The following is a 71,606-nucleotide window of genomic DNA, read 5'->3' as shown; positions in this document are numbered from 1 at the left end:
GTATGTTGGGAAGAATGAGATTAGTTGCCTTTATGGTGAGACAAGTGAAAAAATAAGTAAAATGCATTGTTTTGTTAAGGACTCCGTCCTATCTCACTTCTCATGGGGGTCTGTTCCTAGAACTGGCATCTTCCTTTTGGGAACCTTCCTCTTTTCTCCTGAGATCCCCTGGCGTCCTGGCGTGCCTCTATCCAGCAGGCCCTCAACCCCCGTGGGCTCCAGGACTGACAGTGAAGATGTTTCTCGAGAGGCCAGAAGTGCTTCCCAGACCACTGGTCCCGGCATGCACTGGGGTGCCCTGCCTGCCTCCTTCTGTCCTCTGGTGATGGTAGCACTCTGGCAGTCACTGGGGTCATGGGTTGGCCAGAGCACAGCACAAAGGGCAGGAAAGCCACACAGATGAACACAGGACCCCCTCTGCGGATTGAGCACCAGTGTGAATGCTGTTGGGGGGCAGGAGGGGATAATCATTTTCTTCCTGCTATTTATAGAGAAGCCAGACCCAGGAAAGCAGAGAAGGAAATGTATACATCAAAAACCTTCTAGAGATGCAAGACATTTTCATCCTTAATGTCCCACGCTGAGTTGTAGAAATAGTTTCCTCATTTATGTGCAAGGGGAAACTGAGGCTCAAAGAGATTAAGGCATAGGAGTGGCTGATGCTCATGGAAAGCTTACCACAGGCCAGACACTGATCTGTGTTACCCATTTATTACTTACCAATCCCCCCACGTAGGCACAAAGATCTCCATTTTACCCATGGGAAACCAAGAACTAGATTCACCAGGTAACTTACCCATAGTCCCAAGGTAATAAACACTGGAGCCAGGACCAGAGTCTAGAAATTCTGGCTCCAAAGCCTGTATATTTCACCACCACGCTGTTCTGCCCTTCAGGTCACAGAGTCTTTAAACACAGGACCCTGACTTCCCACATCTGCCTTCTGCTGAAGCCGCCCTGAATGCCCAGTGTCTGAGGCCAAACGGCACCTCCCTCAGTACAGGAGGATGCTCCAAAGTGGCTCAGTTGCAAAAGAAATGCAGGGATGCATCTGCCAGCCACGTGTGCAGCTGGGCCCTCAGCCTGGCAGCTGAGGACAGGTATCCCTGCTGTTCTTGGGCATCCGCCACTGACACAGGACACAACACGCGGGGGGTGGTGATTTTTACCCTTTCCCTACGTGCCCAGGTTGGCTCTGACTCCGGCACACAGCACAGGCTGCACTGGGGGCTGCTTGATGAGCTGGAGAAGTCCCCCTTGGCCAAGGGAGACTTGTTTCTCCTGGGGCAGCGGGGGGGGGGGGGGGGGGGGGTGGCGCTGGGGGTCACCACCAGATGGAGGCAGGCGAAGTCTTAATGTGCAGAAGGAGGTGCCTGCCAGCTTCCCCCTGATGACAGAGCAGGAGGCCCCGGGCTGAGTCCAAAGCAGATAGCATGCAAACGAGACAAGAGAGTGTGGAATGTCAGGACAGATTCCTGAGAGAGGCGAGGCATGCACACAGATCTAGTCTGGCTCAGATCCAAGTGTGCACTTCTGAGCAGAGAAAAATTGGGTCCAGCTTAGGCCTGAAAGTGCGAGCACTGGAGAAAAAGACTTCTCTGTTCTGAGCTGCTAAGATGCATTACCCATGTGGCAGAATTGCTAGTCAATGCTCCAGTATGCATTTATCACATAGTACTATATTGCGTAGTACTTTATTATTACATAGTATATAGTACTAGAGTTGCTAGGTTCTTAGCTTCGCCTTTAGCTGGCTGTGACCACGTGACAAAGTTCTGGCAAATGCAGTGTGCATGGGAGTGAGGTGTGTGCAAGTTCTGGGTCATGCATGTCCTTGAAAGGAAGTGGTGTGCCCTTGCCTTTTGCCAGGCCAACCTTCCTCATGGCTGGAATGCAAACATGATGGCAGGAACCGGAGCTGCGATTTTGGGCCACAAGATGGAAGCACATGTTGAGGCTGGCAGAGCAGATAGTTAAAGGATCCTGGATCCTGAGGGTTGTGCAGCTACTATCCTAGCTCTGCCTGCCCATTTGAACTTTCACAGGACAGAGGTACAGATTTCTATCCTAAGCCAATATTATCTGGGTCTCTTTGTTACAGCAAGCAAGCTGATGTCCTACTCATGCAGCTCGAAGCTCAGATAGGCTCCCTAGGTGCCCTTTGGGTGTGATGGTTTTGTCGTTTCTCCTGTTTATGAAACACCATGCTGTAAGGGCTCTGCACACACAGGACCTCATCTGCCTGGTCTCAAAGGGAGCGAATTTTGCAGTGAGTTTATAGGAAGACAGGAGAGAAGACCGGCCCAGGCAGCCTCCTACCCTGCAAGCCTGTGACAGCTTTCAGGCAGGCTGTCAGTTCTTGTAGAAAAATGGGACCAGGGGACACCTGGGTGGCTCAGTCGGTTAAGCGTCTGCCTTTGGCTCAGGTCATGATCCCAGGGTCCTGGGATCGAGTCCCGCATTGGGCTCCTTGCTCAGCGGGGAGCCTGCTTCACCCTCTCCCTCTGCCTGCCACTCCCCGCTTGTACTCGCGCTCTCTCTCTCTGACAAATAAATAAATAAAATCTTTAAAAAAAAAAAAAAAAAAACGAAAAATGGGACCAGATGTGGTTCTGTTTCATTCAAACTGAGGTTATTTTTATTATTGTTATTATCGTTTTAGAGAAAGAGAGCACGAGGTAGGGGCGAGGGGCAGAGGGACAGAGAGAATCTCAAGCAGGCTCCACGGTGCAGAGCCTGAGGCGGGGCTCGATCTCACAATCCCGAGACCATGACCTGAGCCAAAATTAAGAGTCGGACATTTAACTGACTCAGCCACCCAGGCGCCCCTCAAACTGAGGTTATTTTGATAAAAACAGCTGGTAGGGGAAGAAAAACCCTAAGGGCAGGGGGAAGGATTATGTTCTGGTCCTGACCAGGTGGCAGAGTGGCCCTGGACCAGTTTCTTTATGTGTAAAAACAGAAATGACAGTGACCACTCTTCACCCTGATGTGTCCCTCAGGAGCCTGGGAGCACTCTTTCTATTCAAGTCTCTGGCAGGTTGCATTTTTTTAAAAGATGACTGCCAGCTTTGCTTTGATGTCTCAAGGAGTCTGACTTAAGGGGGAAAAGCCCTTCTGCATGTTGGTGTAAGGATTTGCAGCCCGGTGCCACCCCTGCGTCCTCGGAGTCATCCCACCACGGGACCTCAGCAACCTCTGTGTTCCATTTTAAATCATGAGCGTGGCATTCCAGCATCTGTGGTCTCCTGGGGCTTGCTTGGCACAGACGGGACCGTCTCACGGTCAAGGGCCAGAGCGGCGCAGGCAGCCTCCCTGGGAGAACCATGTGTCTCCTGCCACTTTCCACCAAACTCACGGCCTCCCCTTCTATCTGTTCCGTCCCCTAAAGTACACATCCTTGTCTCCCCTAATATCAATGTCTTTTCACGAGCAATATCTACCTCTCTCCTGGAGAAGACTTCTCCTGAATTCCTTCTCCACCTGACCCCCCATGCCCCCAAGGGGACCCCGGTGCTTGAATGGGCCACAGAGGCAGCTTCTCTTCTTGAGAGAAACCTAAAGATTGATGGGAGGTCCCTGGCCATCCAGGTTTAGCCCTGATTGTCAGGTCCACACTTAATTCTATTATGTTTTCCTCTTCTGATTGTTGTCCAGCAGGAATGCCCCTTACTTCCCCGTGTTGGGGTTGGATCCAGGACCTTTCCTGACCTGGAAAGGACCCCACGGCATAATGCAGGGTCGCGGTGGAAGGGGTGACCCCCGAAAAGGTGCAGGGGCAGCCTGTGGGGTTTTATGTCTGAGTGCTGCCATCCCCTCCTTCAGCTCCATTTATGAAACGAGTCCATTGCACTTTGAAACAGGCCCATTGCGCTTCCCGCTCGGTCTCAACTATCTCTTCTGTGAAATGGGGATAATAAAACCTGGGCCCTAAGACAGGGGACCCGACCAACTGATCTCTCGAGCCCCCTGCCATCCCTGGGAACCGTTTTTATGGAATTTTACAGAAAACTGACTGATGCATTTAGAAACGACCTCAAACTTTTACAGAGAAGTTGCAAGCACGGTATAAATATTTGTCCAGATCCATGTGGGAATAAATGGCTGACATGGTGCCGCATTCACCCCTGGACATTACGGCATTGTCACCTTACACACAAGGACATTCTGCTACATAACCACAACACACCCGTCAATCGGGAGTGTGTCCGCTCCATTCCTACCACCTGGTCATCCTGGCCCCTTCAGATCCCCCCACTGTCCCCAGTCAGGCCTTTGACCAGATGTGCCCAGCAGAGAATCATGCATCACGTTTGGCTGTGAGCTCTCTTCAGTTTCCTACTGTCTGTAAGAGTCTTGTGCGCTTGCGCGGTGTCTAGACTTTTGAGCACCACAGACTCCGTATGGGGTGGCCCTCGGTGGTTCGGGTCATCAAGTCCCGTCCACTGGCATGTGGTCTCCACTTGCTCCATCACAGATGGATCATTGATCCCCTGATTAGGGTCCATTGGCCAGGTCCTCGCAGGAAGCCAGTTTGCATTTGTGATTATTCAGTATTTTTGTGGGGCGGCGCTTTGAAACCATGGAAATATCCATTTACTCCTCAAGTAGAGTTAATTAATTCAAAATACGATTATGATGATAACTAATTGATATAATTAATTAATTGGCATACGTGTGGACTCGTGTTTCCTAGTCCCTCCCGTGGGGTATGATTCATTATTATTACCATGTATCTTGATGCTTAGGTTGTCCCCAGTGTGGTCAGTGGGAGCCCATTCCAGATGGCTTCTGTGTCCTTCTGACGTGTCCCCATCATTCTCTGAGCACTTCTGGATTCTCTGGCACAAAAATACGTTTTAGGCTGATCTTCCAGTTTCCTGTCCCAAGCTCTGGAGCTGGCCATTCCTCTCAAAAGCCCCAAGTCTTTCTGGCAGACAGTGGATGGTGACAGGGACTCTCCTTGATCTAACTTTACTTGGGCTCCCCTGAGCTCTCTGCTCTGCTGGGCCCCGCATGGGCTTCCTCTCTGTCCTTGTGGAATCCACTTTGAGCAAGAACTGTGCTAAGTCAGTGTATCACCACCCCTCTGGCCCACACCAACCACCCTGGCTATCTGATCAAATTCCTCGTCCCCAACCTGGACACCTTAGCACCCTGGTCTACGTTCAGCAGGAGTTCTGTGGAGTTGTCGAGCAAGAATGCCCCTTACCCCTGACTTCCCCGTTTTGGGGTTGGATCCAGTGTGATCCCTCTCCCCTACCACAGATCCCCCCTGAGTCATCCACCATCCCATCCTTAACGCGTGTCACGAACCATTTTTCTTTTATGAGGATGCCATCCCCCCACCCTCCCTGGCTCTGGGCCACCTATCCTTAACAGCCCTCTCCCCACCTCCCCTGCAGCGTGGTCCCTCCCCCATGGAGCCTTACCTTCTTGTCCCCCCTACCCCAACCCCTTCATGGCTTTTGCCTGTCCTTGTTGTAGGGAAGGCAGAGGGAAGAAGAGCCTATGAGAGCCTTTGACGGTGGAATCTTCCAGTCAGCGGTGATAGTCTCTGCTTAGGAACCAAAGACAACCCGTGGCGATGCTCACGCGGACTGTTCCCTAGAGGCTGAGGCTTTCTGGCTTGGATCCTCTCTGACCCTGTCTGTACCTCTTAAAAAGAAGAGCTACTGGTGGCATTCAAGAGAGAATAGATCCTTTTTTCCTTCTGTGCTTCCACATGAGCTTCAGGGCACAGGAGTGACCTTGGATGAGTTACATTTTAATGATCCCTCCAGCTTCGGGGCTGGTCAGAAAATTTTCCACGTCTTCCTCCTGGCTGTTCATGCTTTTGGGAAGCAGGCCTGGTGCCAGTAGTCTGGTCTGAATCTCTCTGAGCACCGCCAGGGCTCCCAGCCTCCAGCGCTCCTCTCAAAGGCTGGCTGAGAGGGGTGCAGGCTCTTTTGGGGTTTCCCTCAGACCCCCTTGCAGATTCCCCTTCTGGGGTGGGAAGAGACAGACAAGGTGCCAGTGGACAGAAGAGACTTCAGGAAGCCTGAGCATAGATAACTGGGGACTAACAGCCCCAGAGGCTACAGGGCAGGAGCCCACCCACCACGAGGCCAACGAGGCTGAAAATGCAGGGACCCTCACTTGCTCGGCCTCTTCCACAGCCTGTGTGATCTGCAGTCACGGTTCTGTAGTCTTGGTCTTAAAGAAGGATCTCCCAAATTCTCTAAGCTGTGGGCCCCACAACTTGGGCCTACCCCAGGTCTGATGCCATGTGGGATATGACTCCAGCTCCCATGTGTCCCAGAGGGGTGGGAAAGGCCCCATGACAGGACCCCCTCCCCCACCCCCACCCCGGGCGTGGGCAGGTGGCTTAGTGTCACAGTCAAGAGCAACCCTGCCCGGGTTCAAATCTCAGCTCTGACATTTACCAGCTGTGGGATTCTGGAAGTCCCCTCCGAGGACTGATGTGAGGATCGATACATTCATCTGTGTATGTGAACTTTATCGTCTGCCTACCTGCCCACCTACCTGTCATCTGAAACACACAGACACAGGAGTCCCCAGAAGAGCACTTAGATGTATCATCCCTCCATTCAGCTCCCTGTGAAACACGGCCGTGAAAGGTACATGGCGACGTGGCATGCAGCTTGGAGAACCCTCAATCTTCCCCCCATTCTTCAAGGCCAAAGAATGTTCCCTGAGTTCTTTGCCTTATTTATGGAAGGTTTGGAAGGCTCATAAAGGTTTCAGAACATTTGGAGTTTGGGAGTATGGTCCTGGGCTGCTTTGCCAGAGAGCAGCGTGGCCTCGCCCTGACACGTGGGATCGTGTGTGCAGCCCAGGAGGCAGAGCGCTAACCGCTTGGTCCCCAAGGGAAGGGCCTGCTGTCCCCTGTCTCGATGAGGGAGAAAATGACAGGACTGGGTGCTCAGGAGGGATTAGGCTTTGGGGCCTTCAGGAGGGTTGCTGGCTGAGAAAGTGAGGAGGATATGGACCACTTTTGTGGGAAAACCCCCCAACACTAGCCTCAGAGGGTGCTCTTACCTGGGAGGTGCTCCTGCTTTGTCCTGGGAATTTTTTCTTTTTTTTTAAAGATTTTATTTATTTATTTGAGAGAGAGAATGAGAGACAGAGAGCATGAGAGGGAGGAGGGTCAGAGGAAGAAGCAGACTCCCTACCGAGCAGGGAGCCCGATGCGGGACTCGATCCTGGGACTCCAGGATCATGACCTGAGCCGAAGGCAGTCGCTTAACCAACTGAGCCACCCAGGCACCCTCTTTTTTTTTTTTTTTTTTTAAGATTTATTTGTCAGAGAGCGAGCACAAGCAGGGGGAGCAGCAGAGGGAGAGGGAGAAGCAGGCTCCCCACTGAGCAGGGAGCCCGATGTGGGACTCGATCCCAGGACCCTGGGATCATGACCTGAGCCGAAGGCAGGCGCTTAACCGACTGAGCCACCCAGGCGCCCCTGTCCTGGGAATTTCAAGCCTCCCACAGGAGATCGACCACGTGGGGAATTGTGACTCCACTTAGCACCGCCCTGCCTACCTCTTCCCTCATTGTCAGGAAGCTGGGCGCTAGACACTTGAATTTCACGTGCATTTCTTGCTTCTGCCCTGGCCAGCTATGTGAGGCTACAGTGAATAACAGCATGGCCACTGGTTCTAGATGAGGCCGGCATGCCTGGGCCCTGGCTGGGCCTCAGAGCTCAGCTCCTCCCATGAAGAAACCCTCTCTAGGCGCGAGCCGCCGTCCCAGAGCCTTCCCTTCCTATCCTGACTTCCCAGAACGCGACCTCCCTGGCCCCCACCACCATTTCCTTCCCCGCTTCTCCTCCCTACCCTGCTACCTGTCTTCCCTGCCCACCAACCAGCCTTTCCTACCCACCCCCCTCCCCTATCCCATGCACACTGAAATTCCAGGGTCCTAGAAGGGTTGCAGCTCTTCGCTTAGTAGAGGGAGGCTGTATCATTTTTGTCCCTAACCAAGCCCTTCTGAAAATAAAAGGGGGCTGTGGGACAATGAGCACAGGCAGAGACTGTCCCGGGCAAGCTCGGCTAGGTGGTCACCCTGTTCCAGCTCTAGTCATTCCATCCTTCCCTGGCTTAGCTCCCACCAGCCTGCACGGCCCTTCTTCCTTCTTCTTCTGGAATAAGCACAACAACGCTTGTGTCCACTCAGCTCGGGCAGAGCTCCTGCCTCCTCGGACCTGCCCCTGGGTGCCGGCAAGAGCCGGCTTGCCCTGGCTGGCCGGACTGTGAAGTTTTCAGGAATTTTACAGGCCAACTGTTAAACACAGCCACCATCCTAAAATTAAATGATATGAACTCACCATTAAATAAGGCGATAAATACCCTAAATTCATCACTTGCTAATTACACTGTTATTTTCTAGGCTCTTGATGTTATTTATGTCCACTCTGTCTGTCCGGAGGAAATACCCTGGCCAGGCTCACTGCCGCACTTTGCTTTCCGGCTCTGTCTTCAGCGATGTCAGCTCCGTAGCTGGGAACTGGCCACAGCGGGAGTAGTAATACCACTGAAATGGCGAATGCTATAAACCAGGGCTGGATTTGTTGATTGTCTATACTTCAGAAAGTGATTCGAGAAAGAAAATGTTAGTCATTCAAATTAAACTTAAAAAAGCATATTTTGGGTCCCTAGCCATTACGTGGTGAATAATACACGAAATGGAGGGAATATTTCTCAGCATTTGAAAACTTAACTGATTTAGCAAAGAAGTTGCTCATGTCTAAAGAGGTTCCAGTTTAGGGGCGCCTGGGAGGCGCAGTTGGTGAAGCATCTGACTCCGTTCAGCTCAGATTATGATCTCAGGGTCATGAGATTGAGCCCCGCATCAGGCTCCACGCTCAATGCAGAGTCTGCTTGGGGTTCTCTCTCCCTCTCCCTCTGCCCCTCCCACTTGTTCTCTCTCTCTCTTTCTCAGTAGATAATACATCTTTTTTTTTAAAAAAATTGTTTCAGTTTAATAGATATAATTAATATGAAAGGGAGAGATAGTTTATGATTTAAGGACATCAGATTTAAGGACAATAAATTTACTGGGGAGAGAGCTGATTGGGATGCAACTCTGCTTCTCAACCTATGGTTAAATGCAAGAGTTTGGCAAAAATTGATGAAGGCATTCTATGAGAATCAGTTGGCTGTGCATAGTGTAGACTATTGTATATTTCAGCATTGTTTATAAATTGCATACTACATATCCTTTACATCAGGAAAGTTCATGATAAACATGTTTGCGTATACATAGGCACATGCAACTCTTCTTATGCACGAACTGCGGCCCACCCCTTGGCCCAGGCTGGGTTGGGTGCCTCTTTTTCCTGCTCCCACGATAGACTGTGTAGTCCGTCTCACCCACTGAACTTCTTGAGGACAAGGATATCTCTGTAGCTCTAACACTTAATTCCATGGCACATATTATGTACCTCTCCTAAAACGTAACTAAGTACTTTCTGGATTTAATAGTTGAGCGAGTGAAGGTGACGCTGTGCACTCTCCATGCATTTTTCTCTTCCTGGGGAGGGACCGCATTCCAGGCCCTCTTACACTGGGGTGTGGCCATGTGATGAGTTCAGCTGACTGCTGTGTGTGTGGTAGGGGGGATGCCAGCCCCTTTCAGACAAGACCCTCCAGAAGCCTCTTCCTTCTCTGCTATGGGCACCCTGGAGGCCAAGTCTTCCTGATCGGGTAGCCACATGACAGAGGGGGGATGCCTTACCCACAAGGTGAGTAAAAGAAACTTTTATTTTGTTCAGCCACTAAGATCCTGGGGTTCACTTGTTACCACAGCAGAGCCTAACCTCTCCTGACTAATACAGGCGGGTGGACTGGGACAGCAACTGAGAAATGGCAGGTGGACTGGGACCAGCTTGCATAGCATGTTAGTGGTGGGGCCAGGCCAAGAACCCGTCTTCATTTTCCCTATGCAGACTGCCTCCCAACACTTTTCTGGAAGTTTAGAATAAAGTGTGAATCCAAGGTGGCTTTTGTTCAAAGCCCCATTTCAGAGGCTAACTGGTTAGGACCCACTCATATGGTGAGGCCTCCTGAGGCCACCAGCCCAGTAGGCACGCCCACCAAACATCCTCCTTCATTAAAGGATCAACAGGTATGGCTGGTGTGTGGGATTCAGTCTCCCATTAACTGTCATTAGCCTGGCTGATGTTTCACCCACAAGCACCCCTCCCTGGTCCTGTCATTTACCACTTCCCTGTGAGTGTATCCAAACAGGTTTAAGACTTGAAGGGAGAGAGAACCAGTTTTGGAAGTGATACTCTCAGGGCATAGAACTCAGGTCCCAAAGGCAAGTGGAAAAAAGAGGACCCCCCCCACTGCCTTCCCTCCAGGACATCGGCTTACCTCTCCCCCTGAAGCACTGCTCTTGGTTTTGTGGTTTGTTTCTGTGTTGGCCACTAAGACGTAAGCCCCCCAGGGTCATATTTTGGGTTCTGTCTCTGTTCTGCTGTCTCCCCAGCGTCTAGACAGTGTTCATTGAACGGCAGGGATTGCACCCCTGCCTCACACCATATCTTATGCCAGGACCGGGTGACTGACAGCCCCGCATGTGTGCCCTCCCCTCTGACCTTTGTACCGGCTGTGCCCTCTGCCTGGAACACTCTACTCACCTTGTAGTCCCATTAACTCCTGCATGCCCTTCAAGTCAGTCTGGCCACCTTCCCTGACCAGATCCCTTCCCTGGCCGCTGCCCCATCCTCTGTCCCCTACCCCCAATACTTCCCCTGTCACAATACTGTTCTGCCTTCTTGCAGCGAGTGTGTGTATGTGCCTGTCTTCTCCCTGGACTGCCAGCTTGGGAGCATGGGACTGTGTGTGCCCTGCTCACTGCACTATCCTTAGCCCCTAGGACAGCACATCATAGGTGCTCAAATACTCAGAAGATGAACCAATGGATGCTGATCACAGCCAACGTGTGACCTCTTAGTCCATTCCAGGGAGACCCAGAGATGCAGTGGGGGATGTAGGCTCCTTTTCTGGATGAAGTTTCCCACTGATCCTCTCTCCTATAGCCATCGTGGGCAGGCCCAAGAGAATGGCCCATGTCTATTTTTTCTGTCTCCCTGCACTCCCCTCTCTTCCTCAAATGTGGTTATCTTCTTTCTCAGTGATAAAAATAACATACACTCATTGTAAGACTTTTGAGCTACTCTTGTCTTTCAGTGTTCACACATCTATTCTATGTAAGAGCTATAAAATGAACACCTACTATGTGCCAGATGCCACATCCAGCAGTGGGGATGCACGTGGTAGGACATGGTCCCGACCTTCCAGGATCTAACAAATTGCCCTATGACGTTCATTCTGCTGGCCAGGAGAACCACCCTCTGAGAACCACTGCCCAAGACTACAGCACTCTTGCAGTTTTCAGAAGTTAGGCACATCTCTTATCTTGTTCAGTCTTTCAGAATCTCTCACCCGACTACATTAAGTGCACACAACTGGTGAGTGCTCTTAAGGCCAGGTCTTCCTGAGATGCTGGCCTCTCTTCATGGCACCTGGTGGCACCTGCCATCCCCAGCACCACAGGAGTGCTGAGAAATATGATGGGTCTGGTCGGAGCAAGGGGGCATCGACTTGCAGAGGAGGGCTCCAGGCGGACTTTTCTTGGAGGGAGGGATGCAGGGTCTAGCACTGGGCTCTAGAAGGAGACCTGCTTGGGTCACGACGGGCTGAGCAACAGTGACTTGGTGCAAGAACTAGCCGTTGGACCCCTCCACCTGGAATGCAGAGCAAGGCAGAGGTAGTGCTGCAAAGGAAAGGAACTGGCCCAGGGGCCTTCTGACCTGAGGCAGGTGTGACTGGGGCCTGGATCACTCCACCTGCTTCCCGGCAGCCGCTCTGGAGGCTCTGGTTGAAGAGTCCCCCTCCTTGCATTCTGCCCTAGCACCTCCCTCTGCCAGGACTGGCTGGGAGTATGCTGTGTAGGGTGGAAAGTCTGAGGGCCGCAGTCTGGCCAGCCCAGCAACTCAAAATAAGCATTTCCTCCTGGGCAGCGAGGCGGCCAAGGGGCTCTGACTGGACAATCCCCCAGTGTTCCCTGGAGCCTTTCAGGCGCGAGGCTGGGCTGGGCACTTCCTCATCTGGGAGGAGGCCCTGGGAGGTGGCGGGAGAGCTCAGCTCTGAGAGGAGCTCTGTGAGTCTCAGGCGGAAAGGAAAGGAGACATGGAAAAGTGTGAACTTGGAAGAGGGAGTCCTCTGATGTTGTGTATCTAAGCAGGAAGCCAGACCTACCCAGCTCTGGGGAAGGAAAATAAACTCTGGAGACCTATTTTTAGAAAGTGGCAAAATTCTGTTTCTCAGTAGGCAGTGGATTTTAAATGTAAAAGTTGCTTCATTGCTGAAGTAACCACTGGACTACAGGTAGGAATGGGACCGTGGTGAGTGGTGGTATCTGAATGAGGCTCTTAGGCTGGTGCCTGCTCACCCTTCCTGCTGCTGGACTAGCACAGGGCCATTCCAGAAGGCTCTATAGGAATTCTGGCACAGACTTTGTGGTGATAATGATGATGGAGGTGGAGATAGTGCAGGTGATGGTGATCAAGATAATGGTGATGGTGATGATGGTGATGGTGATGGTGGTGATGGTGATGCTGATGGTGGTGATGGTGGTGATGGTGATGGTGGTGATGGTGACAATGGTGGTGGTGATGGTGATGGTGGTGATGGTGGTAATGGTGATGGTGATGGTAACAATGGTGGTGCTAATGGTGATGATGGTGGTGATGATGATGATGTGGGGATGGTGATAATAGTGATGGTGATGGTGTGTGCCAGGCCAAACTTAGCATATGTGATCTCATTCAGTCCCACAACAACCTTATGGGGTGAGTATGGGTCACCCCCTATTTTTTCAGGTGAAGAAAGTGAGACTCAGAGAAGTTAAGTCACACAGCCAACAATCATAGGGCTGGGATTCAAACTCAGGTCAGGGTAACAACAAAGCCTGCTCTCTATGAACCCATGACAAGATCTCAGATTTGGAAGGGGTGACACTGAGTACAATTCCTGTCACCTTCCTGTCCCAGGGTGCTTGCACAGTCCCTGCTCGCACACCTCCACGGAGATGGGACTCACACTCCCATGAACAGTTCTCTCCGTTTCACTCAGCTCAAAGCCCTGAAAGTTTCCTATATGGAGCTGGAATCTGCCCTGTGTCATCTCTGTGGCTGCACAGGATTCTCTGTTCTGACCGCCTTGTAAGCCTCTCAAGTCTTTTCTTTCTGCAGTCTCTGCTCCTCATGAAGCCCGTTGGGTTTCAGTGTGGAGTCTGGAATCGGGCAGAGTGCACATAGGGCCAAATCTACCTTTGAAGGTGGATCTGATTTCTAGAAATAGCAAGTGGTCATTTGGAATTGCTGTGCACGTGGATGATTCAGCTGAGAAAAAAAGCTGGCTTAAAAGATAAAATTGGGTGATTTTTAAATCTGGCCCAAACTAGCACTGAAAGAAGTTATTCCTGGAAGAAATGTACCAAAATAGAATTTAAACACCAGCAACGGGGTGCCTGGGTGGTTCAGTCGGTTAAGCGTCTGCTTTCGGCTCAGGTCATGATCCCAGGGTCCTGAGACTGAGTCCCATGTGGGGCTCCCTGCTCAGCGGGGAGCCTGCTTCTCCCTCTCCCTCTGCTGCTCCCCCTGCTTGTGCTCTCTCACTCTCTCTCTCTCAAATAAATAAAATCTTATAAATAGTTAAAAAAAATAAACACCAGCAACATTCACTATTAGACAAAGTGTAGAGCCTTTCAAGGCAAGGAGATGCCCAGGTCTCTGAGAGCTGGTGCATCCCAATAAAATGTAGACAAAACTTCAACAATGCCACCCACAAGTGTTGGCAGATTTGCAATAACCCCCGACACGATCAGGGAAGGACCACCAGTTTGTGCTGCAGTTGTGTCCTGAGTGGACTGTGGCTGGAGACTTACAATGGGGAGAACAAGTCCAGCCCCAGAAGCCTCCGGAGCGGCTCCCACTGGAGCTGGGTGGCTTCCGGCGGAGGGCAAGGCTGAGGCTGGGCGTGGGCTTCCGCTTTGCCTTGCCCTGCCTCGAGCCCTGATGCTTGGGGCAACCAGGTCCCGGACTTTCCACTGAAGCCTGGCGGCCTTTCCAGTAACAACCACAACTTCAGAGGACTGCCAAGGAGCAGGCCGGGCAACGTCCCCGGGGAACTCGGCTGGCTGGGTGTGCGGTGTGTGCGTGGGAGTCTTGCACACGGGGGTTTTGGAGACCACGACTGGCAATTCCGGATTCCAGAAGCAAGTCCTGAAGGAAGACGTGGAGGCATGGAGCCAAAGGACCTGCTCTGAACTGGATCCCCCGAGGCAGAGGTCACATGCAGCAGCAGGTCCAAGCAACCCCAGCCCCGGCCGAAGGGTCCTTCGCAGGCCCGGGGGACACACCCCAATTCCCTCTCCTCTTTCCAGCTCTGTGCAGGCCACTGGAATGCTCTTTACACCAATCCAGACTGCGGAACTGACAGTCCTCACCTGCCTCCCCTTTGTTCCCCAACCATGCCGCGCCCTCCACTCCCTGTAAACTGAGGCACAGTCGTAAATCGGGGACAGGCCCTAGCGAGTGGGGGGGGGGGGCAGACAGAACACTACAGGAAGTGGCTCCGCGGGGGACAAGAAGGGCTCTGGAGGGGAGAAACGGGATTGTGGTCTCTCTCGGTGACACTGAGGAGGGTCAGCCCTCTCCACACTCGGGAGAAGGGACAGCTGGAAGGTAGCAGCCTGGCGAGGCGCGGGCAGCTTCACAAAAGGTGCGGGAAGCAGGGAGTTTGCACATCAGGCCACCAGGGTATGGACCCACTGGCCCCCAGGAACCCCTTGTGAAGAGAAGTCTGCGTTTTCTCATCTGTAAGAGGTCGTCACACACACACACACACCCCACCTGGCAGGTCATCATGAGGAACAGGTGGTGACATTTAGCACCACTCACAGCATGGGGCCCACAGAAGGACACAAAGACTTGCTGAACGAATTGGCGAACACGGTCCTATTCAGGACCACTTGGTTCACCTCCTAAGCTGTGCGAATTATTAGTTTCGGACAACTGCTTTCCATAATTAACATTTCAATTGAGCTCCTTTGGTCTTTAAGATTCCTTAGAAGAAGTATCACAAACCCATGCACAGTGAGTTGGGAAGAGCCTGGTGGAGGTTCCCCGGGCTGGGTTTAGAAAGCAAGCCCCAGGGAGGTGAGGCTCCCCAGCCTCCACAGCAAGCCCGGCTGGGGAGGCCCTTCCTGAACTTTCCACTTTCCTCCTCTTTGAAATTGTCTTCACAAGGCAAAGGTTATTTCCCTCCAACTTCAAAATGCTTAGACACCAAAGGATGTCTAAGTGACAGTATATATTCTGTCCTATCTCATGGACCAGGAAGCTACATAACCACAGAAAGACCAGTTGGAAGCAGGAGAGAACGTTCTATCATCCCAGTAACGTCGGGGTGTGAGTTCCGTGAGGAGTGATGTGATTGATTGTACAAAGACCATGGAGACTGGAATGCATCTCTGGTAACAAGGGCCAGCCTCCCGCTGCATGTCCCCCGCTCGAGGGGCTCATACCACTCAGCGACACTCAGCGAATGCCGCGGACGGAAACCCACCAGTCGCCTAGAAGCGCGTGTGCACGCTCATGCCCTGGAGCTTCTCTGTCTGACACACGGATTCCTTGTTCACTCACCCCACCCCTTAAAGGTTATTTCCAGAACTTCGGTTGTTACCCTTGGCAGCTGTGTTTCACCCACAAATACTGGGAGGCTGGTTTATGAAGTGTGACGTGTTTATCAATGACTAAGTTCCATTAACCTCTGCTTCTGAATGTGAATTCTTCCCTCTGGCCCGGGGCCGGACTGGCACAGCCCCCGCCTTGACTGCAAGCAGGGGGTGTCGGGAGGGGGTGACCCCTGAATACTGAACCTAAGCCGCCACACTAGGAGCTCCCGTGCCCAGAAAGTAGACCCCCGAGCCCCTCCACAAAACGAGGGTACGTCTCCCCTTTGGAAATGTTCTCTGAACCTCAGAAACACAGTCAGCTGGGGAAATGGCTGGCTTTAAGGATCTCGAAGAAGCAGTGGGTATCAGGAAAACCTACATCGAACCCAACCATGGAGGCGGGGAGATTCCTTCTGCCTCAGCTTTGCTCTGGATCCTGGTGCGCCCCCAAAGCAGAAGGGCCCGTGGAGGAATCAGAAGGCAGAAAGCAACACTAGGAGGTGTCCCAGGATCGCACAGTTTTCTGGGCGGGGCAGTGGGGTGTGGACCCTGCCCCTAACTTAGGGCCATTTGTGGTTTTCCCCCACCCAGCCTAAGCTAAGTTCTCCAAAGAACACGTGTTTGCCATTTTGGCTTTCTGGGTCATTTCCGGAAAGCTCCATGTTTCCCTGCCTTTAGCTCTTTGCTGAATAGAAGGTTCCGGGCCTGAAGGAGATCTTTACAGAGCTGGGCTGGCAGGTTGGTGCAGTGATGGTATCGCAATGGGGCGGGCTCTGCCTGGCTCCTGGGGTCGTCCGTGGCCTCCTTAGAAGGACAGTAGCCAGGACAGCGAGTGAGCCCGCTGGTGATGGCAGTGGTTGGCATTTCTTAAGCCTTAGGGAATTTGGAATATGGAGGGAAGAGCTTCGTTATCTGTTTTTTTAAAAAAAGAGACATTTAGAAGGACTGCAAACGTCACACCCAAAGGTTGACCCTTTTTATGCTGAAAAGCATGGGCTGGGAAGTGTGCTTAGGTCATTATCCTGTGGCCGGGCCTTTTCCTGGTGCAGACAAATGGTTTCTCCGCCAGCAGTTGTGCTGCCCTTGGGGAAGAGGGAGAACCTGGCGAGGGGCCGGGGAGCAGGGGTTGGACCAGACTGGTCAGCCGAGGCGGCAGGGGGCCGCATTCCCGCCCGGCCACACGGCACCCCCACTCGCAAATGCAGTTCGAGTCCCCATCTTCCTAGGCTGCGGCAGCTTACAGCCCTGCCTTCTCTCTTCTCAGGTATCTGAAAGCAGGGCTTGTCCAGAGAGTAGATTAGAAGAGGATATGCCAACTTGTTCCCATACTTGAAAGCCGGAGAAAGCCCTGCTGTGAGGAGAACAAACAGAACCTGTTTGGTGGCTTGTCATTTCAGTGACAACACGAACCTTTCATAGGTGAGCATTCCTCACACGCCTCCCCTTCCGACTGCCCCCCCCCCCCAGGGCAGGCAGCGGGGGTCACAGGCCGGAGCAGGGGAAAAACACAGCAAACCAGCTCCAGAGCCTTCAGGGAACATGAGGATTTGATGACAAACATATAATATCTCAAGGGAGAGCCGAGGGAGAAAAGTGTATTACAGCTTGTCCGGGCAATCAAAAACCCTCCTAGGGAAACAATGTCCCCATTCTGCCGCCTCCATTAGGGACCCAGCACAGCAGGTACGAGTGTATTGTTTTCATATTTATCTTACTTCTCTCTCTTCGTTCCTCTTGAATAAACATCAAGAACTGATTTCTTAGATCACCTACATCAAAAACATCACCACCAAATCCTCTGTAGGGTCAAAGGCCTCAGAGCCGGAGCTGTGGGAATTTAACAAAGAGAATGCTTTCTGATTTTTCACAAATAAAGCCAATCCTGAGGGTCTCCTGAGGCCTCACTTTATCAACTCCACTAAGCTCTTCGTGAAAATAGGGAGCCAACCTTAGGAGCCCCCCAACGAGGAATTTCGTGGGAAGAATCCTGTACCCTCCATGTCCGTGTGTGCCGCACAGGGAGGGAAGAGCAGGAGTGGGCTCAGGCCCGACCCACCACCTTAAGCACCTCGACAGACTCAAGACACCCCGTGTGCAGACTGTTACTGTAGTATCTGCGACGTATTGCTGTGTGTGGACGAGACTGGCCATGTGTACCTACCTTCCTAAAAGCAAAGAATTCTTTTCCCCTGATTTTGAGCATTAAGATAAAGAGTTTCACAAAAATGGGGAGTGATTTACAGGTATCACTTTGAAAAGAAGGAAAAAAAACCTGGGCACTTGAAATTCATCTTTTCTTTTCATTACAGTTTTGCTTTGAAATGTGGTCCTTAACATTCGCTTGACGATGAGCCTTTGTGAATGTCCTATCATGTAGTTATGGCAGGGGAACGAATACCTCTCTGCAAACTAGATGTTTATTTTATTTTATATTTTATTTTATTTATTTGAGAGAGAGCACAAGCCGGGTAAGGGGCAGAGGGAGAAACAGACTCCCCACTGAGCAGGGAGCCCCATGCGGGACTCGATCCCAGGACCCCGGGATCATGACTTGAACTGAAGGCAGACGCTGCACCGACTGAGCCACCCAGGCGTGCCCAAACTAGATGTTTTTGTTAACATGATACATATACAGGTTACTGCATTAACAGCTATCATTTGAACCTCGTACAAAACACATGGCTTTAATTACTAGGGTTTTGGGCACAAGAAATGGCCAGAGTAATAACCAGTATAATTATGAATAAATACAAGAGAAGGATGTAACCATTTAAAAGAAAATAACTGAGCGCCAAGTATAAAATGCAAAAACAAAGCTGATTATACTTAAGATAAATCTCTAAATTTATTTTTCAAAAACATCATTGTGAGAACAAATATAGTCACGTTGACCTTAATTACAGTGAAGTCATAGGATAGAGATAATTCTCATATTTAAAGGATATTTAAAATGTTAGCCATATCAAGGCCCTCTATTTTTAAACACTGTGTATGGCATCTCACTTTGTGAAAGGTAATACAGCCCTCAAGAATTCTTCAAACAAAATCCAATACAAACAGGAGCACAATAAAAACTATTTTAAAAACCTGTAAAATCAAAGCACCTATTTAAATTAAGACCATCGAGAATCTATAAGATTATTTCAGGAAGACACGGGCTGGATGAGACACTAAATACCATAGTTCTAAGGAAAAAAATGACCATCATTTTATGGAACTTACAAGGCAAATTGAATACTATGAAAGACGTGCTTTACGGCGCATTTAAAAATTTTAATTTAAATAATACTCAACAGGAGGAAACCGAGTCTGTGACATTGGCTGAGATATAATAACAGAAGGGCATGACTTGCAACTGGGGCCCTTCCCAGTCTATTTTTAGAGGCCTAAGACTCCAGCCTTAAATAGTTTTAATAATAATGCTTGTGGCTACAACTCAGCATGTGACACACAGCCTGGGAGAAAAGCAGTTCTTCTCAGACTGTGGAACCTAGTTTGCTGGGGTTTTTTTCCCCTTTAAAGCTAATCCTGCGATCTTACTCACAGAACATGAGGGATCTCAAGAATGTTTTCGTTTCCTTCTGTTTACTAGCTACCTTGCAACATGCACAACTAGAATTGGGTGATAAATTGAAATCAGAAGGAACTGTCTTGCTTCTCTGGAAGCCTACTTGGAATATTACCTTCCTTGGGTACAGAGCGACACATGGGTGATTGTGGAGAAAATGGAGATGTGCCCTTAGAGGTTCCGATCTCTGTGTCCCGTCACAGCTGCGATGGTCGCATCCGTCAAGAGAGAGGGAAGGGCTTGCATCCTGTAGTCACTTGAAAGGGTCTTAAGAAGTTTGCAGATGTGGACTCACACATGTATGTGCGTGTGAACACGTTTCTGTAAACACACATCATGTACAGGTATATACACCATTCACGCTCACCCACATATCTCCCAGTGACAAAGCCCCTGCAGTCTGATGGGACTTGCTTCCTGAAAATTACCTTTTCCAAATCCAACCTTTCCATTCCACTCCCGTAACGCAAAATTACAGTAAATCATACTCTGAAGGGTTCAATTTTCAATTAAAAAAAAAACAAAACACACAAATGGGCAAACCAAATCATATCCAGAAACAAAGACACATCTAGGGTTAACACACCAAACTTTACCCCTGAAAAACAAACAGAAAAACCAAAGGAGATGCTTTGAGATGTTATGAAAATTGAACAGGCATTTCTGTTTTAGGAAACAGAGAAAAGGACGACAAAATCCCTTTCATGGATAATTGAATGTAAGAGATCTAACCTGGCTTGGGTGTCACACGTCCTTGGGGTAAGAGTCTAGATGAGAGACGGGAGAATAACAAATCAGACCCAATCCCCCTCCTTCTAAATCCAAAAAAAAGACATATGGCATTTAGGGTTTTCAGGGTTCTTCTCTGAGCTCCTGGAAAAAGGAAGACAAGATACAGGGCCGGACTCTCCCAGAAGGATCGCCCTGCTCAGATGTGGCAGCGGAGTTGGGTGGCACTTCCTGTCCCCACTCCCTCCGCCCGGCCCGCGGAGTCCTGGCACCTGTCATCTGTCGTCCTCCCCGGAACCGTGGCCACTGCTCCTCGGGCGGCCACATCCATGTTAGGCCTCACAAGCCTGGCCATCGTGCCTCTCCAGCCCCCCCACCCCATCCTCCATCACAAGTTCTCCTTCAGAAGGCCGAGCTTGCGCAGGGCCTCCCGGCGGGCCTCCTCCGTGGACCCGCGGCCGGAGAACTGGACGGTGATGCCCTGGGGCCTGAACCCAACAGCCCTGGGCAGCGAACCTGACCGCTTCCTGGCATCCTGGGCACAGTCCGGCTGCCGATGCTCGTAAAAGCTCCTGCTGGCATTCTGGCGGGCAAGTTTGCCGGCAAGCACTGGGTCTGGACGGAAGGTGACAGTTTTTCCCGTGGAGACGACGAAGGCACTGGGCTCACTCTTTAGGACGTCGTGGATGCTCTGGAAGCCGTTGGGCAACGGCAGGCACTGTTCTGTCTGCACGCCTCTGGACTGCTGCTGAGTGCTGGCGTGGCTGCCGGCCCGCGTGGACACGGTTTCGTGGACGGGGTGGGGCTTGCTCTGGCCGTGCGTCCCCTGCTCGGCGACATCAGCCCTGGGGGCCCGGTATTCCGCTTCCCCGGAGGCCAGGAAAGAGACGCCATTGATGTTGGCCAAGACCCGGGCCTTCCGCTCCTGCACATTGACGGCTGCTTTGGAGATGGTCTTGTTGAACTCCTTCCCCGCGCTGTTGGTCACGCTGATGTTGCTCGGGAAGCGGTGGATCTTGGGCGCGGGCTGGGCCGTGTGTCTGTGCCCCAAGAAGGAGTCCCCGTTCCGAGGGGCCCCCGAAGGCAGTGTCCTCCAGTCCCCAGGCTTGCCCTCCTTGGAGGGGGATGTGGGTGAAAGCGCTTCATTTCCTGCCAACTTCTCGGACATTTTCTGAGCGATTACCAGTGGGGTGGGAACGGAGCGGGGCAGTTTGGGGTGCTCTGCGGGGGGCCCGGGGGTGGGCAGCTCTTTCCTGGGGGGTGCTGCCGCTGCGGCCACAGGCTGAGAGGGTGGCACAGGAGGGGTCTGTGGGCCTGCAGAGTCTGGCAAGGATGGACCCCCGGCTTCTGGGTTCCTGCCTTCAAAGACAGGAATGTCTTCCTTCCCGACAGGGCCAGCCCCTGAAAAGGAGGCAGAATCCTCATCAGCTCCCACCTTAGGTAAAAATAAATGCATCCTATTTCCTTCTCACTGAATTTACGATGGCCTCCAAGGGACATAAAGCCGACGTCAGCAGCAATGTCAGCATCCCGTCAGCTGAACTCCCTGGCCCAGTGAAGGAGAACATTCTAGGTGAGTCTCACCACCACGTGATGAGAAGGCATCAGCCGGTGACCATGGAAGACTCCGGTCTGAAGGCTCAGCCCCTGGGATGCACACTGGGCATTCAGGCTTCTAAGGACGCGCATACCAGGAGGGAATAACAACCTGCCTTAGGACGGGGTGCTGCCAAGGGAAATGGAGGTGGGAAGGTTGGGGAGCACCCCTGCATCAGGTGTTTCTAGATGAAGCCTAGCTGGATGTGTCAGACAGCCCCGGGCAGAACTCAATACATCAGCCTCTGAGGCTTTGCAATATCCTTACCAGATACGGATCGCAGGTCACCCAACGCTGTCCGCGCCTACATGCACGCACCTGTCTCTTGCTGCAGAACCGCAAGCCGTATCTTATTTGTCCCTATCCTTGGAATCTCACACAATGCCTGCCAGAGCAGGCACTTGCAACTGTTGTGAAAATGTCACGTAAGAGACGGATGGGCAGGGCGGCTTTCCCTCGCTAAGTGTTTCCCTTGGCACAAGTATACGATCTGGCATTTTTAAAGGATCAGCAGGTTCAAGTTAGCTGTAGGAACTACACTTCAAAGAAGTGTGATAAAAATGGGAAATTCTTATTCAGTCTCTCCTTTGCTGATGTGGCTGCACACGGAACTCCACACCTGGAGTCGAGAACCCTGGTCTATGAAATTTGATGTAACACACGGCCTTGCACACACATACACACACACACACACGAAAGAAAATATATTTCTAGAGGCTTGTGACAAAAGGCAGTGTTTTGTAGTAAGAGCCAAAATCCTTTCCCTTCTGTTTCTCCCTCATCCTTCCAATCCTCATCCCCTTGCCCAAATTTATTTCCAGTATCTCTTCCAATCAGGAAAAACAGTGCCAGACACTCCCACCTCGTCCATCCTGTCTGGTCTCACAGGATTCAAAAGACAAAAAGCATGCCTCTCCTTTGAGGCCGCCCTGAATCAAGCAAACCTACAAACCTACAACCTATTACATGCCGAGCCAAACTCTTGTCTGCTCTTTTCCGGTTTTCCTGAACCAGCGGACTTTTCAGTCCAAATACTCCCACTTTGAAAAGTCATACTAGAGAAACAGGGGTATAAGATTGTTCAAAATCTGAGATCAAGCCCAAGGGCTAAAATAGAAGTACCTTGTCTGTTTTCTTCATAAAATGAATTGTTAACACCTGGAAGTCATTTCCAATTTTCTTTCTCTTTTACTACATACACGAATCGATTCGTGTGGCCAGCTAGTCTCATTCTTTATTTTGGCCCTTTTGGGATTTCCCTTCATGGGCTGTCTCCTAATACGCTACGAAAGCATCCACTTGGTTGGACACTCAAACTACCAAGAGCATACTTCTACCCTGCAAAAACCTGATGAGGCCGCACAGCATCCATACTGGCCGCACACAGGGGAAGACCACAGTGTCCTCGAAGACACTAACGAACCAAGCCAGAGGCCTGGGGATTGGGCTTCGCTCCTCACCTGCTGCTTCCGTCCCAGCTGGGAGGCACTCCGGTTCCCCTGCCTCCAGTGCTGGCTGCACTAAATCAATGACCTCTCCTGGCTCAGACTGACCAGAAGCACGCTCTCCCAGAGACCCCAGAGAGTGGCCATCACACAGGACTTGCTCTTCAAAGTCGTCTTCCAGGGAATCAATGGTCTCTTCAAAAAACAGGATGACATCCTTTTCCTCATGGGTCAGGTACTTCAGGCTCTCATCATCCTATACAACAGGTGCGGGGATTGGGAATAGAAGGGATAAAACAAACAGTCATCTTGCTGAGGAGAAAAAATAAGACAAAGTCGGGATCTGTGCAGAGCCCCAGGTAGAATCCACGCGACTCTCAGAGTTCCGGTTGGGGAAAGTTGCCATTCAGGGGGCCCCATGGACAAACATGTCCCTCCCCATTGTACCTGCATGAAAAAGAACATTGCCAAGAAGCTACAGCAAATACAGGGTCTTAGAACCTATTAACAGCTCTAGCCTAATGGTTCCTGGTGAGTCAATGACCAAAAAAATAATTCTTCTTCAAACCTCCTTGGAACACTCTTCTCAACTGACTGCTCTCAGACGTCTTCCCATAATAGCAGTGGGGGACATCTCTGGTTGAAGATAGTGACGTGAATGCACATATTTATGTCCTCTTCCTCTGGAAACCTCACTAAAACAATGGGATTTATTTTTATTTATTTATTTATTAAATTGGAAGGATATTTGATTAGTACATAGCCTTTTTTTTTTTTAAAGATTTTATTTTTTTATTTTTTGACAAAGAGAGACACAGTGAGAGAGGGAACACAAGCAGGGGGACTGGGAGAGGGAGAAGCAGGCTTCCCGCGGAGCAGGGAGCCCGATGCGGGGCTCGATCCCAGGACCCCAGGATCATGACCCGAGCCGAAGGCAGACGCTTAACGACTGAGCCACCCAGGCGCCCTGGGATTTATTGTTTTAAAGGCACAAATCACAAAGACAAAAATAATGGGAAAGGAGACATCAGCCACGAAATGTGGGAAGTTAGGCAGTAGCAGGACAGGTGTAACCGACTCCAAAGACCCAGGGAAGCTGGGTTTCAGCCGGCAGCCGCGGATGCCAGTGACCACCCTTCTGAGGACAGCGGAGTCCCCCCGCCCCCTGCTCAGGCACTGGGGGTGCAGAGCAGTTCTGGGAGGGGAGGCCAAGAGGACGGTGGAAAGAGCAGAATTGGTTCAGCAGGAATGAGGTCACCCCGGCAGAAAACTAGATGTTTTTTCTTAAAGAAGGTTAAAGAGGGATTTGAAGAGAGCTGATCGTGAAGGATCGTGATGGAAATGGGGAGTAAATGAAGCCAAACAGATGCCCTGTGGACAGAAACCCAGAAGTCTTCCCTGGGGCATCTGAATGTCCAAGGGCCCAAAGGGGCCGACCCTATCGGTTCCCCAATGAAGCAGCTCAGCAAGATTCCCCCTTCAGACGAAGAGCACAGTCACCAAACCCCCACATAGAATTTCTAATCAGCTTCTCAACGTCCTCTCTTAAATATGTGCACACGCAGAAACTGAGCAGCTGAAAAAACCCTTTACCATGAAAGACATACCCGAACAAACAAAAAGGAAAAGAAAGCAACTTACAAAAACAAACTAAGCAGAATTGATAACAATTTCTAAAAGAGGACTATTAATGTCCTCAGAGAGATGAGGAGATACTGAATCCATCAAGAATAGAATGCTCTTAAAACAAAAACCCAGAGGACCAAAAACAGCTCTTAGAAATTAACACTAGGACAGCAGAACTGAAAAATGAAATCAAAGCCTACAAGATAAAGTAGAGAAATGAGTAAATAGACAATTAAAAAACAAAACAAAACAGGGAAGACAAGAAAATTAGAGAATAAGTATGGGAGGCCAACATCTGATAATGAGAGATCCAGAAAAATAAATCAGAAAAGTAGAGGGGAAGAGAGTATCAAAATAAACAAGTAAAGGAATTCAAGGAGAGGACCCTCAACTCAAGGCTCTGAGTTTCCAGATACAAAAGTCACCATTAGAACAACAAAATGAACAAGAATGAAACAGACCTATGTCAAGGCACATCACTGAAATCTCAGGATACTGAAGACCAAGATCCCAAAATCTTTCCAGAGTGAACATCAGGTCACAAAACAAAAGACCAAGAATCGAAACAGCAACAGACTTCCCGGCAGCGATATCAGAAGCCAGAAAACAACGTCATGATTCCTTCAAAATTCTGAGTGAATTGAGAACTAGAATTTTATGCCTAACCAAATTAAGGCGGTAGTAAAATAAAGATGCTTTTAAGACAGGTGAGGTCTACACAATGGATCTCCCACGTATGCCTTTCTCACGAAGCTTCTGCAGGGTGGTGGGGGAGTGGGGTTGCTCCCCCAGACAAAGGAGTAAACAAAGACATGGGAGCTGGGGACCAGGAGAGAATGAGAGAAAGCCAAAGGGAATCCCAGGATGCTGGTGACATCCCCAGGATGTCAACGGTGCAGTGAACAACCAGTCCAGTGCAGAGCACTCCAGGGGGCGAAGAATGAGAAGCAAGCAAATAAAACCTGCACAGTTATTAACCACAGAAAACTAAAGTTATGAGAAAAGGCATATATCTATGAATCTATTTGCCTATAGTAATAAGCACACATACACACACAGACATATGAATTATATTCGCATTCATAGTAGCAAGAAAACAAACAAAACAAGAAACCACCGAAAATGTCCAACAATAAGGGTGTGGTTAAACAAATCAAGGCACCTTCACAGATAGAATAATAAACGGTGTTTTCAAAAGAATATAAAGCTAAGTGGAAAAAATGCATATGGAAAAATGGAGCTTTCTCAATTTGACTTAAATATATGCATACTTAATATTTACCCCCACACCAGAAATACCGAAAGGATAAAGATATATAGTAAAATGTCGATAGTGGCAGTGGGAGGGTGTGAAGTCAAGTAACAAAGAAACGGGGTGAGTTAAAAACTATGTCCTCTAGGGGCACCTGGGTGGCTCAGTCGGTTAAGTGTCTGCTTTGGGCTCAGGTCGTGATCCCGGGGTCCTGGGATCGAGTCCTGCATCGGGCTCCCTGCTCCGTGGGGAGTCTGCTTCTCCCTCTCCCTCTGTACCCCCCTCGCTCGTGCTCTCTCTCTCTTGCTTGCTCCCTCTCTCTCAAATAAAATCTTAAAGAAAAAAGTCATGTCTTCTAGTGAGTAGGAAATGGGAGGAGGGTGCTTTTCATAACCCTGTGAAACTACTTGACCCTCTATGAGTGCAAACTTTGATAAAACAACAAAAAAAGTGGTGGAAGCAAACGTGATTAACAGCTGACCCCAGCGGGGGCGTGAGGTGGGTGGGTGGCACCTGGGTGTGGCTTCATCGGTTAAGCATCTGACTCTTGATCTCAGCTCAGGTCTTGATCTCAGGGTCATGAGTTCAAGCCCCAGGTTGGGTTCCACGCTCGGCGTGGAGCCTACTTAAAATAAAATGAAAAAAAAGAAAAAAGAAAAAAAATTGTTGACCCAGGTGGTGCAGGAGAATGCTTTTCACATTGGGATCTGAGAGGTTACACAAATGCCCACCCACCCAAAGCACCTGACTCCCAGGTCCATCAGAGAGCCTGCAGGCTTTACAAATTTAGAGACGGTTTAAGGCATTCCTTTGTTTTTAGTATGATTAACCCGAGAATACATGCAAATTTCTCAAGCCGGCTTGGCTATATTAGTTTAATCCTGAAGGCAGGAGGACTCCGGGCAAGGTGACTGCCCACAGCCGGGTTCGGTGGGCAGACAGACGGAATGGCATGGGCTGGGTCAGCAGACAGAGCGGAGCACGGCCAGGGAGAAGCAGCTACACACACCCGCCAGATATAAAGCCACATACCACTGCGGGGTCACAGGAGTGTCTGCTTTGGTAGACACGACAAACAGCTCTCCCGAGTGCTTGTCCCAGGCGCGCTCCCGCCCGCAGGCCTGCTGGCTCTCCTTCCGTGGCAGGCACGCACCAGCGTCCCATTGTGATTTTCCATCCGCTCCCAAGAAAACAGTGTTGCACTTTTTTTTTTTTTCATAATACTTAGCTGGCTATTTGGAGATCCTCTTACAAAGTGCTGCCTGTTCCTCTTTCTATCAAGTTGTCTTTTAAAAAATATAGTACTGGGCGCCTGGGTGGCTCAGTTGGTTAAGCGACTGCCTTCGGCTCAGGTCATGGTCCCGGAGTCCTGGGATTGAGTCCCACATCGGGCTCCTGGCTCGGCGGGGAGCCTGCTTCTCCCTCTGACCCTCTCCCCTCTCATGCTGTTTCTCTCTCTCTCTCTCTTTCTCAAATAAATAAATAAATAAAATCTTTAAAAAAAATAAAAAATAAAAAAATAAAAAATATAGTACTACACGTACTAGATAGACACCATTTGTTGATTATATTTGTTGCAAATATCTTCTGCTATTCACTGGCTATTCGCTGCTATTCACTGCACTAACGTTGGATAGGCATTCTGGTCGGATAGGCTTCTGCTATTCAGTGCTACAATTCATCTGGAATGAACTTCTGTGTATGGTGTGAGGTCAAGAGTCTTTGTTTTCTAAAGTAATACCCAATTGTTCCAGCACCATGCCTTGGAAAGACCGTCCTTTCTCCCCTACAGGTCCCCTTGGACGTGTTGGGTCTGTTTATGAATTCTCTTATCTGTCTACTTGTCTATTTGTATACCAATTAAACAGTTCTATTTTTTTAAAGATTTCATTTATTTATTTGAGAGAGAGAGACAGCGAGTGAGAGAGAGCACGAGCAGGGGTGGGGTTGGGTTCAGGGCCAGAGAGAAAGGGAGAAGTAGACTCCCGACTGAGCAGGGAGCCCAATGTGGGGCTCGATCCCAGGACCCCGAGATCATGACCTGAGCTGAAGGCAGACGTGCCACCGACTGAGCCACCCAGGTGCCCCTTAAACACTGTTTTAATTATTATAAGTGTCGCTATCTGGCAGTTTAAAGCCTTCCAGTTTTGCCATTCTTCTCTAAGTCTGCACGAGCTCTTTTGGCCCTTTTTATTTCCATGTAAATTTTAGATTCAGCTTGTCAGTTTCCATACACCCAGATACACACACACCCTCTGCTGGGACTTTGGAACTAACAGAAGTTCCTCAAACTGAGGAGAACTGAATTTTCCAGTGTTTTTTGAATCCTCGAATATGGTATACACCCTTACTTACTTAGATTAGTGGCTCTCGAGCTGTGGTCCTTTCACCAGCAACCGCAGAACCTCGGCACAGCACCTAGAACTACAAATTCTTGGGCCCTACCTCAGATCTGCTGAATCAAAAGCATTAAGGGCCTCCGGTCTGTGCATTAACATACACTCTGGGAAATACTGATGCACTAACGTTAGATAGGCATTGATTTGGTTCTTCAACTTTCCTCAAGAATGTCTTAGTGTCAAGTCTGAGATTTTATGCAGTTGTCATTATATGTCTTCTTAGGTGTTTGATGGTTTTTTTTTTTAAAGATTTTATTTATTTATCTGACACAGAGAGACACAGTGAGAGAGGGAACACAAGCAGGGGGAGTGGGAGAGGGAGAAGCAGGCTTCCTGCTGAGCAGGGAGCCCGATGCGGGGCTCGATCCCAGGACCCTGGGATTATGACCTGAGCCGAAGGCAGACGTTTAATGACTGAGCCATCCAGGCGCCCCAGTATTTGATGTTTTTTGAAGCTAACAGAAATGTTGTCACTTTAAAAAAATTTTTTTTAATTTTTAGTTGTTTTTTTAAGTAAACTCTACACCCAACGTGGGGCTCAAACTCACAACCCAGAGATCAAGAGTTGCATGCTCCATCGACTAAATCAGCAGGCACCCCTAAATGGTGTCACTCTAAAATTTTTCTAATTGCTGCTGGTATACAGAAATATAAAGTACACTGATCTTGTAATAAGTAAATTCAACCAATTTGCTGTGTGATCCGGACAGTTTATTTGTAGATTGTTTTCAATTTTCTACATACACAGTGGTGTCTGTAAATGAGAGATTTTTATTTCCTCCTTTCCATTCCTTTTGTGACCCATTCATTTTTGTCATTTGCCTTATCGTACCGGCTGGGTTCTCAAGTCAGCTGAATAGAAACGGCATCTTTGTCTTGGTCCCAGTATCAGAGGGAAAGCTTTCAATATTTCTCCATCAAGTATAATGTTTGCCATAGGGTTTTTTTTTTAAGTTTTATTGTTTATTTATTTATTTTTAAGTGAAGTCTACCCCCAAACTGGGGCTTGAACTCACAACCCTGAGATCAAGAGTCCCACACTCCATCAACTGAACCAGTCAGGCGCCCCTGTTGTAGATTTTTTTTTAAAATTATTTTTATCAGATTAAGAAAATTTTCTTCTATTCCTAGTTTGCTGAGTAGCTGAGTATGTTGGTTTTAGTATAACGAATGGGATTTGAATTTTGTCAAATCATTTTCTTTATGTATTAGAGTGATCCTCAGCTGGGGGTGACGTTGCTCTTCACACAGCATTTGGCAATGTCTGGAGTCACTTTTGGTTGTCACAGCTGGGTGGGTGTCACCAGCATCTAGCGGGTGGAGCGATCTAGAGCCTACAGCACACCGGACAGCTCCCCACAGAAAGAACCATCTGGCGGAGGAGGCTGAGGAGGCATGATTATATACTTCTCCTCTTTTCTTCTGTTAATGAACTGAATTACAATGATTGATTTTCAAACATTAAACCAACCTTGCATCCTGGGAACAAGTCCAATCTGGTCGTGATGTTATCTTTTTTATACATCGCTGAATTTGATTTGCTAATATTTTGTTTAGAATTTCTGCATCTGTATTCACAAGACCGATTGGCTTGTCGTTTTCCTTTCTTTGTGATCAGGTTTTGTATACCCTTCTTTTTAAAATGTCAACTTTTGAAACAATATGCCCTAAGATTTTAATTTTAGTTCCTAGCTTATCTTTTTGCTCCACCTTTCCTGAGATTTTTTTGGGGGTGGGGGTGGGGGAGAGGAAAGACTAAATTTAAGAATACTTTTTCTCCAGCTGAAATTAGAGCAAGTTCATATTAACTAGGTCTGTGTAATTTGATCAGTCTGCATACCTAGCAGTGGATAGTCCCTGAGAGCTTCAATTTTCTCTCTAAGAACAAGGTCAGTGTCAGGGGCATTAGAAGAGGGGCAGGGTACCATGAGGGAAAATGGACATAAAGTGTTCCTGACTGAGTACTTTCTATTGAGTGCTGGACCAAGGGAAAGAGAAATGGGTTTTTAAAAACCCAGTACGGGGATGCCTGGGTGGCTCAGTCAGTTAAGCATCTGCCTTTGGCTCAGGTCATGATCCCAGGGTTCTGGGATCGAGTCCCACATTAGGCTCCTTGCTCAGCGGGGAGCCTGCTTATCCCTTTGCCACTCCCCCTGCTTGTGCTCTCTCTCTCTCTCTGACAAATAAATAAAATCTTTTAAAAAAATAAAAATAAAAAACCCAGTACCATCATCTACAGAACATGTGACTAAGGAATTTATACTTTATTCTGAGAATTCCAGTATCTGGCCCTACCTACTTTTCAAATTTCATCACCTACTACTCTCCCCTTTCTACTCTATTCCAGGGGTGGTTACTTTTTCTGTAAGGGCAGGGAGTAAATATTTTGGGCTTTGCAAGCTTTATGGTGACAACTACTCAACTCTGTCCATGTAGTGTGAAAGTTATAGACAGTGTGTTAATGAATAAGCCTAGCTTTGTTACAATAAATCTTTATTTACAAAATCAGATGGGGGGCCAGAGTTGACCTACAGGCTGTGGTGTTCCAACTCTTGCTCTATGCTCTAATCACATCAAACCACCTGCCATCTCCTGTGCCTTTTCATGTCAGCAGTGCCTGTCTCCGCATGGCCACATCTAACCTATCCTTCGTGGTCACCACACCTCCAATGTCACCACCCCTCCAGCCGACTCCATAGCATCTACTGAATCAGACATTCAAATATTTGAGCATCTACTAAGCATCAGGCAATGTAAATATAACAGTGTAAATAATGTTCTTGCTGTCTACTTGACCATCTAATGAGGGCTTTAGATAAGAAAAGAGGTAGTTACTTCAGAGTCTGGAAATGGCTCCAATGAGGTGACCACAGGGTATTAAGGAAATGGGTGTCAATCCACACTTTTGGGGAAGGGGTCTGATCTGGAACACTTGGGCGAGGAAATGATATCTGCCAATAATCTGAAAGAAGTGGGTGAGAGTCAAACACAAAGGGACACGGGGTAGGTGGATCTGTGTTTGAGAGATCATGTTGCCTATCATGTGGGAAATATCAAACGTGGGAAGCAATCTGGATGAGACTTCAAGGTCACCTAAACCAGAGCAGGGGTGATGGGAAGAGAGAGAAGGAGGTGGGATTTCAGGGAGATTTAAAATGTAGAATCAGCTCCTCATTTAAATTCTCAACTACAGTTGTTCATCATCCAGCTTTCCAGCTCTACTAGACTTCACACTTAAAAAGAGGCCTCATATAGCCAATGCCCCCTCCCCCAGACCACCCCAGAGCTTACAGGCGGTCTTGTCATGGGACCAAACTGTCAGCTGCCTCTTCACATGTCTGTCTGCTTTGTCCCTCTGGCAACCAGAACAGGAAAGCTTCATATGAAATCCAGTGACACCATTCATATTGTGATTTTTCTAGTTTCTTGAAGACTGGTGGGATCATCTGGAGGGTCACCATGGATGGTGTAGGGCATTCCTGCCTCATCTGTTCTCTACACACCTTATTCTTGCCAGACCATCCTGCCCCCCATCCGTTCAGCACACACGCTCCTAACTCTCCTGCTTTCCCAGGCTCACCCGAAGACATTTCAAATGTTTCTCCTATCCATGCAGAGTAGTTTAGCTCAGTGATTCAATGGAAAAAAACTTGCAAGTCTAAAAATCATTAGGGCTCTTAGCATAACAAAGGTCCCTGTAGTTAATAATTACAACCATCGGGGCGCCTGGGTGGCTCAGTTGGTTAAGCGACTGCCTTCGGCTCAGGTCATGATCCTGGAGTCCCGGGATCGAGTCCCGCATCGGGCTCCCTGCTCGGCAGGGAGTCTGCTTCTCCCTCTGACCCTCCTCCCTCTCATGCTCTGTCTCTCGTTCTCTCTCTCTCAAATAAATAAATAAAATCTTTAAAAAAAAAAAAAAAAATAATAATTACAACCATCACGGATGTTGTTAGGATGACATGATGATGATAACAACTATAACCAAACAAAATGTCTAAGGAAATAAATTAATGCTCTCTTCCCTCTTCCTCCTACTTTGCCTTTCCCAACTCAGTGTTTCAATAGGGCTATGCACAAGATTTTTAGATAATCTATTTTGGTTAGGTGTACAGACAGCAGAATTAAATGGGCAACTGGCCTGCAACACACCTTCAGCTTAAGACACATGCCAACTTCCCACACTGAGTGAGGGACAGAAACTATGAACAGTGTATATAAGCCCCACAGATCTAATCCAACCTCTGAGCAAGAAATCCCAACGTAAGATGGCATTTGGAAAATGGGCTTAGAAAGGGCAGCTCCTACACAACCATTCCGTGTTCTTGGACAGGCTGTAGGACCCATAGGTTGAAAGACACAACACACAGATCAGTCAGCCCCGCTCCATCACTGGAAGATGTGAACGCTGGGCTCAGGGCCAGTGAAATGACCCCAAGGGTCATACGACTACTCAGTAGAGTGGCCAAGACTACGACTAGTCTGTTCTTGCTTTTTTATCAGATTCATTTCTGTTTCTAATCACATACTTATTCAAGATCAGAGGCCTGGGTCCTGGAAGACTCAGATTCTTGCATCCCCAACCCATCTGAGGTCTCTCCCCGGAGTTAGAGGCCGGAGCACATACAGGCCGTGAGGCTGGCGTGTATCCCCACGCACTGTGTCTGCGCTCCGCCTGGCCTGGAGTGCTGACCTAAGGGGCAGAGCCAAAAAGAGCTGTGGGCTCCGTCTGCTGCCTAATTCCCCAAACAAGAAGCTGCCCTCCACATGAACCCCCCTCTGCCTACACCTGGGAGAGGAATGAAGGCAGAAACCAAGAAAAGTCGGAGTGCCAAGGGCAAGGGAGCAGGTTATTCAGGGTCAGAAAAGGGGTGCGTGCCCTTGTGCGAGAGGGTTCCTATCTACTCCTCCAGTTCCCCGGAGATGCTGGTGCTGCAGCCTCCTCAGACAAGAGGAAGGCAAGAGGAAGGCATGGGCCTTGGTGAAGAGGCAGAGCATGAAAAGCAGGGGACTGAGAATAGGCAAGTCGATAGAGCCAGGAAGTAGGTGAGTGTTTGCTCAGCGCTGAGGGAGTTGGGGGAAACAGGGAGTGACTGCTACTTGGTGCAGGGGTTTCTCTGGGGGTGGAGGATATGTTCTAAATGTGATTGTGATGAAGGTTGCCGAACTCTGGGAATCTACTAGAAACCACCGACGGGCATACTTTAAACGGGTGAACTGTCTGGTATGTGCATGATACCTCAATAGAGCGGTCACAGAGTGAAAACAACAACAAGGAAGGCAGGGGCCTCGTGGCCCCCGTGGAGGAGGGAGGGAGCCCTGGCAGTGGTGGTCCCTGCTTCGCCGGTGGGCCTTTTGGAAGCGGCATTTGCTAACTTAGTCCCAAAGAACTAAGTAGATAGGAAATGAAGAAGGGAATTGAAGAATTGTGTTAGTATTTGGAAGGAAATAGGCTGACAGCCAAAAATTTTTTTTAAATTCCCTTTTCTTAAAAAAAAAAGATTTTATTTATTTATTTGACAGAGAGAGACAAAGAGAGAGAAGGAACACAAGCAGGGGGAGTGGGGGAGGGAGAAGCCGGCCCCCCGCTGAGCAGGGAGCCTAATGCGGGGCTCAGTCCCAGGACCCCAGGATCACGACCCAAGCCGAAGCCAGACGCCAACGACTAAACCCCCCAGGTGCCCCTTAAATTCCCTTTCTATGAATGGTGTTTTTAATGTACCAATTTGGGCTATCAATCTCCAGATCTATAAGAACTCTCTAGAAAACCATACCTCCCGCCCCCATTCTACCCCGCATGCTGACTTCAGGTAATGTCCGTAAGTCTCCAAGGGAAATACCATTTTGTTTAAGAATGTGAGAGTACTGGGATGCCTGGGTGGCTCAGTCGGTTAAGCAGCTGCCTTCGGCTCAGGTCATGATCCCAGGGTCCTGGGATTGAGTCCCGCATCAGGCTCCTTACTCGGCAGGGAGCCTGCTTCTCCCTCTGCCTGCCTCTCCCCCTGCTTGTGTTCTGTCTCTCTGACAAATAAATAAATAAAATCTTTTAAAAAAAAAAAAAAAGAATGAGAGTACATATATTTCTACCCTAATATGTACATTATAATTGTGAAGAAATAATTTCTATTATATTCAAACCAGAAAATTCAAAACGTTAAGTCTACTAAAGTAATTGTACCAGATGCTATACATGTCTCCCATGAGGAGGACAAAGTCCTGGCCTTGCGGATGTCTGTCCACTCCTACATGAAGATGACAGAAGAAATGTCTACCTAGTCCCAGCGGAGCTCTGAGAGGAACAACCAGATAAGCTGGATGACAGACTTTTAAGATTTTATTTTTAAATTTTTAAAAAGATTTTATTTATTTATTTGAGAGAGAGAGAGAGAGAGCATGAGCAGGGGGAGGGGCAGAGGGAGAGGAAGAGAGAAAATCTCAAGCAGACTCTGTGTTGAGCTTGGAGCTTGACATGGGGCTTGAACTCACGACCCCGAGACCATGACCTGAGCCCGAATCAAGAGTCGGTGCTCCACCCACTGAGCCATTCAGGCACCCCTGGATGACAGACTTTTATAGCAAATGTTACCAACAGTTCTGAAAATCAACAGTCCTAGATATGCCTATGGGAGTGCAGATTTGGGACAGGAGTTTCATTTCAAGAGAAAATATAGAGAGGAAAAAGACATTTGGCTACACAAAAAATGGAGGAAGCCTAAAACACTCATACTAAAACAGCTACCTAAAAAAAATGCTGAATTAAGTTCTGAAGCTTTTTTCTTTTGTTTTATTTTTTTTTAGATTTATTATTTTAGAGAGAGAGAGAATGCAGGCGGGGGTGGGGAGAGGGGCAGAGGGAGAGGGAGAATCTCAAGCAGGTTCCATGCTCAGCATGGAGCCCAACGTGGCACCCCTTGTTTTGTTTTTCATTTAAATAAAGAAATTGGGCTTGGGGTGCCTGGGTGGCTCAGTCCGTTGAGTGACTAATTCTTGGTTTTGGTTCAGGTCATGATCTCAGGGCTGTGGGATTGAGCCCCACGTCAGGCTCTATGCTCAGCATGAGGTCTGCTTGTCTCTCTCCCTCTGTTCCTCCCCCTGCTTGCGTACGCGCGTGCTCTCTCTCTCTCTCTCTTAAAATAAACAAAATTTAAAAAACAAAGAAATTTGGCTTAACTGCAGATTAAGACAATGTGGTAACTCCTTGTGAGAGAGAAAAAAGAACTTGTAGAATTCATCTCTATTCCAGACCAAAAAAAAAAAAAAATCATAAACAAGATTATGATGGCTAAAAATATTCTTGAGATGAACCAAGATCTCTCAACTGCCAGTCTCTTAGGTGGGGAGCCTAGAGTATTTGTTTTGGTAGAGTGTGATTTGATGTTCATATTTGCTTTTTTTTTTTTTTTTTTAAGATTTTATTTATTTGTCAGAGAGAGAGAGAGTGTGAGAGAGAGAGAGAGAGCACGAGGTGGGGGGGAATAGAGGGAGAAGCAGGCTCCCCGCTGAGCAAGGATTCCCCATGGAACTGGAATCCCAGGACCCTGAGATCATGACCTGAGCCAAAGGCAGACGCTTAACCCACCGAGCCACCCAGGCGCCCCTCACATTGGCTTTTTCCACACACCAAAATGACCTTCCAGACACTTGAGCAAGGCTTCACTGACCTAAGCTGATGAGAGACGCCCTCAGCCCCGCAGCTGAAGCCGAACAGGGGCCCAGAGAAGCATGTCACCATGGGCCTCCATGCAGTTCCTGACAGGCCTCTCCGGGCTGTGCTGACCTTGGCACTCTGTAAGCGCCCACGGCGCTCCCCACAGACCCGGGTAGGGGCTTCATTATGGTTCTCTCTAGCCGGTCACTGCGGTGAGTTTTCACCAGGGCTAACTGAACCCTGTACTTCTGGCCGGAAAGCAACACAAACAGTGAGGGACGAGATGTGCGCCCAGTTTTGATGACAGATCTAAAGAATCATGGCTCCGGGGACCCCTGGGTGGCTCAGTCGTTAAGCATCTGCCTTTGGCTCAGGTCATGATCCCGGGGTCCTGGGATCGAGTCCCACATCAGGCTCCCTGCTCTGTGGGAAGCCTGCTTCTCCCTCTCCCACTCCCCCTGCTTGTGTTCCCTCTCTCGCTGTGTCTCTCTCTCTGTCAAATAAATAAAATCTTAAAAAAAAAAAAAAGAATCATGGCTTCGAAGGATCACCGCTAGGCTCCGGGGCTGCCTGCAACTTCCGTCCGCCGGCGCTAATGTGAAGAAGGCCTAAGACGGAGCCGCCTTGCGTGCCTGCCGTCCAGCGCCCTCCCAGACCCCCGTGAGCCCGTCGCACTGACCCAGAGCTTCACCCGTGCCGCCGAATTGCGAGCTCTGGAAAGAGGAACACCGCGTTGTACTCGTCATCTACCAGTTCTGGTGTGTAGCAGGCGTTTATTAAGGGTTTACTGAATCCAACTTTTATAAAAGCTATTTGAGTTCTGTCATAAAATGGCTGCTTTGACCAGCAAGTTGTGGGCTCAGGGAGGGTAAGGAAATGGAAAGGAAGACGGGGGTCACTGGTGACCAGTCTGCTTCTCCTTTCTTTTCTTTCTTTTTTTCTTTCTTTCTTTTTTTCTTTCCTTCCTTTTTTTAAGATTTTATTTACTTATTTGAGAGAGAGAGTGCACATGAGCAGGGGGAGGGGCGGAGGGAGAAGCAGGCTCCCCGCTGAGCAGAGACCCCCCCCCATGTGGGGCTCGATCCCAGGACCCCGAGATCATGACCCGAGCAGAAGGCAGACACTTAACCCATGGAGCCACCCAGGCGCCCCTGCTTCTCTTTTCCATCCTCGGTTCTGTTTCCTCTCCGTGGAATCACCCAGCCCCTTCTGTGTCCGATTGCTGTGTATGACCCGGACTTCACCTAACCTAGCCACGCAGTGTTCACCACTGCTTGCTCTACCTTCTTATTCCATGACAAATGGGTGAGGCCAAAAGGCAATCAAAGGCTTTGGAGAAGGAAGGGGGTAATCAGGAGCCAGCAACTGCTGTCTGATCACAGGCTTGTTATGTGGCTGCAGGGCTATGACGTTTGTTAGCTTGGGGAGAAGGGAGGGTTGCAGAACAGTTCACTGAATAGATCTCCAAACTCTTGGTAATGAATCTGGATCATTGTTTTGGACCAAGTTAGATATAAAAATGAACGGGATGTATGCCTGGGGATTCGGGGTGCTTCTAATCCGCCCTCAAAGAAGCATGTGCATTACCAAGTCCCTTCAGAGCCGTGGGTATTAAGAGTTTCCCACTCTTTTCAAGCAGGCAGTCAAATTCTCTTCTAGAGGAAGCCCCAGGAGGCCTGCAGGCTGCAGGGCCATCTGCAGAAACAGCACCCAAGCATGCGGGCAGGAGGCAGCTGTGCGTCCCTGGGCGTTTCATGAGATGCATGCTCCAGATCCCAGCCTGCAGGGGTTAAGAATATAGGGAACCCTACACCCAAAGCTTCTTTTGTCCCCTTAGACAGCTATCATTTATGAATGTCTCCCAATTCTTCTAGAAACTTTTCTCCTGAATCCATATCACCGACGAAGGCGGTAAGTTCCAAAACCACACTCCCAACTTGGCCAAGATGTGCTGCCTTGTTTTGCATTGCAGTCATTCTTCTTCTTAAGTTCCAAAGGGAAAAAAAAACACGTTCGAAATGTATCCTCTTACTCAAGCGTTTCGTGATTTGGCCAATCTGTTCTCGTTCTAGCTCTGCCTTTCATTAAAAAGTGTTCAGAGGCAGACTTCCTTACAAGAAAAGCAAAGTACATATACAAATACAACCTGCCTCTCGGTGAAAAAGACCGCATCCTTTGCCCTCTTGGAACGGTCCCGGTCATCATGGGGGCCATGTGGGCAGCCAGAACAAGCCTACTTGAAGCAGCTATTTTCATTTTTAGCTAGCACTGGCTCAGGAGAAAAGTTTTCATAGCGTAAAGATCTGTTATACCCCAGGCAACCCTTCAACTAGTGTTGGAAAACTTTAGTAGGATACTCTCATTTAACATCAGGCATTCATGTTTTATCTTCTTGTAAAAATAACCCTGGCTTAAAAGAAATGTCTCCCTAAGTAGGTTATCTCTTATCTAAAGAGTCTTTAGATAGAACACCAAACAATGCAGAGGCCTAAAAGCACGGTCACTGACTAGTCTTCCACGAGGTCGGGGGTGACAGGGCAATAAGTGGCAAACTACTGTGGTTGAATCTCATTCCGAAAAGATGAGTCATAAAAAGACCTGATGACTTGGAATCAAAACATATAGAGCTCCTCTCCACATTTAGACTCCCTGAAAGTTCACACACATTTTTTTTTTTTTTTAATCGTGTAGCTAGTTCACTGGTGAAAGGGGCCGGCTGCCAAGACATTTAGACTCCCTGAAAGTTCACACACTTTTTTTTTTTTTTAATCGTGTAGCTAGTTCACTGGTGAAAGGGGCCGGCTGCCAAGACAGTGCTTCATGAAAGTCAAGTCCTAATCAAAATGCCAAATTTTCTCAGCGTGCCGCTCCTCTCTAAGGAGAATACACAACTGCCAGATGACACGGGAGGCAGCTCAAGTTGGCTCAATGATCTTCCAGAAAGGAAAATGCTTGAAAACAAGCAGAGGTCTGCGTAGAAGGTGCTGGAACAGGACAGCGACGTGTCCTCCTATAGACAGCGAGAGAAACAGGGAGCCAAGTGGGGTACGTGGCAGGATTACGGGGTCACACACACCCACACACGCATCCTGAGAATATACTTTCATCGTACACTTCCTGAAAGTCAAATCTGCAATGCCTTTGCCACAATTATGCTGCACTGGGTACAATGCTCGGCGCTCCGGGGCACAGAGAAGAGTCAGACACATTGCAGTCCCACTGTGGGACGGTACCAGAGAGGAAAGAACCAGAGGAGGATAGGTGTTCTGGACGTTCACCCCAAAGTGATGCCCCGGAGGGAGACTGCGAGAATTAGGAAGGGTGTGAGATGCTGGGCGGGGGGCGGGGGGGGGGGGCTCTCCCTTTCCGTCTCATCATTAGTGGTCAAAGGAAAAACTCAGAAGACTACTGACGAGACAGAGATACGACCCGGAGAGCACGGATCCAACAAGAAGCTGGGGCGGGCTAAAGCGGAATCACACGCAACCTGGAAGCTCAGAGGGCGCTCGCCAAGAGGCTGTCGTCAGTAAGCCCGGACTGCGTGCTGGCCGGCGCGTCCTTCCAGTCACCCTGGGGAAAGAATTATTTTCCCATCACCCCCGTTTGTAACTCAGGAAGAAAGTAACTAAGGAACACAGTGACTGACTAACCCTTCCCAGGTTCCAAAGGAGACGAATTTGAATGTGAACTCGAGCCTGTCACTAATACGCTGTGTTTGTTACTATTCTGAGCTGATTTTTAGGATACAGACTGGTTAGTAAAAAAGAAAGGAACTTTAAACATGCATAAGGTGGGGTTTTTTTTGGATTTGAGAGAAATCATAAGTATATCGGGGAATGTCCTGCTGATACCTATTCAGCCCTACCGCAAAACCTATGCAGACCAATACTGATGGCTCAGAAATCCTTCCCCAAAGGCAGTTAATGTTGTTCTCACTCTACCCACCTTGACCTTCTGATATTTATAAATGTAAGAGATTTGTAGTCTCTCCCACCTTTGAACCTAATATTTCCAATATATTACTAAAAAATGTCCATAATAAAAAGGTTTTTTTAAGATTGTATTTATTTATTTGAGAGGGAGCACGAGCAGAGGGAGGGGCAGAGGGAGAGGGAGAAGCAGACTCCCCGCCGAGCAGGGAGCCCAACTCGGGGCTCGATCCCAGGACTCTGAGATCATGACCTGAGCAGAAGGCGGCCACTTAACCAACTGAGCCACCCAGGCACCGCTTTGATAAAAAGTTTTAAAATAAGTCACTTCTCTTTCTGACTCTGGAACTGATACTTAATAGACCTCCCTTCAAACAAGAGCTTTTGTCCCTGGAGATGAATTCTTGTGTATGACATCCGACAAAGCGTCGACATGATGCATATCCTCCAAATCTGCCAGATAACAGACATTAATGTCCCATCTGCCTAGACATACATTCTATGCAAAATTCTATTTTCTATGGCAGTGTCTTGTAAACTCCCCGAGTTCATTTACAGACTTACTTCTTCCAGGAAAGATACCTTGTGGATATTCTGGTGGCTGTGATCCCCTCTACAAGCCTCCTTTTCCATTTCCCCTAAACCTTTGTGATGGTCAGTATGATGCACCCCCTCCAGATCACCGGCTGGTGAAGGACCTGTTCCCCCATCTGTTGGCAGTGTTGCTGGAAGGTGGCCCAAAGCTGTTAGTCCTCTTCGGGGATTGTCTTGAGCTGAAAGAAATCCTCTTGTCAAGGTCACACGTCCCTCCAGGGGTGTCCTGCATCCAGTGGCTGATCACCAAGTGGGTACTAAGGCTCCAAGCTCAACCCGATGTGGGACAACTGAAGGACCGTCCCAGCTCCCAGCTTCCTGGGGAAGAGCTTCTCCCCGCCCCCTGCTGCTTCCTCTTCCTTCCAGGTGCTGATCCCAGGAGCACCCCTAAGAAGCCCCTTGCACTCTGTCGTCCTAACCTGCATCATCTCAGAATCTGCCGCCTGGGGAGCACATCTGCAATAGCCCCTCGTGTCATGCTGGGCCACAGTCACTAGAATGTCAGCGCCTCTGCAGTGTCCATGACTCCCAGAACAAGGGATTCGAGCAAATGTATAAATCACACACACCAAAGAGACAGAAGGTGGTGGGGAGCACAGTGGATGCCGCTCCTCACTGGACAAGTTCGTAGAGATCCATCAAGTCCTATTTGTCTCTGGAGCGTAGAGTTTGAGCCACACTTGAGATTTGGTGGAAGTAGGCATTAACTGGCTGGAATGAAGAATGGACCCTATGTGACTAGAACAGAGATTCAAAAACAGCAAATTTCCTTCCCCCAAATCAAAGCCACTTGGCATGCTTGGGATTGTGGTCTCTCCCAGCGGAAGACAGAGAGAAGGGGTTATTTTTTTTTTTTTTTAAGATTTTATTTATTAATTTGACAGAGAGACATAGCGAGAGCAGGAACACAAGCAAGGGGAGTGGGAGAGGGAGAAGCAGGCATCCCGCCGAGCAGGGAGCCCGATGCAGGGCTCGATCCCAGGGCTCAATCCCAGGACCCTGGGATCATGACCTGAGCCGAAGGCAGACGCTTAACGACTGAGCCACCCAGGCGCCCTGAGAAGGGGTTATTTTATCCTCCATCAATAGGGGCCATGCTGCGAAGCAGGCTAAGAGACTTGCCTCCAGTTCAACAAGAAAATAATTCAAATACCCCGACTGCTAACATGCTACACCCATTTCCTTAGATAGCGCGGGTGCCTGAGAACACTCTCCGTCGTATTCCATCACCACTGGCACGGATGGTCTCGTCGACTACAGGACCTAAGTCACCACCCCAAGTTTTAGAGACACCGTCTACATCGAGTGGGCTGCTTCCTAACTCATACTTTGGAGCACATACTCTGCTAATTGCTGGCAAGCTCATCGGTCTCTTCTACATATTCTTTTAATATGTCCTTTGTATATACTTAAATTTAAAAAGCAGGCCCAAATTCCCCATTATTAAGGATTTTTAGGTTCCCAGATATTCAGGGAGTAATTTGTAATATATGTTTCTCTTGGCGAATCAAGATAGTATTTATTTCATATTACCATGATGATTTAAGAAAAGATGCAAAGTAGGAGTCTACAAAGTTCTATCATTACTATTAACTGCTCTCTATGCCACATATACTTGTCTTATATTCAGCACAATTGGGGTTAATTTTAGGACTCCGTATGTCTGAAGGAAATTCTGCCCCCATTCCAAGGGACTGAGATGAACAACGGAGACCGTTCTCAGTGGGTCCAATGCTATCTCCCTCCTGTCCTTCCCTCTGCGAATATAAAGGGTCTCTCTCCTGAAAGATGAGTATCTTGAGGGGTAAGGGGTGCAGAAGGATCACCTTTAAAACTAAAGACCCTTTTTGTAAATGTTGCCAAAGCTTTCTGATGCTGTATAAGGGCCTGGATGCTGAGAGAAAGGGATACAAAAGCACTTACATTTGCAAAGGAGGTAGAAATCTGTTTCAAAGTGAATTTGTTTTTGCCTGTGAGATGCTTCTCTCCTTTCAACACCCCCCCCCCCAGCTTTTTAAAAATATTTTTATTTATTTATTTGAGAGAGAGACAGAGATACAAGAGAGAAATCGGGGAGGAGAGGGAGAAGCAGGCTCCTCGCTGAGCAGGGAGCTCGACCCCGGGGCTCCATCCCAGGACCCTGAGATCATGACCTGAGCTGAAGGCAGACGCTTAACCGACTGAGCCACCCAGGCGCCCCTCAACCCCTTTTATAAAAAAAAAAAATGATTTATTTACTTATTTAGAAAGAGAGAGAGCATGAGCAGGGGGGAGGGGCAGAGGGAAAGGGAAAGAGAATCTGGGGCAGACTCTGCACTGAGCATGGAGCCTGATGCGGGGCTCGATCTCATGACCCTGAGATCATGACCTGAGTCGAAACCAAGAGTCCGATGCTCAAACCGACTGAGCCACCCAGGTGCCCCTCCTTTCAGCCCTTTGAGCTGAAAGGCAGCGGGCCCTTGCCGGGTGGGTTTCGGCCTTTGGGCACAGTCTTCTCGGGGTCTCAGCAGCCGGGTTACCAGCCACAGCGTGAGAGGTGCTTCACTGCTGAGCGGAACACTGCATCCGTGCAAATCTTAAGATGATTACAAATGAAATGCCACTTCACAAAGTAAGTATGCGGAGACGTAGAGCTCGTGAACCCAGGAGGGTAAGATATTCCTCAAAGGGGAGGTGGTTGGCACAAAACCAGGCAGCTGGAGCTTTAAAGAAAGCGGTCACTCACCAAAGTCAAACTCCTAGAGCGGGAGCTGCTGCTTCGGCTGTCCAAGCTGCCCCCTCTGCTCAGGTCACTGAGCCCGCAGCTGGGGGACACATCTGAGTCCATCTCCGACGAGTCTGACTGCTGGCGGTTCACAGGCATTCCTGGAGACACGGCGGCCGCTGGCCCGGTCACAGGAGGTGGGGAAGGGGCCAGGGTCCCATTCTCAAGGAGCAACTGCCTCTGGAGAAACCAAGCACAGGGGGACAGGGTTAATGCCTTATCCCCTGAAACGGAAGGCTCGGCCTGGGTCAGAGTCATCTCAGTTTGCAGCCTCGACCATCGAGACGGAATTAGGAGCCCCTAAGTCAACGTGCTTTGTTCATTTTCATTTCTCCTTTATATCCCTTTCCATCATGAAGATGTGAATCATTTTTAAGGAAAAGATGAGCAGACTAACAATTACTTTGTTGCTGAAAACCTGATAGGATAATGGTCTGGCTCCCTCCTTTGCACCGAGGACCTGTACTCTCCTGCTCTTTCCCACGTGGATTCAGGATTTCCCTGTGCTCTTTATTGATTCTAGTCTCTTCTACCTCAGACACCACAAAATTATGGCTCCTTTTCCAGCTTCACTGCAGTTCAGAGTTAAGTGAAGGGACAAGAGCTGGTAAATTTAGCAAATGGAAGTCTGCTTGACATCTCTGAGATTCTAGGTTCTCTGGAGGCTGAGATGCTCTTGCAATTTCTACAGACGATATTAAGGTACCGTAAGTTACTACTACAAGGAAGTTCATATTTTTACTTTCAGGAACAAAGACAGCGAAATTTCCCCTACCAGCCCCTTGGTTTCATACTCTGACTCTTTTAGCAGGAAATTCAGCTCAGTCTCTGAACAATGGACAATGGAATTCAACAAAACCTTCTAGAAGACCAAACAAGATTAATAGGGAATAAGGGAATAAGCCTCTTGTGGAGGCTTAGGGCAAGTGGAGAGATACAAGCCCACGTCATTCATTCCTAAACTGAAAATACTACCAGGTGGCTTTCTGAGCGCCTTTAAGAATACTGAGGGGCATGTGAGCTCAGATAACCAGGGGCACAACTGTGTGTGTATTAATTTTTAATACAAACATGACCATCTGTGGAGAAAACCCAATCAGTACGGAATACTTCTGGGTGGACTTTGTCATTTAAAACTTCTAAAATTACCGTGAGATCTTCTTAGGGAAATCCTGAAGGTGTGAGAACAGCTTAAACAGGAAACTATTCCTCGCCTGGTTTCTCTTCATTTTTCAGGTGAATCAGCCCCAGTTAACTGGCAATTTAAGAGCAAGACTAGGGAACAGAAGATTCTGAGCATATATATGCTTTTTGGAAGTCGCCATTATTCCAAATGGTTAAAAAAAAGGCTTAAGAAAATGTTAAAGTTTTTTCTTTTTTTTTTTTAAGATTTCTTTATTTGAGCGAGAGAGAGTGCGCGCACAAACGGAGGGAGAGGGAGAGGGAGAGGGAGATAAGCAGACTCCTTGCTGAGCGGGCCTCGATCCCAGGACCGTGGGATCACGACCTGAGCCGAAATCAAGAGTTGGTTGCTTAACCAACTGAGCCACTCAGGCGCCCCCCCCAAAATGTTAAAGGTTTTAAAATTTAATAGTAAGCAAGCCTAAACAATGCGTAGACTGTATCTAAACCATCTACGTAGCCAATAATATGCCCCATCCCTGGGACGGCGAGTAGCTGGGGCCTGGGTGAGGTGGGCAGGAGATGCAGAGAAGACCCATGGACTCTAATTCATTCCTGAACTCAGTAAGTCACTGCTCCAGGGAAAGGAGGGTGATGCGGGGCAGTAAGTCTTCCCCCCACACGACAGGGAGGTGAAAGATGGGGAAGTGAGATGCTCATTAGCCCCACAAGAGGAAGGACCCCAGCGGACATGCCTTGTCTGTGGCAAAGGGTCTGGAATTTTGCAACAAGTCTGTGCGGTAAGAACAGCACTCTGAGGGGCACCCGCGGTATGGCCGGAGGGCGGTAACCTCCCACATCATTTGAGAACACACCTTTTTCTTGTGTTATTACAATTTTAAAAGCTATTCTGACACCATAAAACTGTAACATTTAGACTTTTACAAATTACTGTCTTGAAAGAATACGAGGAAGCGAACTAGAATTCTCCAGAAGGCAGAGGTTGTCGGGGAGAAAGTGAAAACCTTGGTCTGATATCCTTCACAGGTTCGAGGTGCCATTCTTCTGTGATCTCTTAAGACATCAAGAATGAGGGGCTCCCTAGTCCTAGTTCCCTGGGAACTAAAAATATAGAATTCCATAGTGGTCCACGGTGGAGAGAGCAAAGTTTTCTGAAGAGGAAGGGCAAGGAAGCAGCCTTCTTCTCTGGTCCGCCCTGGAAAGGGAATAGGGCAGACAGGTTTGACAGGAGTAACTCCCCCAGTCCTATGAGTCCGGGATGGTCAATACCATCCTAAAATATTTAGTCTCCTTGTCCAACCACGGGTTCACTCTTTGGGTTTACAGTATAGTTTATAACAAGTGAGACTAAGCCCCGTAGGTGAAGAAGCTGACTTCCACCAGCGGCAGAACCAGTCTCGCTGAGAAGTCCCAGCAAGTCCAACACCACAGGTGCAGAAATTTGAGCCACTGTGCTCACTTTCTTTTTTTATTCTTTAATTTTTAAAATTTTATTTATTTATTTATTTATTTTGCGAGAGAGAGAGAGAGAGAGAGAGAGAGCAAGCAGAGGGAGGAGCAGAGGGAGAGAGAGAGAGAGAGAGAATCTCAAGCAGGTCCCATGATCAGAGCCCCAGACATTGGGGGCTCAATGTCAGGACCCTGAGATCTTGACCTGAGCTGAAATCAAGAGTCAGACGCTTAACTGCCTGAGCCACCCAGGTGCCCCAACAGTGCTCACTTTCTGTTTATTTTCTTGTACTTCCCGTGTTTATTTCTCATTATTTACTAGTAACACCCTTGTTTGGAAAGGTCTAGTTTATCAGTTGAGCAGAGAGAATGAGGACAAGGCCACAGCTGATCTACAGTCTTAGTAAATCTACATCTGCCAAGCGTGGCAGGTAGGAAGGACAGTAGCTATCCGGGCTGCAGGGCCCGGTGGGTCTGGTGGGGCTGTGGGAGTTAGGCAAGTGAACCCCCTCAGGTGAGTGCACTGCAGCCAACCGAGGAAGGCAGCTCCTTTCCTTCAGCTTCCCCTACATTCCAGAAAGATCTAGAATGACCTAGATGCATCAAGCATGAACCCTCCTTCACCATCACCCCACTCCGTCTCAGTTCCTACCAATCAGTACATGCTTCAATTTGAGGCCTATCTTGCCTTCTAGCCCCAGCATATTCTCCAGATATTTGCTGTCTTCCTACCCCACACTGAGCAGACTCCAGGTACCAGGCAATAACCCATGAGTAAGAATCACTTCTTCCACAGAGGAACTCGATGTAGGCACTGGTTCTTAATGCAATAGGGTATCAGGCCTACTGAATGCGTGTACGGGGGTAAAGCCTGAGCATGTGTATTTTTTAAAAGTAACAATTCTGCCACACGGCACCAACTCCAGCAGAAGACGGAAGTGTAGGCTATGCTGAGCGCCATTTCGGGGAACATGGAGGCACAGAGCAAGGGGTGCCAACACCCCCTGCAGGGTTCAGAGACTTCACAGAACGGTGACAACTGGGCCAAGCCCTAAGAGATGTTTAAGATATAGGAGACTGTCGGTTAAACACACGGTGATGGGCATTCCAAACAGAGAGAATAAAGTAATGATGATAACTGAGCACCACACACTGTTTAAAAAAAAAAAAATGGGGCAGGGGCGCCCGGGTGGCTCAGTCGGTTAAACGTCTGCCTTCGGCTCAGGTCATGATCTCAGAGTCCTGGGTTCGAGCCCCACATCTGTCAGGCTTCCTGCTCAGCAGGGAATCTGCTTCTCTCTCCCTCTCAGATAAATAAATAAAATCTTTGGGGAAAAAAAATGGGGCAGCTGAGTGGTTTCCAGGACACATTTTGTGTGTGGAAAGAGCAAAGGAAAGAACAGTCTTGCGTATACTTCCACTTGAATAGGGAAATCAATGAGAAAATATATATGTTTATGCTCTTGTGTGCAGAGACGCTCTCTGGAAGGATAGATAGTATCTATCTGGCTGTCTGTAGGGAGGGAGAAAGGGATGGCCAGGAGGCAAGGGTGGAGATGACGCTTTCACCAAATGATCTTTTCTGTCTTTCAAATGCTGCACATACTCACCGTCCAATAAATAATCTATTTCAGGGGCAATCAAAGCAGTTATCAAGTTATTTTACCAGTTCACATAAGAAATGATAAAGACTTGGAAACTACTGTGGCCCTAAGGTTGGAAGAGAAAAACGTGAGAGATAGAAAGGACTATGAAATTTTCATAACTAACAGGCAGGGCAGGAGTGTATTTCAAGAACAGAAGAGAGGGGGGGGCGCCTGGGTGGCTCAGTCGTTAGGCGTCTGCCTTCGGCTCGGGTCATGATCCCAGGGTCCTGGGATCGAGCCCTGCATCGGGCTCCCTGCTCCGCGGGAAGCCTGCTTCTCTCTCTCTCCCACTCCCCCTGCTTGTGTTCCCTCTCTCGCTGTGTCTCTCTCTGTCAAATAAATAAATAAATAAATCTTTAAAAAAAAAAGAACAGAAGAGAGGGGGACCCTGGCTGCCAAAAGGTGCAACAGAGTAAGGACTAAAAACTGCCCACTGAACTCACTAACCTTATAAAGAGCAAGCAGGAGAGAGATGATCCAAAGCCCCCCACAGTGGGCCAAGGCATGGACAGGAGAAGTGGGGTGTGCATCGAGTCGTTGGGGGTGTGCTCTCCGGGGGGGATGGGTGAACTAGGTGATGGGGATGAAGGAGGGCACTTGTCGTGATGAGTACCAGATGATATATGGAAGTGTTGAATCACTGAATTGTACACCTGAAACTCATATAACATTGTATGTTAACTATCTGGAATTAAAATAAAAACTTAAGGGGCCCTGGGTGGCTCAGTTAGTTAAGTGGCTGACTCTTGATCTCAGCTCAGGTCTTGATCTTAGGGTCCTGAGTTCAAGCCCCATGTTGGGCTCCACACTGGGCATGCAGCCTATTTAAAAAAAAAATGAAATAAAATAAAAACTTACAAAAAAAAACTTGAGATGTGACGGGAAAGAAAAAAAAAAAAGGCAGTAGCTACAGGGACAACTGGGTTGGAGAAAGGTATTTTGAGTCACTGGTTTTGTTTACCTATTTTGTTTTGTTTTTAAGAGTAGGAGAAGCCTACTGATTAGCTAAGGGGAAAAAAGAAGGTAACAGCCCCGTGGAGAAACCCTCATTTCCAGAGTCTGGTGGATAAGTTAGCCTGGCTGGTCTATTGAGACGGTTTCAGATGCTGAATGCTGTATGAAAAATACCTCTGACAACTCTATTCCTCGCAGAAGGAAAATTTCTCATCATAAAAAATGACCAGGATAATTTGAAAAAGAACCAAATTGAACTTTAAAAAAAAGTTAATAGCAATTTAAAAACACAAGTGGATAGAGTCAACAGAAGATTTAATATCTGAAGCACTGGATGAATTTAATATTAGGCACAATTTTTTATTTTTTTTTTTTATTTTTTTTTTTTTGTAAAGATTTTATTTATTTGAGAGAGAGAGAATGAGATCTCGAGAGCGAGTACATGAGAAGGGGGAGGGTCAGAGGGAGAAGCAGACTCCCTGCCGAGCAGGGAGCCCGATGCGGGACTCGATCCAGGGACTCCAGGATCATGACCTGAGCCGAAGGCAGTCGCTTAACCAACTGAGCCACCCAGGCGCCCTAGGCACAATTTTTTATAAACTTCACAAAGTATGAGGGGAGAACTTCTTTTAATCCAATAAAAGATATCCATAAAAAATTATAGCAAACATCACACTTAGTGACAAAACATTAAAACCATTCCCATTACCACCCCTGCTGTCCTCTATGCTATATTGTATTTAAGTCCTACCCCACATATAAGACAAGAAAAAAATGTGTAAGGATTGAAAAGGAAGAAACAAAAATGTCAGTATTTATAGATAATTATGGTCATTGTAGAAAAACACCAAAAATCTCACAAATTACTAGAATCAACTAGTGTTTTCTACAAAGTCACTGGATATAAATCAATATACAAAACATCATTTTCTATATGCCAGCCACAAGCAGTAACTAAAAAAAAAAACATTTTAAATAGCATAAAATAAAAAAATAAAAGCATAACACATATATACATAAATGTATTATATGTATTATATTACTCAGATTTGCACAAAAAATGTGCAAACTTTTTTGGAAAAAATAATAAAATGTTATTGAAAGTCAATAAAGAGATACCATATTCAGGACTATAAGAGTCAATATCATTAAGAGGAGATAGTCTCCTAAAATTGAATTGCTCTGAAGCAATAGATGTGGGTTGCCCAATAAACTCTAGCCATATGTGGTTACTTAAATTTAAACTAATTAAAATTAAATTAAAAGATTCAGTTCCTCAGCTGCACTGGCCACATTTTAAGCATTAATTAGTGGAAGTTTTCCATCATCCTAGAAAGTTCTGTTGGACAATGCAGCCAACAGAGCAATTGAAATCACAATAGGGTTGTTTTTGGAGAAATCCAGTAGGCTGGTTTTTAAACTTATTAGGGGTTTAAAAAAAGGAGAAAAAATGTACTGGGAAGAACAAAGAGCTAAGAACAACCAGGAAACTCCTAAAGAATCTGGAGGAACTGGCTTCATCAAGCTTCCAGAGTCATTATAAAGTAATAGTAATTCAGACACAGGTACTGTCACTAGATCAGCAAATACACCCATGGGACAGACTAGAAAGCCCATAAATTGTTTGGTATAAATTGCAAAAATGTTTTCTTAATTTGTACACTGACTTGGAGAATTTTTTATTTATTTATTTTTAAGATTTTTATTTATTTATTTGACAGAGAGACAGTGAGAGAGGGAACACAAGCAGGGGGAGTGGGAGAGGGAGAAGCAGACTCCCTGCCGAACAGGGAGCCCGATGTGGGTCTCGATCCCAGGACCCTGGGATCATGACCTGAGCCAAAGGCAGATGCTTAACGACTGAGCCACCCAGGCGCCCCAAGAATTTTTTATTTTTAAATAGTTGGCTTCATCAATCTTTTGGTTTATACCTTATGCGTTTTGTAAACTTAGAAAGGCCTTTCCTGGGGCACCTGCGTGGCTGAGTCGGTTAAGTGTCTGGTGCTTGGTCTCAGCTCAGGTCTTGATCTCAGAGTCAAAAAAAAAAAAAAAGGCCTTTCCTTATTCTAAGGATATAAATGAAATACTTCCCGTATTTTCTTTTTTTTTTTTTTTTTTTTTTTATTTTTTTTTTTAAAGATTTTATTTATTTATTTGAGAGAGCGAGAATGAGAGAGAGAGAGAGCATATGAGAGGGAGGAGGGTCAGAGGGAGAAGCAGACTCCCTGCTGAGCAGGAAGCCCGATGCGGGACTCGATCCCGGGACTCCAGGATCATGACCTGAGCCGAAGGCAGTCGCTTAACCAACTGAGCCACCCAGGCGCCCCTACTTCCCGTATTTTCTACTTAGCATTTTTATGGTTTCACTTTTCATATTTAAATATCTGATCTAACTTGAATTTATCTTAGTGCAAAGTGTGAAGGAGAGATCTATTTTCCCACCCCCAAGCCAAAAGGGCTATGCAGTTACTCAAATGCCAAGTATTGAAAAACTCATCTTCTCCACTGTTTTGAAGTACCAAATGTTATTTTATGCTAAATGTTTATGTGGCAGGTTCTATTTCTGAATTTCCTATTCTGCTCCATTGATATTTCTGTTCATTAGGACTCAAAAAACCACAAATTCTAAGGTGAAAATTGCAGTGAATCTACATAAAAATGGAAGGCACTGTAGGCCACGTTAACAGAGAAGAGGCAGGCCAGCGGAAAACATTCAAGTTCTCCTAAAAGGAACTGATTGCTAGAATATACAAAAAATTCTTGTAAAACAACAGGAACAAGACAGGAAACTCATCAGAAAAAAACCATATACAAGGAATATGATTAAGCAGTTCACAGAGAGGAAACCCAAGTGACTAAGAGGTATGTGAGACTGGGAAACAAAAGAAATACAAACCTAGAACTACTGTAAGACATTAGCCTATACCTACTGGATTGGCAAAAATTAGACAACTGAAAAATAACCAACACCAGCAGGAATGTGGGGAAACAGGAACCTTCATGTACCACTCACTGTTGGGAGTGTGAAATTCATCCGAGCTCTCCATGGAGCAATAGGGCAGTGTTTAATTAGTGAAACTATGCCCCGCGATCCAAAAATCCCACTGCTCAGTCTACTCCGTGGGAATTCTCCAGGAATCCAGGGGAACTTCGCTTGCAGCGGAGTAGAGCTGGTGGGAATCTAGATTCATCGCCCACTAGGAACTCCCAGAATAAGTCAAAACCTGGTAAATGCTTTTACTAGGGAACACCGTGCCTCAGTCCGAAGCAATCAATTGGACAATGGCATTGATAGGTCCTAAGATGTTTTGAGTGAAAAGTTATAATCAGGTTGTTAGCACAATTCCATTTATATCAATATAACACACACACAACACTGTGTTTTATATCCATACCCAGAACACAAGCCAGTGGCAGGGATGGGCAGGTACAACATGGGCCCATCTGCTGGGCGATACCTTCTGGTTTCCTTCATGCACCTACCTCCCACTGCCGGAGAAACAGAAAAGGAAGATGGCCTAGAGGTTTGAAGAGTAACGATTTACCAGATCATTTTATCACCTGGGAAGCGTCTGTAAGGTCCAGCATTGAAGGAGATGATGCCAGACAGATGAGTTTGGACTTAATGAGGGAAGAGTAGAAGACATATGTAATCTAGAAACCCCAGGGCAATGCAGGGGGGAAGCGCTTTCAAGGGAAGTAGAAACCACAAAGATAAACTTTTCTTGGATGGCGGTTTAGCCTGAAATCAACCAGGGAAAGGCTGATCTGACCCAGTTTGCTGAAGAATTTAAGCTAGAACAAATATATTAAGTTCCTTCACCTTCAACTACGAATAGTTGTTGTACCTTTGTACCTACTAGGTCGGGGGGAAGGGAATCATACCTTACATGGCTTAGATGCCCTACAGACAGGCTAAACAAAATCACAAGGGTGATTATTGCCTTTGTTCGTTCTGAACATAAATGGAAAAATTATCCACCTTAACTGAGTGATGTGGAACTAATTTTTGCTCAGCGTGCCTACAGGACACTTTAAAAAGAGAACTGCTCCCGCTCCTTGCCAAGGTAAACTCTTTAAGAAAGAAAAGATCCAGGTTGGGTCCTAGGATTCTGAACCCCTGGACCTGTGGTTTATAGACCCTCACATTTTGTCTAGATACCGCCGTTAACCGACAGTGCTAAGATCCAGTCAGCAGAAGCAGAGCCGAGCTGGGAAAGCGGTAGAAATCATCTTAGAAACGGCCCCTTTCCCACGTCAGGCGGTGCAGGAGGGTCGGCGTGCACACCCGTGAGTAACTGGGGCAGGATCCTGAGTCTCTCCTGCTTCCGTGCACAGGAATTCTGTGAAGACTTGTTCCCAAACGTAGAAAAACAATCCTAGGAAAGGAATGATCTTTAAAGCTATAGCCTGAGAAATCCCCATATGATGATTTAACAGCCAAGCCGCTTTCAAAGGTATGGGTTCTTGGTTTTTTGTGTTTTTTTTTTTTTTTCTTTTTACCTTCAAGAACATTAAAAACGAAGCCGTTTCACAGTGGGAATGGTTTCTGAGTCACCACAGCTCATTATCATGAATGGGCTTTTTCATATGGTTAAGCAGTGGGTGAAAATAAAAAGAACAGCCATTTTTACTGGAATGTACACACTCCTAGATGAAATTAGCAGTAAACACAAAATAGCCATTGTTAGCCTTAATTCTAGTAGCTCCTGACAACATTCATTCATGTGAACACCAACGAATGTGACAGGCACTTTGCCTTGATTTCCTCGACCAAAAAAGCAGGAGTCCTACTGTCTTAATTCCTATTTTTATGTCAAGAGTGTGTGTGAAAAATGAGTTATTTATAACAAAAAATTAACTAGAAGATGGAGCTATGAATGGTACCGACAATTTTCTTTCTTTAAGATTTTATTTTTAAGCCACCTCTACTCCCCACGTGGGGCTCAAACTCACAACCCCAAGATCAAGAGTCCCATGTTCCACCGACTGAGCCAGCCAGGCGCCCCTTCCATTGTTTGTTTTTTTTTTTTTCCATTGTTTTGTATTAACCCAATCCATACGTGAGAAGGAAACGGAATGCTGATATTCTCTTTTCTGTCATTCAACTTAATTAGGGCTTTAACAAAATTCTTAGACTAAATGCACCACTTCGTTTCTCCCCTAAAAATAATTTACCAAACTGAAGTCTGTAAAAAATGATTTCACAGCAGGTGTCCCAGCACACGTGATAGTTATGAGAACAGCTCCGGGATCCCGCTCGCACTTCACACCCCGCGATGTCAGGCGCACCACGGATCTGGGAGAGAGCGAAGTGTAGCTGTTGGTCCTGCACGTTGTCTTCCGAGTTTTCTACTCTCAAAAACCTTGCTAAAAATAAAACCAATGCTCAGTGCAGCATCCACCGGTGAACCGCAAGGACAAAAAGACCCCTTCTAAAATCCTGGATGACTGGAGCATCTGGGTGGCTCAGTCGGTTGGACGACTGCCTTCGGCTCCAGTCGCGATCTGGGGGTCCTGGGATCGAGCCCCGCATCGGGCTCCCTGCTCGGCGGGGAGTCTGCTTCTTCCTCTGCCTCTGCCCTGCCGCTTTCCCTGCTTGTGCTCTCTCTCACTCTGTCTCTCTCAAATAAATAAAATATTTAAAAAATTTAAAAAAAAAATCCTGGATGATTGCTGCTATCACAGGCCTGGCAGCTCGGGCACAGTCCCCGTCTCCCTGGCCTGTCCTGCCAAGGGTCCTATCTGTAAGAACACAGAGCATTGAAGTGTCTCTAGAACCCTGCCTACGTGTATCTCTTCCACCCAGTTTTCCACAATAGAAACCCTCTTATCCAGCCTCGTCTGCTTAATATTCTGCTCCATCGTGAGCCAGGTTTTGACAGCCGCCCCTGTTGCTCGCCTCCAAAGCCTAGCTCAGAAACTCCACCAAACCTTCTCAAACCTTGCTTCCTGAGGCTGCTCATCGCTGACCTCTCCTCTGGCTCCTTGCCTACCTACTGTGTCTATTTCACCCCTTGTTGATGACGTCACAGCATCTTCGTCACTCTGAGGTAAACGATCACTCCAGGTTTCACTCTGCACAGAATCCTTTTTTCTTCAATTAGACTGAAAGCTCCTTGTGGGCAAAGAGCTCTCTTTTATTTTTCAATAGAGCCACAGGACTTTGGAAAACATTTGTCACAAAATAGAGACTTACTATTCAGTACTTCACAACATTCATATTTTAAAATCATCTTACTATTATTATTTAAATTAGAGTATCCTTAAAACAGACCTTCGATCTAAACGAAAGGCTTCAACACTTAGGAGTCCTTTCAAACATGGTAACTTCATTGGGGCGACCATCCTTTATCCCTCCATCATACTGATAGACCAAAGCAGTCAGATTTAGATGAAATTACTCTCATTCAACCTATTTCAATCAAGGGCAAACTGGGAATACAAGGGAAGTAACTTTAAATACAGTCATAGAGGAGACGCTTCACTTAGCTTCACTAATAATGATCTGTTAAAAAGTCAGTGCCAATAAATACATCAGACGCACCAAACCAGCAATGCTTCCCAACATTAACATGTAATAAATATCAGTATAAATGCAGCCATGGGTACAACTGTGCGTAACCCATACCCAAGATTAACTTAAAAAATAAGCCTCTAACAAATAAACAGCTGAAGTAAAATAAATATATAGTTACTATTCTTTAGCATGGGCTCTTTTTCAGTGTCAAGAAAACAAAAACCTTGGAAAGAGAAGAACGCTTCCAAAAAATATTGACTGAGCCAACTGGCAAACTCCGACTGGACCCCAGCCCTGAAGATCAGAGGAAAGTCCTCCTCAGATAGAAGTTGGTTGGTGCTAGGAGTTAGATTTAGTTTTGTTCTGGAATTAAAAAATTTTTTTTAAAGTATTTTATTTATTTATTTTATAGAGAGAGAGAGAGAAAGCATGAGCAGGGGGAGGAGCAGAGGGAGAGGGAGAAGCAGACTCCCTACTGAGCAGGGAGCCCGATGCGGGACTTGATCCCAGGACCCTGGATATCAGGACCTGAGCTGAAGGCAGACGCTTAATGACTGAGCCACCCAGGCGCCCCTGAAATTTTAAAATGTTAATGCAGCCAACAGTTTAGCATTCCTTACACGTGATTTTTTGCTTTTTCTCTGAGTTGGGTTTTTTCCCTTAGTACTGAAATGTCTGCTGTAAGAATTTAGGACCTTAAACTCTAACTGGCACTCAAGTGTATTAAATACAATTACACATTTTTAAGGCTAGTAATTTTACTTCTCCGGAACAATTATCATGCTTTCATTTAGACCTTTTTTCTTTTGAAAAGCTCTTTCTGAACGATGTTGAAAAACAAGATTTCAGACTGTCTCAACTGTGAATAGTTTCAGCTGTTTATAGGAGGTGGTAATTTACTGAGGGCCTGGCAGCACCTGAGAGTAATTGATGTGTCTACACTTAAGCAAACAAGTTCAGGGTTGAGGCCTCACCTAGCTAGGATGGGTTAAAAGGCCCTAAGGGAAGATGCCTCCTGTTATCCGTTTCCTATCACTGAACAGAAGATGTGGAAATTAGATTTTCCTAAAGTGAAACCTCACCTGAAAACAACCTTGACTAGATTTCAGATGAGTTCCTTGTAACAAAAAGGAATGACCCTTGCAACACGAGGAAGCAAACAAAAAAACATCGACAAGAGCAAAGTCTAGTTCTACCTGATGAATTACAAATTTCATTTGTATACAAATGTATACAAAGACGGACACTTCAAATTTAATTCTTAGCTAATCAAAAAAATTGACATTCTATATGCTTATTGCATATTTCTGGATTCTTAAGGAAATTTTTTTTTTAAAGAAGAAAATCCCCATTTAACTTTTACTTTTGTTAAATAAGTTTGTGTGCTTTCCCTGAATTTATTCAGCAAATATTACCAGAGCACCCACTACATGCTACAAGGGTGAAATAAAATGTCATACTTTTTACTTAGAAGTAATAATTATGCCTTATTATTGTATAATACTGTTTCTTTCTGAGAAGCTCAAAATTCTTAGCTGAATGTTTCTTTCATCCTCACAACAAAAATAAAGCCAAGGTAGAGTATGTTCATCTAGTATTGGTATTTATTACACCTGGTTAGATTGGAAGTAGAGATCTGATTGACATGTCTTATCTCAAGTTGAATAGATTTAAATCCAAGCCAGGCGGGGAGCAAAGCTCACACAAGACATCCCGCTGGGTCAACCCACTGCATTGGACCTTTAACCTCATCTTCCAAGACTTCTTTGCTAGCCCTGCTGCTGTGGATGTATATACAAAGGCTCTCTTCTTCTCTTCAGACTCTTCCTAGACACCTTCTGGGAACACCGTCTGTAAGAACTTTCATCCTGAAAAAATGGGAATTAGCTAAGAAACACAATATTTAAATACACTGTTTTTCTGTGAATTTTCCAGTTCACTGACTACATTCTTACAATGGTTGAAAAGGGAAGGGTCTAAGAACTGGGCCACAGTTATTAGATTGAATCCTATGAAGTTGCCATATGCATAGGCCAAAAGTAGCTGAATATTGGTAATTTTATATGGTTAACCTAATGTTCTTGGAATAGAATTGATAACTAGTCATGGCAAAAAAAAAAAGTATATTCCCTAAAATGAAATTGTGGCTTAAGTATGATTTACTACATGTCGATACAAAAGTGTTTTTCCTGGGATGCCTGGGTGGCTCGGTCAGTTAAGTGTCTGCCTTTGGCTCAAGTCATGATCCCAGGGTCCTGCGATCAAGTCCCACGTCAGGCTCCTCGCTCAGCGGGGAGCCTGCTTCTCCCTCTGCTTCTGTCTGCTACTCCGCCTGCTTGTGCTTTCTCTCTCTCTCTGTCAAATGAATAAATAAAATCTTAAAAAAAAATGTTTTTCCTCAGAAGACACTTCTAAAATCACAATGGGAGGGGCGTCTGGGAGGCTCAGTCTGTTAAGCGATCAACTCTTGATTTCAGGTCAGGTCATGATCTTAGGGTCCTGAGATTGAGCGTCAGGCATGGAGTCTGCCAGAGATTCTCTCTCTCCTTCTGTCCCTCCCCCCGCCCCCCTGAAAAAATAAAATTTAAAAAAAAATCAATAAAATCACAATAGGAGTCTGCAGGGAAAAAAAGTCTACTACACAACATATGTACCTCAGATACACTGTAAAGACATCTGATTCATAAAGTGAAGTTGCCTGCATTAGCAGGACCTCAGTCACCGAAGTCATTGGTTATCTAGTGTGTGTGGAGGGCAGTTTACCAGGTGAGGAAACTGAGGTCCGAAGCCCTAAGTCAATTTGGCAAGTCAGAAAGAGTTCTCCACTCTTAGTTCTCCACTCAGGAATAATGCTTTTTTAAACTCTTCTTGCATCAAAACATCTATTCAAGATTTGACATTTTCAGTGCCAACCCCCTGTTTGTACCATCTTATCTCATATTTCTATCCTCCCTTCCTCAACCCTGAACATCCTGTTCAATGTCAAGTTACTCCCTGGGTATACAAAAGTCTACTCCACAGTAAGATAAGACCTGCTGTCTTTCATGGTTCATGCCCCCAGATACAAGGCTAACCTCCTCAGCATTATAATCAAAGCCACCATTCCACCACTCTGATTTTCCAGTATCGTCCCCTTGTTGGCCCAGCTTCAATGTCACATTCTCCAAGAGGTGTTCTGATGCCCTGAAGGAAAGAATATCTCTGTCCTCTGCTCCCAAAAGAGAGCAGAGGGTCGCTGCTATTGACTCCTTTGGACATTTATCCTATCTCCTTTATTAGATCATGAATTTCTCAAAGGCAAGGTCCACCCCTTATCCATGTCCACATTCCCAGTTGTGCCTACCATGGTAGGAACTTAAATGCTCACTAAACCTCTTCAAACCCTCTGAATCTTTACAGAAAAATACCAAGTGCACCATTTTGGAAGAAAGCAATCGACCAAACTCACCTGTGTCGTCTAGTGGAAAGGAACACAAGCATTATTTTTTTTCCACACAAGAGAGTTCCTTTAAGTAAACTGGGCAACATGAACTATTTTCAGTACGCTTACAGAATTAGGTGTGCAAAAGAAAACTGTCATAAATCCTTAACTTATAATCATCGGTTTCAAGGTCTTCGGGGCCGGAGAAGTCATTTAGTCCTACCCCAAATTTCACAGACCAGGAACCCAAGTTCCAGAAACAGGAGGTGGTGAACCCTACAAAACGTGAGACGGACTCCCTCACCACCTCGAGTTGAGTGCTGCTCTTTTTCCCTATGCCAGGCTCTACTAATCTGTTAATTAAGAAAAATAAAACGTATCTGCAGACATCCAAAAGAGAAGCATATGAGGACTGGTATGTTTGTATACCCAGTGACTAGCTCAGTGCACAATACAATGCCAGCGGCCAGTCTACAAATACTGCTGAATGAACAAAGGAACCAACCCAGGCCTTTGGAACAATAACTAAATTAGGCAGAATATGAAATATTTCAAAGCACTCTTCAGACAGTCTCCTAGGAGGAACAACAGAAGCTTGAAAAAGAAAGCAGGGGGAAAACCCCCAAAACAACAGAATGAAGGTTTGAGAAGGAATATAATAGACAAACCAAGCCCTATAAAAATAACTACACTTACGCACATGCAAGATTTTGGCAATATAAAAGCAAATACAAAAGAGAATCAAGTCCTTGAATCGTTATTTCTCCAAAGAAGGCCTCTAAGTGGCTAACAAGCACATGAAAAGATGTTCAACACTATTAGTCATTAGGGAAACGCAAATCAAAACCACAGTGAGACACCACTTCATGCCCACTAGGATGGTAATTTCAACACACGCACACACAAACAAGTGTTGGCGGGATGTGGAGAAACTGGAACCCTCATACATCGCTGGTGAGACTGTAAAATGGTGCAGCTGCTGGGGAAATGGTCTGGTGATTCCTTGATAGGTTACACACAGCATTACCATTTTACTCAGGAATTCCCCTCTTAGGTACAGACCCCAAAACATTTAAAACAAGTGTTTGAACAAAAAATTGTACACGGATGTTCATAGCAGCACTACTCACAACGGCCAAAAGGTGGAAACAACCCATATGCCTATGAACTGAAAAATGGATAAGCAAACTGTGGTCTATCCGAGGAAATATTATTCAGCCTTTAAAAAAGGAATGAAGTGGGGCACCTGGGTGGCTCAGTCGGTTAAGCATCTGCCTCCGGCTCAAGTCATGATCCCGGGGTCCTAGGATGGATGGAGCCCTGGGTCAGGCTCCCTGCTCAGTGGGAAGTCTGCTTCTCCCTTTGCCTCTGCCCCTCCCCCCTGTTTGTGCACTCTCTCGCTCTCTCTTTCTGTCTCAAATAAATAAATAAAATCTTTAAAAATAAATAAATAATAAAAAAGGGATGAAGTACTGATGCATGCTCTCACATGGATGAATCTTGAAAGCATTGCTAAGTGAAAGAAGCCAGCCACAAAGGACCACATGCTATGTGATTCCATTTACATGGAAATATCCAGAACAGGGAAATCCATAGAGAAAGAAAGCAGACTAGTGGTTGCCAGAGGCTAGAGTGGGAGGAAATGGGGAGTGACTCCTTAATGGGAATGGGGTTTCCCTTCAGGGTGATGAAAAAGTTCTGGAACTAGATAATGGTGATGGTTGCACAACATTGTGAATGTACTTTTTTCCCTTTTTAAACACTTTAAATATGTGCAGTTTATTGACTATACCTCAAGAAAGACATTTAAAAGAAAATAATGATGGAAAAAGGTAACATCAAGCCAATATTCACAACAGCAACAATGAGAGGGTCACTTCTGGCTATATTACATCAGGCACAATAGATTTTAAGGCAAAAATCCTCATTAGTGATGAAAGTAACTATGTAATAATAAAAGCTCAATTCCTATTAGACACTGTGTATCTACCAATATAAACTTACAGATGCACATTGTTAGATTTTCACATATAAAGTTGTATGCACAAAGTCTCAGAATATTTTCTAGCTCAAAATACAGGGAGATAGTGACAAATCCCCCATTTCAGTGTTATCTTTCAATGTACAGATCTTCCTTGACTTATGATAGGGTTATATCCCGATAAATCCATATTAGGTTGAAAGTGCATTTCATACACATAACCTATTGATCATCATAGCTTAGCCTAGCCTACTTTAAATGTACTCAGAACACTCATATTAGCCTACAGTTGGGCAAAAGCCTCTAATACAAAAACTATTTGATAATAAAGTGTCGATTATCCCATGTAATGTACTGAATGCTGCACTTGAAGAACAGAACAGTGATGGGTGCAGAATGGTTGTCGGGATGGGTCGTCCGCCCTCATGATCGCTGGCTGCCTGGGATCTGCGGCTCACCGCTCAGCATCCGAGAGAGGACTGACTGCACGTCGCTAGCCCGGGACAAGATCCAACTTCAAAATCCCAAGTACGGTTTCTACTAAATGCATACCACTTTCGCACCATTGTAAAGTCTAAAAATCATTAAGTGGGGGATGATCTGTACCTCTCTCAATTATTGACATGTTAAGTAGGCACAAAGTTAGTGAGGAAGAATTCAATTAATACGTTTCATTTAATGGATATCTGCAGACCTCTACAGAAAAAAAATTAAAACACTCTCAAGCACATAGAATGTGAATGTACTTAATGCTACTGATTTGTACACTTTAAAATGATAAATTTGATGTTATATATATTTAACTACAATTTTAAAAAAATAAGGAGATTCAAGTCTTCACAGTGCTAGGATCTTTGGAAATATCCCGTCTGAAGATCTGCATTCATAAAGCACTATCGCGTCTCTCTCCAACAAGGTGGAATGTTTTGCCCTACACATTCCTTTGCCACCAAGCTTGACTGCATGGATTATAAACCCAGCACCTACTTTCTTAAAATAGGTTTCAGTATTAATGCTGTGAGCCTAGAAGGGGGACAAGGGCATCACTGTGGCTTTCCACAGACGGAGGCTACTATCAGTGATTCCACGATACTGAGCCTGCTGCGTCAGTGTGGACAGAGGCTTCTCTGCAATGGCCAGCAGACGCACTCAAAGATTCAAGAGGGACGGACGTGCTGCCGTGTGTCAGAGGCAGGGTGGCAGGACACATCCTTCCCTAGAGCACGCAGGCAGCTATGAAGCAGCACTCCCACCAATGGAAACTGAAACGCAATGCTGCCCTTCGGCAAAGCAGAGAGCTCAAGTTCTGGGATGCTCCTAGGATTCCCTGGCACCTACCCCTGAATGGCCTCCGTGTCCCTGGCGGCTGTCCCACAAACATGTAGATAAGATGCACTTGAACTTTTGTTCCAGAGGCTCCTCTGCTCTTAGCTCTGCTCCACCCAAACCTTTCACCTCTCTCCCTTCAGGCTTCAAGGCTCCACTCTACCTCATGCAGTTAGTTATTTGAGATGATCTTTAGAATCAACACAGAGTGCCAACGATGGACTCCTTAGGTGTCTGAGAACTTTGGAACCGGGGCCAGGTGTATCTTCAGCTCCTGATGAAGGCTTACTTGATCTGATTTTAATCAGTTTGGGCCATATGGCTGTTACCTAGATATGCTTGTGTGCCCAAAGATGAACTCAGTACTCAGCACGGTGTAGGTGGTCAGTCTTCAAGTATCACTGAATGAATTAAAGAGCACTCGGTGCCTGCACTTAAGGACGTCACCGTGCCTGACACACTCAAATCTTCTTAAAAGCATCTCTCATCTTTCCAGCCTTCTCTAAATTATTACTAGCCAATGTTACTCTAATTTTTGGCTTCCTGATTTTTAGTAATGGAGAAAATGTGTTGCTTTTAGAGTATCAGCATCCAAAATTTTCAAAGAAAAGCTCATCTGAAATGCTGTTACCAAAGAACCTATCCAGTCACTTAAAAGTGGCTATTACTGGTCTGGGCAAGAAAATACACAGGATTCCATACATACACTGTCAAGTTTGGCAAGAGAGATTTTAGACAACTTCCGTCCTTCCCACCCAATCCCAAGTAAACAGGGCATTTGTTTGTATTTCCACATTGGCCTCACCAACGAAAATACCTCCTCCACCTAGAAAAACAATCTGTAACATTCAGGCATGGAACTCTGAGGGCTAACTTTTTAGTACATGCTCGAGCCCTATGTATGCAGTGCTTTTAAAAAAATAAAGTAGAAAAGCATCTTTAATAAACATTTCTCCTGTGAGCATCTTTCCCAAGTTTACACTTACACCTGGCTTGGTATTTCTGATTCTTTCAGAAATACAGATTAAAAAAAAAAGTTCTCCATTAAAATTGGAGCCAGAAGGAACTTTTCTTCCTACAGTCTCCCTGCAACAGACCTGAACGTTTGTTTTACTGTTTGGGAGGGTGGCCGGGACGGGGGTAAGGCACAAAAAAAACTCCCTTTCTTTACTCACTGTAAGTTTTCTGCTCTGTATCAACTATCCTGCCTGGCAAAGAGTTAAGAATTTTCTGAGGTTAGTTCCTGCGGTTAAAAAAAAAAAAAAAAAAAAAAGGTTAGATGCTTAAATTTAGACTCCGTAAAACAATACTGGGAAACTTTCAAAGCCTTGGAGAAATACTGGAGTTTATTGTATTGCCTTTTGTTAAACTGCATCACATCGGGTCCCATTTTCTTCTTTTTTAAATCCCTCCCGGCCCCGATTCACTGCGGATCCTACGCATTCCCACTTGATTCAGCTACCTGCTGGCGATGGGGGGTTGGAAGAGCGGGGGTGGGAACCCAAATCTAGTGGTCACCTTGCACCCAAGTTTAACAGGTGGCTTTGGCTACCTCCTGTCAGTATGAGAGGCTCCCACCCTCCTGTCCACAACGTGAGGGGCAGAGCTCCCGGGAGTTCGAGGGCCGCGGCGGCGAGTCCGGCTACGAGTCTCCAACGACTCCGGGGAGGGGCCGTGGGGACCGGGGAAGGGTGTGAGGGACAAACCGTAACCGCTCTGCGCCCCCAAGTTAAACACGTGCCTCGGACCACCTCGCGCCCCACAACAGGACAACCTCGGAGCCGAAAAGCGCCGCGTTCTCCGCACCTCCTCCGACCTGGGGCGCACGCGAACCCCTGCAATCCCAAAGGAGGCACTGTTCCCCCAGTAGATGAGGCCACCGGGTCGACGACGGTCCCTCGGATTATGCGTCTTTCCTAACTTCCAGGAGGCTGGGCGAGCGATGTGGAGGAGAGTAGCGCGCAAGAAGAGATCCACGCAACCGGGGCGCCGGCAGGGAAGCGTGGGAAGTGCAGACAGCCGGGCCACAAGAAAAGGGGGTCACCCTTGTCTATCCGAAACCCACCCGAGCCCAAGCCTCCCTCTACAGACTCCAAACGCCGCCCCGCTCACCGACGTGCCAGGCGAGGCCACCGGCTGCCAGGGCGCCCGCCCGCCGCCCTGACCCAGTCGGGGATCGCAAAGTCCAAACTCACCTGGAAGGAGCCCCCGCGCCGGGGACCGCAGGTGCCCACCCGGACTGGGACCCAGAGCCCTCCCGCCGCCTGCCCGCCCGTCAGCCAGCGCGCGCGCGTCTCACCGACAGTCCCAGGCCGCCCCGCCGCGCGCTCCCCGCCGCGCGCTCCCCCCGCTGCCGCGCGCTCCCCGCCGCGCGCTCCCACGCCTGCCCGGTGCTCGCGCCGCCGCCGCGCGCTCCACCCCCACCCTCCCCCCACACACCGCGCGCCCGCTTCTGCGCGCTGCACCGCCCTGCCGCGCGCTCCCCGCGCCCCCCAAAACACACAGCGCGCGGGCTGGGCATTTAAAGGGACAGGCGCCCCCGCACGCCGCTGCTGCCCGGAGGCCGCCTCTCGAGGGGCGAGGGGGTCCTCGGTCTCCGCGCGAGGTCTGAATTGGGGACCTCTCCGGGTTACACCCGCCGCGAAGAGCAGTAGGGGTCTGCGTCTGGAGCTCCGAAGGAGACTTGTTTCCCCCGCTGCATCGTCGTCAGCTTTGAGAGCTTATGTTCTATTTAGTGATAATAACTCCGAAGTATAGAATTTTATTACCTTCGGAAAAGACAATGAACGTACCCATTATTTCACGTAACCCTTAGAACAAGCCTCTGATTCTGTGCCCCGTTTTACACCGAGGGAAAACTGTGGTTCAGAGAGGCGATGAGCCTCCTCCCGGAGCTTCTGACCCCATTGCTGGGTGCTATTTTCTTCTTCTCTCCATCGCCGCGGAAATACCGACCGAGGTTAACAGCTGGTTGTGGAAAGTTCTCCTCAAGTTGTTGAGAGCTAATGGGACCAGTGTTTCCACCGGGCGGCACAGCTCCGGAGGGAGGCAGAAAGCAGGAGTTACGGGGCTTTATTAATTGTAGGGCTTGTTGGGGACTCCGCTGGCAGACGTTACAAAACCTATATTCCAAAATGCTGTGTGTGGTGTATCCCCATTGTACAGAAAACCGAGGAAGGAAGTGGTTGGCGGCACGGCAGGGCTGAGTCACGGGCGGCGCTCAGGGCTGAGCCCCAATACCTTCGTCCTTAGCTCATTTCTTTGCCCTCCCCAGGAAGACACACCTGATTAAAGGAGAGAGACCTTTTTTCACTAATAACACACTGGCCTCATCTAACTCCCTGCATCTTTAATTAATGTTTACAAAGCACTTTAATCTACCCAACATGCTAGTTAATTAGGCAAGTACTATTACCCCCCTCTTTCCGAACCAAATCCAGGAGAGAATCAATATTGTCAGTCCTTAATCCCTGATGAATAATGGGCCTAAGCTTTCTGCTGTTTATGGTTTTTTTTTTTTTCCAAATTGTGTCCCATATTGTGTTAAATACTAATTCATTTAGCATGAAAGGGCTTACTAAAAGTCAGAGACTATTAAACACCTGCTGGTGAGAGGTAAAATAGACAAGGATTTCAGATAAAGAAAAAGACATTTTGTCAAGTGCTTCCCAGAATTTTTTTTTCTTTTTATTTTTGTGCTATTTGCTTGGTTGGGTTTTCATGATGTATAAACATATGTTTGGCTTAATCTTTAAAGTTTACTTAAAATTTCTGATTTACACATTATCTTTTGTGTAAAAATTAAATTTTACTCAGTATCTTTTCTTACAGGTGAAGAAGAGGTAAGAAGGAAGAAATTGAAGGATGGTGGGATTGGGAAGGAAGAAGGAGAAAAGGCAAAAAAAAAAAAAAAAATCAAAAAAATCCCGGACACCACCACCACCACCAAAAGAACAGACAGAGAACGAAGAGGGAAATAAGTGAGACAGGTTTCAACCGGGTGGCTGTGGGGCCATGAGGCAGCCCCTGCCTAGCACACCCCAGAGCTTTGTGGTAATTACAAACAGGTGGACCTTCCTCTGGGCTGGTGCGGACCTAGCCAGGGCCCCACAGTGACTACCCGAACATAGGCTGGCTTCCGGTCCCCACTGCACCCCTGTTGAGGGACCTTTGTGCCACCGAATAACACAAAGGGACTAGAACAACAGGACGGAAAGTAAGAAAACAAGAAATGGCTTAGAGGGGTAATTGAAAAATAGTTATTCATGAAAGTATTTACATGACGTCAAGGGAGAAAAAAGGAACAAAGAAACATCTGGAGGGTCTTTGTATCTACCATTTTATTCCTTTAAAACCCATGGAATTTACAAAATTTTACTTTATATTCACTTGAGTTTTTAATCAATGTCTTCCGAGGCTGCTCTTTGTTAAGAAAATCCTGGAAATACATGACCCCCAAATATCAGACAATATCATGAACTTTGTGTAAATTAAAAATAAACTAAAAAAATTTAAGCTAAAAGTAGGTGTATGTTTTATAAAAATAATTACTGTAGATCATTGGCTCGAGAAACTGCAATATCTGTTTTGGCCACTAGAGGAGGCACACAGGAAAGAAGAAGGGTTAGTAATTTTCATGTTTCCTTTACTAAAAATTATAACATTGTAGAGCTGAAAGAGATGTCAAAAGAAATGATTTTTTTTAATTTTTTAATTGTTATGTTAATCCCCATACATTACACCATTAGTTTTTGGTGTAGTGTTCCATGATTCATTGTTCGTGCATAACACCCAGTGCTCCATGCAGAACGTGCCCTCCTCAATACCCATCACCAGGCTAACCCATCCTCCCACCCCCCTCCCCTCTAGAACCCTCAGTTTGTTTTTCAGAGTCCATCGTCTCTCATGGTTCTTCTCCCCCTCCGATTCCCCCCCCTTCATTCTTCCCCTCCTGCTACATTCTTCTTCTTCTTTTTTAAAAAGAAATGATTTTATTTTATGTCTCTTCCACTCAGATGTGCGATTTTGAGCTGTTTATCCTTTTTCAGACTCAGTTCCTCATCTGTACAATGAGGCTACTAACATCTACCCTGGGAAACTAAAACAAAATTATTTTAACGTTTATCTGAATAAATAGCAGATGAGAAGAGTTAAGAAAATTGTGAAAATGGAGAAAAATATGACAAATTGCACTGTTTTTAATTGAAACATAGTACAAGACTATAATAATTTAAAAGTATCATGATAGAATAGTAACAGATATTGAGTGATAGAGATAATAGAATGGAATCGATAATCCAGAAAAAGATAGTATTGACATAGTGTAGACTTTAAGATGTGATGAGAGTAATCTAAAATAAATGAAAAAGGGGCAGATTCTCAATAGGCTTGAGAAAACTAGTAATTTGAAAAAAATACTCGATGTAAAGCCCTTACCTTTCATTATGTGCTAAAACAAATTTCAGATACATTAAAGATTTTTAAAACTAGGAGAAAATTTAAGGAAATATTTATGGTACATCAAGATGAGGGAAGAAAAGAAATGGAAAAATCATAGATGAAAAGACCATTAGACTCGATTACATAAAAATTTTAAATCCTGACAACTAAAAATATTGTGAACAAAATTTGAAAAGAAAAAAAGATTCTATAGAACTGTGCGTAACAAATCTGACAGTTAATTTTATCCTCAATACAAGAAACACCCATAGTTGATAAGAAGACTTTGATAACTCAATGGGAAAATTACCTCAAAAAAATGGTTAGTAATTAGCTCTTTCCCTGTGTGTGTTATATTTTAAAGTGTTTGAACTACCTAGTAATTGAAAAAGTAAAAATTTAAAATAATGCCTAATATACCTATTAGAGAATATTTTCTTAAATTCTAATATTCAATACTGACAGGAATGCAATGAAATGGGAAATTTTATATACTATCAGTGGGAGCATAAATTGACAAAACTTTACTGGAAAGCAATTTTATAAAAATATTTCCCAGCTTTAAAAATGTTTATAAACTTTGATCCTGTAATTCCATATCTGAGGATTCTATAGAAATAGAAACAAGCACAAAGATTTGTGCATGAAGATATATACTATCTCCTTTTTAAAATGTCAGAAAATTAGAAACAACCAAAACATCCAAAATTAGGGAGAAATAAACTATCATGCAGCTTTTTGAAATGAGGAATTTTTAGTGGCCGTAAGAAAATATCTAAATATATGGTTAGGGGGGCAAAAGGAACATTACAAAATTGTATATAAATTATTATTTCATGGAAATATATTTCCACATACATGGAAAATGCATGTATGTATGGAAAAATTAGAAAGAAATCTGTCGAACTGATGGCAATTAGTGTTTCTGGCTCTGATTATGTGATTTTTTTTTTTTTGGTATTGTATATGTTCCAAATTTTCTGTTGTGACTCTATATTACTTTATACATCAACAAAAACTAGTAAATATTATATTTCTTTATGAGACAGTAAATGCCAATGTACATAGCATTGAGCCTGGCTTCTGTCAAACATTCAATAAATAGTTGATAGACAACAGGAGGAAAAGAAAGACATTGATGCACTTCAAGGATGATTTCCTAGTGAAGTTTCTCAATTAAAAAAATAATTTAAAAAATAAGAAATAATTATTCTACTTCTGCAGATGAAAATTTATGACCCAGAGGTCTTTTTGGTGACACATTTAGAGGAAGGCTAGAAAAAAATGTAGTGGAAATGGTTTCATACTTCCCGAAAGCAAGTAGATGATGTCTGTATTCCAGGGCAGTATTTTGAAGGAGAAACATGTGGAAGAAACAATTATGGAAGAAAACAGTAAACAAGTTATTCCTACGATTTAATGGTAAGCATTCTGAAAGACAAGCAAGTCTCCAGAAGATCCCTGGTGAACAACAGTGCTGCTCAGGCAAGCGTTAGGACCTGCCCGTGAATGAGGTCCGAGCAGGGAAAGAGGATGTATGGCGCCCATTCATCCTTCATCTGAAAATTCTTTGCAGTCTCTTCTGTGGCAAGCGCACAGTGGTAAGGCCTAGGAGATACAACAGTGAACAGCATAGATAAACCCCCTGCCTACAAGGAATTTATAGTCTAGGGGGGCTTGGAGAGACACAGACAAGACTCAGGTGATAAAATGGTTAATCACTAACAGTCTGTTAATCCACAGGTGATTCTGTAAATAAAAACAATTTTTTTGAGCTGAACTACATTTCCCCCCAGAGATAAGCCTGAGGCATAATTGGTGGTTAAAATTTGACTGAGGACAGCTTGTTTTGCTGCTGATGATCTGTGCCCTGCTCGTTTTCAGTTTACAGGTGGAGGACGCAAAGCCGACAGGGTTTGGAAATGGCTTGAGTCTGAGGAGACCGGGGGTAGGGCAGCTGCTGAGGGAAGGACTTTTCAAGGAGAGTCTTAGGAGGTTTCCAGTGCAGGCTGTCTGGTAACCCTCACCCTCTTCCCACCAAACCTTCACTAACTACCCACTTCCTCCTAAGTCCTTTTGGTGTCAGTAGATTTGAATATGGGCCGACACCAGCCTCAGGTGAGGGTCAGATAAGAGCAGGACTTAGCGAGACTCAGTCCAGTTTGTGTCCCAGACAGAGCAGGTACCACCTTTGGAAAGACAGATGAGTATGGTGGGTGGAGTACTGTGTAGGTAGATTTTGTTCCCTGTCAGCTACGTTGAACTTTCGTAAGCCCATTTCAGGTCAAATATTTCATTATACCAGATTTCTAAGTTTGAGGGCTGACTTTTTTAAATACAATTCCACTGTGACTCATGTAGAACTTCCTCCTTGATCTGACCCTGAACTTGAGGTTGTGAATTCCCTGAGTTGTGAGAGAGCTCTTTCCTCGTGTTGCAGTCAGGGTGAAGCTGAAGGAATCACCCAGCAGGATGTGTGACCACTTAGTGGGGCTGCGGAGTCCTGGTCTGGCCACCAGCTTTACAGACCTGGGCATTTTCAGGCTCTCAGGCACTGTGTCCCCATTGCATTTCCAAGTTGCAATATTGGTGGAGGGAGGATGGGGGAGGATGGGGGAAACCGTACTGGTCACCCTTTGATAAGCTTAAAATATTTTATTTTAATTTCCAGATTTTTAAATAGGATTAAAAAAAACAAAACAAAAATTCTTCCTATGGAGAATCACAACAGGAAAAGAAAAGGGAAATTGCACCACACGCTACCATTCACCGTGAGTAATAAAATGTTGTGGGATGTGTTTCCTGTTGTCCTCAAATTGCCACTGAGGGGTAACAATACTCACCACCTCGTGCATTCCAAATTGAAGACATCCCCAGGAACTAACCAGGAATTATCTCCTCAGGATTTACTGACAGTCAACAAATCCAAACTGGCCCCACCACCAATACCCCCACTTCCAAACTAAGAAGAGGCTTGAGGATCCTAAGCTTTGTGGGGGTGCAGTTAGTATTCATGGTGGGAGGTTGTTCTCTGCCCTCTGTCGGGGAGGGGAGGGGAGATATATTCCTTTTGTATCCACCCAAGGTAATCTCTCTTCTAATTATCTCCAGGTCAACTAATTAGGGACCTCACATCTGTAGAATCCCTTTTGCCACATAATGTAACGTAATCACAGAGGTGACTTCCCATCATGTTCACGGGTTCCACTGATCCTTAAGGGGAGAGGATTATACAAGGATGGGACACCAGGAAGCTGGAGTCTTGGGGGGCATCTTAGAATTCTCCCTACTACAAAGGAGAAGGGGTTCCTCTAATTCCCACAGCCAAGCATGGGGGAGAGTCCTAAGACAATCACTCATTAAGATTGGAGTTCAAGGGGCACCTGGGTGGCTCAGTCGGTAAAGCGTCTAACTTCTGGTTTCAGCTCGGGTTATGATATCAGGGTCGTGAGACTGAGCCCCCCGTCGGGCTCCATACTGAGCATGGAGCCTGCTTAAGATTCTCTCTCTCTCTCTCAAAAAAAAAAAAAGATTGGAGTTCAGCAAGATGGGGATATGGACTCTTGCTAAGGTGTAGACCCCACATTACCCTCAGGCCACAAGGAGCTGAGTGGGGTAAGGTCAGAGCAAGCATTTGAGGAGCATGGCACAGGATCTCTTTCCCGCTGAGATTTGGACACAGACTTGGAAGACTTGTGCCCGCTTCCAGGCAGGATATTTCACAGGAGTGGTCACTGTACCGGGGTTTGAAGGACTGGGAAGTACAGTGAGCCTGGAAGTAAGATGGGGCAGCTCCACCTACCCCAGATCTCCAAGACCCTCAAACTGTATGGAAGGGGACCTTTCAGTTTCTGGGGCTCTACCTGAAGGAACGCAGAAATAATCTGAGAGGCAGACAACGGGGTAAGCTGCCTGCCAGGGGGCCAATGAGCCAGGCAACTGAGTTTGAGATGGAAGTTATTAAGTGCCTAGGACTAAATTTTTTTATTGTGGTAAAATATACATAACATAAAATTTATCATTTTATTTTTAAATGTATCACTTCAATCATTGTTAAAAGTACAATTTATCGGCATTAAGTACATTCCCAGTGTTGTACAACCATCACCACTATCTATCTCCAGGACTTTTTCATCTTCCCAAGCTGAAACTTTGTCCCCATTATACACTAACTCCCTATTCTGCCCTCTCCCAGCCTCTGGCAACCACCATTCTTTCTGTCTCTATAAATTTGCCTGGTCTAGGTACTTCATATATATGGAATCATGCAACATTTGTCTTTTTTGTCTGGCTTCTTTCGCTTAGCGTAATATTTTCGAGTTCATTCATGTTGAAACATATATTAAAAATTCCTTCCTTCTTAAGGTTGAATAATATTCCATTGTATGGACAGACCACATTTTGTTTATTTGTTCTTCTGTCTATAGACACT

General features: G+C 46.6%; 1 protein-coding gene across 3 annotated transcripts; it reads right to left on the bottom strand.

Moving 5' to 3' along the window:
* Window positions 1–18,397: 18,397 nt before the first annotated feature.
* On the bottom strand, window positions 18,398–64,063 carry PROSER2 (proline and serine rich 2). 3 transcript variants are annotated; one of them, XM_032425908.1, is made up of 4 exons: window positions 64,035–64,063; window positions 43,257–43,475; window positions 23,102–23,342; window positions 18,398–21,445 (listed from the first exon to the last, which is right to left on the bottom strand). In XM_032425908.1, exons 2-4 carry the CDS (start codon window positions 43,392–43,394, stop codon window positions 20,433–20,435), a joined length of 1,392 nt encoding a protein of 463 aa, XP_032281799.1. In that variant the 5' UTR covers window positions 43,395–43,475; window positions 64,035–64,063; the 3' UTR covers window positions 18,398–20,432. The 3 variants fall into 3 exon arrangements, with proteins under 3 accessions (XP_032281799.1, XP_032281798.1, XP_032281797.1); XM_032425907.1 differs by lacking the exon at window positions 64,035–64,063 and adding an exon at window positions 63,931–64,019; XM_032425906.1 differs by lacking the exon at window positions 64,035–64,063 and having other exon boundaries at window positions 43,257–44,321.
* Window positions 64,064–71,606: the final 7,543 nt, after the last annotated feature.

This window comes from Phoca vitulina, unplaced genomic scaffold (assembly GCF_004348235.1).
Source record: "Phoca vitulina isolate PV1807 unplaced genomic scaffold, GSC_HSeal_1.0 scaffold33, whole genome shotgun sequence".
NCBI classification, from domain to species: Eukaryota; Metazoa; Chordata; class Mammalia; order Carnivora; family Phocidae; genus Phoca; species Phoca vitulina.
The sequence above is the reverse complement of the archived record's forward strand: the minus strand, read 5'-3'. Positions and strand labels throughout refer to the sequence as shown.

What these genes read in the sequence shown, in the direction of transcription:
- PROSER2 (XM_032425906.1), bottom strand. Translation starts at nt 43,553, where the DNA reads ATGACTCTGACCCAGGCCGAGCCTTCCGTTTCAGGGGATAAGGCATTA. An exon ending in GCTCTAGGAGTTTGACTTTG is followed by an intron (nt 23,343 to 43,256) that starts GTGAGTGACCGC and finishes CCTGTTGTATAG; the next exon opens with GATGATGAGAGCCTGAAGTA. An exon ending in AGCTGGGACGGAAGCAGCAG is followed by an intron (nt 21,446 to 23,101) that starts GTGAGGAGCGAA and finishes CCTCCTTTTCAG; the next exon opens with GGGCTGGCCCTGTCGGGAAG.